The 67,810-nt window shown below is 37.3% G+C and overlaps 12 protein-coding genes across 26 annotated transcripts; 5 read left to right on the top strand and 7 right to left on the bottom strand.

Moving 5' to 3' along the window:
* The first annotated feature begins 47 nt into the window (after positions 1-47).
* LOC103445985 (uncharacterized) lies at positions 48-3,080 on the top strand. The gene is made up of 4 exons (XM_008385046.4): positions 48-367; positions 1,616-2,007; positions 2,268-2,474; positions 2,597-3,080. Exons 2-4 carry the CDS (start codon positions 1,750-1,752, stop codon positions 2,891-2,893), a joined length of 762 nt encoding a protein of 253 aa, XP_008383268.1. The 5' UTR covers positions 48-367; positions 1,616-1,749; the 3' UTR covers positions 2,894-3,080.
* A 1,245-nt stretch (positions 3,081-4,325) lies between these two features.
* Positions 4,326-6,617, top strand: LOC103445987 (uncharacterized). Its single transcript, XM_017335251.3, has one exon. The coding sequence runs from the start codon at positions 4,326-4,328 to the stop codon at positions 6,615-6,617; it is 2,292 nt and encodes a 763-aa protein (XP_017190740.2).
* Positions 6,618-10,656: 4,039 nt separating this feature from the next.
* On the bottom strand, positions 10,657-16,416 carry LOC103445984 (pentatricopeptide repeat-containing protein At4g20090-like). Of its 8 annotated transcripts, none has more exons than XM_017335261.3 (5): positions 14,128-16,416; positions 13,646-13,745; positions 13,436-13,537; positions 13,241-13,321; positions 10,657-12,530 (listed from the first exon to the last, which is right to left on the bottom strand). In XM_017335261.3, the coding sequence occupies exon 1, from the start codon at positions 16,133-16,135 to the stop codon at positions 14,135-14,137; it is 2,001 nt and encodes a 666-aa protein (XP_017190750.1). In that variant the 5' UTR covers positions 16,136-16,416; the 3' UTR covers positions 10,657-12,530; positions 13,241-13,321; positions 13,436-13,537; positions 13,646-13,745; positions 14,128-14,134. The 8 variants fall into 8 exon arrangements, with proteins under 8 accessions (XP_017190750.1, XP_028965937.1, XP_028965939.1 ...); XM_029110104.2 differs by having other exon boundaries at positions 14,180-16,412; XM_029110106.2 differs by having other exon boundaries at positions 13,241-13,312; positions 14,128-16,393.
* Positions 10,803-12,719, top strand: LOC103445983 (cationic amino acid transporter 5). Its single transcript, XM_008385044.4, has one exon. It carries the CDS (start codon positions 10,803-10,805, stop codon positions 12,573-12,575), a length of 1,773 nt encoding a protein of 590 aa, XP_008383266.1. The 3' UTR covers positions 12,576-12,719.
* A 1,186-nt stretch (positions 16,417-17,602) lies between the features above and the next one.
* On the bottom strand, positions 17,603-20,880 carry LOC103445982 (uncharacterized). 2 transcript variants are annotated; one of them, XM_008385043.4, is made up of 8 exons: positions 20,635-20,880; positions 19,676-19,825; positions 19,016-19,192; positions 18,716-18,804; positions 18,564-18,628; positions 18,276-18,378; positions 17,996-18,106; positions 17,603-17,909 (listed from the first exon to the last, which is right to left on the bottom strand). In XM_008385043.4, exons 1-8 carry the CDS (start codon positions 20,744-20,746, stop codon positions 17,784-17,786), a joined length of 933 nt encoding a protein of 310 aa, XP_008383265.1. In that variant the 5' UTR covers positions 20,747-20,880; the 3' UTR covers positions 17,603-17,783. The 2 variants fall into 2 exon arrangements, with proteins under 2 accessions (XP_008383265.1, XP_028965936.1); XM_029110103.2 differs by having other exon boundaries at positions 19,676-19,911; positions 20,635-20,856.
* Positions 20,881-26,776: 5,896 nt separating this feature from the next.
* Positions 26,777-29,701, top strand: LOC103445981 (pentatricopeptide repeat-containing protein At3g57430, chloroplastic). Its single transcript, XM_008385042.4, has one exon. The coding sequence runs from the start codon at positions 26,832-26,834 to the stop codon at positions 29,547-29,549; it is 2,718 nt and encodes a 905-aa protein (XP_008383264.1). The 5' UTR covers positions 26,777-26,831; the 3' UTR covers positions 29,550-29,701.
* Positions 29,702-29,854: 153 nt separating this feature from the next.
* On the bottom strand, positions 29,855-31,455 carry LOC103445980 (small ribosomal subunit protein mS33). Of its 2 annotated transcripts, none has more exons than XM_008385040.4 (3): positions 31,168-31,455; positions 30,434-30,663; positions 29,855-30,140 (listed from the first exon to the last, which is right to left on the bottom strand). In XM_008385040.4, exons 2-3 carry the CDS (start codon positions 30,649-30,651, stop codon positions 30,047-30,049), a joined length of 312 nt encoding a protein of 103 aa, XP_008383262.1. In that variant the 5' UTR covers positions 30,652-30,663; positions 31,168-31,455; the 3' UTR covers positions 29,855-30,046. The 2 variants fall into 2 exon arrangements, with proteins under 2 accessions (XP_008383262.1, XP_008383263.1); XM_008385041.4 differs by having other exon boundaries at positions 30,434-30,655; positions 31,168-31,308.
* Positions 31,456-32,322: 867 nt separating this feature from the next.
* On the bottom strand, positions 32,323-36,681 carry LOC103445979 (protein PLASTID TRANSCRIPTIONALLY ACTIVE 14). Of its 6 annotated transcripts, none has more exons than XM_008385039.4 (13): positions 36,479-36,681; positions 36,219-36,383; positions 35,749-35,886; positions 35,464-35,589; positions 35,184-35,312; positions 34,848-34,937; positions 34,561-34,711; positions 34,176-34,285; positions 33,771-33,842; positions 33,109-33,214; positions 32,808-33,008; positions 32,658-32,700; positions 32,323-32,554 (listed from the first exon to the last, which is right to left on the bottom strand). In XM_008385039.4, the coding sequence occupies exons 1-13, from the start codon at positions 36,533-36,535 to the stop codon at positions 32,476-32,478; spliced, it is 1,467 nt and encodes a 488-aa protein (XP_008383261.2). In that variant the 5' UTR covers positions 36,536-36,681; the 3' UTR covers positions 32,323-32,475. The 6 variants fall into 6 exon arrangements, with proteins under 6 accessions (XP_008383261.2, XP_070662121.1, XP_008383257.2 ...); XM_070806020.1 differs by having other exon boundaries at positions 32,808-33,005; XM_008385035.4 differs by having other exon boundaries at positions 36,219-36,389; positions 36,479-36,674.
* A 2,851-nt stretch (positions 36,682-39,532) lies between these two features.
* On the bottom strand, positions 39,533-44,262 carry LOC103445978 (vacuolar-sorting receptor 6-like). The gene is made up of 13 exons (XM_008385034.4): positions 43,603-44,262; positions 42,178-42,870; positions 42,000-42,088; positions 41,791-41,860; positions 41,521-41,604; positions 41,315-41,391; positions 41,127-41,208; positions 40,941-41,023; positions 40,725-40,788; positions 40,450-40,578; positions 40,219-40,322; positions 40,001-40,118; positions 39,533-39,921 (listed from the first exon to the last, which is right to left on the bottom strand). Exons 1-12 carry the CDS (start codon positions 43,898-43,900, stop codon positions 40,002-40,004), a joined length of 1,890 nt encoding a protein of 629 aa, XP_008383256.1. The 5' UTR covers positions 43,901-44,262; the 3' UTR covers positions 39,533-39,921; position 40,001.
* Positions 44,263-49,288: 5,026 nt separating this feature from the next.
* On the bottom strand, positions 49,289-51,732 carry LOC103445977 (uncharacterized). Its single transcript, XM_008385033.4, has 2 exons — positions 51,250-51,732; positions 49,289-49,665 (listed from the first exon to the last, which is right to left on the bottom strand). Exons 1-2 carry the CDS (start codon positions 51,464-51,466, stop codon positions 49,523-49,525), a joined length of 360 nt encoding a protein of 119 aa, XP_008383255.1. The 5' UTR covers positions 51,467-51,732; the 3' UTR covers positions 49,289-49,522.
* Positions 51,733-55,007: 3,275 nt separating this feature from the next.
* LOC103445976 (pentatricopeptide repeat-containing protein At5g66520-like) lies at positions 55,008-56,993 on the bottom strand. Its single transcript, XM_008385032.4, has 2 exons — positions 55,455-56,993; positions 55,008-55,308 (listed from the first exon to the last, which is right to left on the bottom strand). Exon 1 carries the CDS (start codon positions 56,851-56,853, stop codon positions 55,522-55,524), a length of 1,332 nt encoding a protein of 443 aa, XP_008383254.1. The 5' UTR covers positions 56,854-56,993; the 3' UTR covers positions 55,008-55,308; positions 55,455-55,521.
* Positions 56,994-64,306: 7,313 nt separating this feature from the next.
* On the top strand, positions 64,307-65,838 carry LOC103445975 (transcription factor MYB61-like). Its single transcript, XM_008385031.4, has 2 exons — positions 64,307-64,569; positions 64,744-65,838. The coding sequence occupies exons 1-2, from the start codon at positions 64,440-64,442 to the stop codon at positions 65,613-65,615; spliced, it is 1,002 nt and encodes a 333-aa protein (XP_008383253.1). The 5' UTR covers positions 64,307-64,439; the 3' UTR covers positions 65,616-65,838.
* The last annotated feature ends 1,972 nt before the right edge of the window (positions 65,839-67,810 follow it).

Here is a 67,810-nt window from a genome sequence, read left to right as displayed (position 1 = left end):
GATCAAGATTTTCGGATAAATCTCAAGACATCTGAAAATATAATTTTGAAAAAGACATTTATTTTTTGTCAATTTAAAAAGACAAAGTCACACGCCAAGTCAGCAGGAGGGGCCGAAAAGAAACAAATAGTAAAAGTGGGGCGTGAAATTTTTGAAACCAAGAAATAAAGCAATCAACCAAAATCCGCGGACGCAGATTACAATTAACTGCGCCTGCTGTATGTGATGTAATCCGCTTGAGAAGCTAGGAAGGTGACTGATTTATTTATTTCCTTGTCCTCCATGAACGTGCAGCTGAAGCTCTACAACCATAAGCGGCTCTGCGTTTTCTCCTAATTCAGATTCTCTCCCCCACTTCGGCATCTGGGTAAGCTTCAAAATCTCCTCTTGCGCAGTATTTTCGATTTTATTAATTTATTTTGGTGGAAATTTGAGTTTGATTTGGTTGGTATCTCAATTTTTTTTCAAGCTGCATTTTCTCTGATTTTGTTATATCCGCCAGTATCTGATGTGTTTATTATTTTATTGGGTTTTAATCTTTGCGTGGAATCTTTTGTTGGAGTGCTTTATATTGGATGTTTCTTGAAAAATTAGAACATTAAATGGATTGGAATATCTGCATTTTACGGCAAGTTCGTAATTTTTTAGTTTTGGTGATTGGGGATGAACAGAAAGGCTAAAACTTTTGATGATACAGATAAAATTTGTGTGATTTGGGCATCTGGGTAAGTTGGAAGTCTGATTTAGAAGTTGGATTTGTTACGGATTCATCCTTTAATGCTTGTGTTTGCACTAGTAAATCTAAAATTATATGTTGGGGGAAGGGCATTTGGTTATCAACTTATCATCAAGATACTATGAAAAAAAAAAAATAAACATAGATGTATTATCTGTTTGATTATTGGGAGTTTTAACGAAAAGCCCACGATACTGTTTATTTAACGAAAAACCATATTTTTATACTAAAAGGTCAAACCTGGTACTATTTTCAAGTCCCTTTTCATTAGTTTTCCTTTTAATTTATCGGGAACGAGTGTGCCTTTGACGAAGTATCTAAAGCTATTAACTATACAACTCTGAAATCATTTGATCTTGATGTATAGCATTTGTTACATCTGTCATTTGTTGAAGGGTGTCGAGCGAAGGGCTTACTCACTTGATCGATTCTGATCTGCATCTGCATCTGATTCCGATTTATGTATGTTATTAGAAACTGAGAAGCAGTGCCTTTTACTTTTTTTTTTTGTTTTTGTATACTAAGAAGCAATGTATAAGTAGGAAATGTAGATATAGCTGATGCAGGTCATCTTTTTCCATTCCAGTTTTGTAGACTAAGAAGCAATGCATAAGTGGGAAATTCATCTTAGTTTTATTTGTACTAGGAAGAAAGTTGGGAGAAAAGAATGATATTTAGACGGGGTGGTATTCATGGAGTGTTTGTAATTTGTTTGAGTTGTTTTCATCTCTGTATAGAATTCCGAGTCTGATGACAGTAATGCTATAAGATAAACGCCGCAGGATTACAAATCTGAATCTGATGCTATTTTGACAGTACTAATTATCTGTAATTGGAACGTTCACATCGCAACCTAATAAATCTACTATGAATATGCAGTGATAACTGGAACTCCTTGAAGAGGTTGCTTGACTGCAGCAATATTTGGTGCTTTGATCCCAACGTATACTGAAAGTTCCTGTATAGGCATTTAGCGGTTCATTTTTTGGGATTCACTACAAAACAGTTTTACAATGTCGTTGTTGTCAAAGTTGCGGTGCATTACAGTGGATGTTACTGGCACATTGCTAGCTTACAAGGGGGAGCTTGGTGACTACTATTGCATGGCAGCCAAAGCTGTAGGGCTGGAATGCCCTGACTACAAAAGGGTGCATGAGGGCTTCAAATATGCATATAAAGACATGGCCACCAAGTATCCATGTTTCGGGCATGCTGCGAAAATGCCCAACATCGTATGGTGGAAAACTTGTGTCAGAGACTCCTTTATAAGGGTAAGATATTTGACATGGGTTCTCGATCTTGATCCAGTTCTCTGTGATAACTAGCTTCTCGATAACCGTTGTATGTGATGCCAATGTTTTGTGGTGCTTCTAAATAACTAACAGAACTTGTTAATCTAGAAAACTGAGAATATCATCCCCCTAATAGAATTTAGACAATAAATAGTATCAGCTAGGACTTTCCAACAAATTTTCTCGAATAATTTCCTTAATAATGAATTGTGAAATGGACATCTTTTTTTTTATAATAGGCTGGATATCATTACGATGAGGAGACATTTGAGAAAGTGTTCCGACGTATATATGCATCCTTTGGTTCCTCTGCTCCTTATTCCATCTTTCCTGACTCCCAACCCTTTCTAAGATGGGTCCATGAACAAGGTCTTAAAGTTGGAATTATTAGCAATGCAGAATACCGTTATCGAGATGTAATTCTTCCAGCCTTGGGTGTGCACCAGGTAAATTAGTTAAATCTCTGTTTCAGCGGCATTACTTGAGACATGGGTATGCAGATCCCTTAGTTTTGGTTTGCTTTCATGTCTTTCTCATCCTGATTGTATCATATCAATTGTTTTTTCAGGGAACTGATTGGGATTTTGGAGTGTTCTCTGGTATAGAAGGTGTGGAGAAACCAAATCCGAAGATTTATGAGCTTGCGCTCAAAAGGGCTGGAAATCTGTCACCGGACGAGGTTCTGCACATAGGGGACAGCATGCGCAAAGATTATGTCCCAGCAACAAGTATTGGGATGCATGCATTGTTATTGGATAGGTTCAAGACATCTGATGCCGATGAGTGGAGGAAATCTGGCGCAGTTGTCCTTCCCGACTTGGAAGCTGCAAAAGAATGGCTTACTTCACAGAAGTCAGCAAGCTGAGCTGCTGAGGGGCATTTTCGCCGGTGATGCTGCTGTTAACTTGTAATCTCTTACCCGTAATTGATGCAATTCCGTTAACTTGTACTTGGCCGGCGGTGCGTTTGTGCAATTTGTTTCTGTACCATCTGAATCAAGGCTGTAGCATTTGCAGCAAAATTACAATGGAAAAGAGATGCTTTTGGTTCAATCATTTTTGCTTCCTTTGCAAACAAGTAGCAATAATTTAAGATCTTTCTGAGGTTCAGATAGTGATGGTTAATCCGGAAATCAGTCACGTTAATAAAGCAAGCCTACAACTTTGCACTCCAACTGTCTGTGATGATTACAGGAAAAAAGGAGAGCTGGGAGCCTGAAAGTTTTGGCCACCCAAAGTGAGAACTTTACTTAATTTTCTGACACAAAATACATCACCAGATGGAGAGTTGACTCTAATTGACCCTCTTTAGCCCCCTTCAAACTTTATATTATCCCTTTTTCTTTTAATATTTCCTCATCTTTATAACCCTTAAGTTCGAATTTCTAACAGATTAGTTGGTCAAGACGGTATATCTGCCCTTACAACAAAATTTGAATTCATCCTCCATAATTTGGAATAGTTTTTAATATCGTTTTGTCAAAAAAATTAGAATGTTTTTAAGTGAAAACTATATTGAATTTTTTGGGTCGGAAGTTGTTTCAGTTTCTGACTACATTAAGAGTGGTCGTTGTCACTGGGTCGAATGGGACCAGAGGGGCCATCTACCAAGACTGCTCCATTGTTGTGGGGATAGACAAAGCTCACTTGGGTTCCTCTCAGCCTCCAACCCCTTCGCTTCTTGTCGCTCATTGCCACTTCTTCTCCCTCCCTCCCTCCTCACTCCTCCCCTTTTTATTATTCTATTGCTATCCCAGCTTTACAGGCCCCCTCCGTTCCTCCCTCTCTCTCTCTCTCTCTCTCTCCTCACCTACTGACTCCTGAGAGTTGGTGAGAGTTCTTTGGGCCCTCCTCCCAAAGCCAATGCACCAGCACGCCTACAACTAGAGACAAGCAAAGCAACCGTTTTTTGGGGTTAAAAACCTGCCATTTTTGTTCTCTGGTAAAACAAGCAACCATTTTTGAAGGTGGAGGAGAAGAACCCATCTGCATTTTTCAAATGCTTTTCACATTTCCATCCACTTTTTCAGTCATCAATGCTTCAGAGATCTGAAAGGGACTTTCCAAGCTCTTGGGTTTTCGGTAAAGTTTCAATCTTTTTCCCACCTTTTTTCATTTTTTCTGCACATTTTTTTTTAATTCAATGAGGGTTCAAATCTCCATGTTGTGACATTGCAAACCATGTTTTTGTTTATTGGGTTGTGAGAAATGCAAGTTTCAGACTCCCCAAAGAACTCTGAATCATCAGCTCATTGTTGTTGTTGTATTCCTGCTTCTGGGTTTTGTTGAATGTTAGCAATGAAATTAGGTAATCAACAAAACGATTTCGATTCGTCTTTTGAGCAAAGTTTGAGTGGAAGTTTTAGAAAGTTCACATCTGGTTTGCTACAAAATGATATGGGATTGCTGTCTCCGGGCCATAGCTCGAATGGTAGTTTTCGGAGGTCTAACTCCGTTATGTCCACACATTCCGGCGCTTCAGCTTCAAGCAAGTTTGCCTCTTCTTCCAGAAGAGTGTCCAAGGGGCTAAAGGACTATTCAAGGAAACTTGTTGACCTCGAATTGTTCACAGATTGTATTCGGGATTGGGTTTCGGAGAATTCGTGCGAAGATTCAGCAACTGGTTTTGGTCCTCCCTTTATAATCGATGAATTGCGCAAGCTTGATGTGGCATTGGAGGGTGTTTTGTTTCAGCAACTTGTCCGGATGCCATGCTCACCTTATGTTTCCGGTGATCCAAATGAAGACGAATATCTTGCGTTGGAAGACTTCCTTCATGCTGTAGTGAGTGGTTTGTGGCATGCATTTTGGCATAAAAGAGGTGAGCTTCCGCTATTTGTATCTTGTCCGCGTTCTCTTGGATCCAAGTTTTATAGTGTAGAGAAGGCGATTTCAAGGGGAGGGCTTAGAAAGCTCTGTGGTTTAGCATTGATATCGAAAATTGGGAGTGATCAGCAAGTCCAATGGGATCAAATCATGGAGTTTGCCCTGTTTAAACCTGATATATTGTCCGGAAATGAGTTGAAATTATCAGCTTCCGTTGTCTGTGAAGCCCTCTTTTATGGTTTTCATATACTTGTTTCTAGGTGTTTGAGCAAGGTTAAAGCTACAAAGAGCAGTTTTGTTTTCCTTTTGGTTCTGGATTCTAAATACGGAGGGGTGGTTAAACTTGGAGGTGATCTTAGTAAACTCGAATTAAACTCAACTAACCCGTACAAGTCTGCGGTTGAATGGATAAAGAACCATGCTGAAGTCTCCGTTTCTCCAGTGGATCGGCTATGGAACAAATTCGGGAATGCAAATTGGGGAGACCTAGGAACTCTGCAGGTACTTTTGGCAACTTACAACGCTATTGTACAATGGAATGGGCCGCCAAGGAAGTCAATAGCTTCATTAGTCTCGAATCACAGCCTTCGCCTTCAGAAGCGTAGGATGGAGTTCTGCCTCGGCGGGAATGAGAATGGTCTGGTTCCTTACCTACAACAATCTAGTCATCAACAAGGAGAGATTGTTGAAGTTGACCAAACTAATAGTCAAGTTTTCAAACACAGTGCTTCGCGTTTAAAGCTTAATCAAGGTGAGGTTTTACTGCTGGAAGATCAACAGCAGGGGCAGAAAACTTTCCAAGTACAAGAGTCTCTGGTGGCAGGGATCCATTACCTCTATAGTGCAGTTTGTCTAGATTATCCGACACAGTTGTTGACTTTATACATTGGCGCGCATCCGACCAAACTTGAACCTTGTTGGGAGGACATGAGTCTTTGGTACCAAGTGCAGAGGCAAACAAAAGTGCTAAATATCTTCAAGCATCAGGGAATTACAAGCAAATATTTGCCGGAAATGATTGCCTCTGGGAGGATTTTACATTCTGGCCCCTGCAAGAAGCAGACCCCCGGGGGTCGATGTGATCATCCGTTGTGTGGGACGCCAATACTAGTGACATCTCCAGTTGGTGAACCTGTTTCATATGTTGTTTCTCAAGATGGACCCCTTTCCCCCAAGGAGGCAATTCGCTGCTGCAGAGACTGCCTAGCTGCTCTAAGAAGTGCCACAATGGCAAATGTCCAACATGGTGATATTTGTCCGGAAAACATAATTCGTGTCGTTGACGAACAAGGTTCAAGAAACAGTGGTTTCTACGTTCCAATATCATGGGGCCGCGCAGTTTTGGAAGACCGGGACAGTCCAGCTATAAACCTACACTTCTCCTCATCTCATGCACTTCAGCATGGGAAACTTTGTCCATCATCAGACGCCGAAAGCCTTGTTTACCTTATGTTGTTCGTAAGCGGGGGAACAATGCAGCAGCAGGACTCAATCGAATCTGCCTTGCAATGGAGGGAGACAAGCTGGGCAAAGCGTTCGATCCAACAACAGCTGGGTGAGGTTTCACCACTCCTCAAGGCATTTGCTGACTACGTGGACAGTCTCTCTGGAACACCATATCCTGTGGACTATGGCATATGGTTGAAGAGATTCAGCAGGGCCGTGGACGGCGTGGGAGATAGGGGTAAAATGATCGAAGAAGTGGCGGTAACGTTGAGATTGAAGGACGTTGCTGAGTCCTCAGGAACATCTGGAGGATCCTAGTGTTTTTTGGAGGGAGTGTTTGGTTTTGTAATTACATTTGGTGAGAGGAGAATCAACTGCATTTTGTGTTAGGGGCTCTCCGGGACGTCTGAGATTTTTACTGATTGGTGTCGTGCATGGCACTGTGATTGGGATGGACTGAGTGCAATGTATCTGACTTGTTTTTGTGTTCATAAGTTCTTGTTTTGTCTTTGGATATGAGATTCTGGTCTGTTTCCGTTGGAAAAAGGGTAATAAAGTAATTGGGCACGTATAAGAAGTAAGAAATAAATAAGTGGCTTTTTAGCTAAAATGGTATTTGAGATTTGCGTAACTCCTCACTTTGGTCTTTGAGATTTGAAATTAATAGAAGTGGTCTTTGACTTTAATCACCATCAATCATTTCGGTCATTTCTTTAAAAATCTTCATTAAATAAGGATAAAATGACAAAAATACCCTCAATTTTTGTCAAATTATTTTGGCCTATTGTTTATTAAATTGAGGGTATTTTTGTTATTTGATCCTTATTTAACATTATTTTTCAAAGAAAGACCAAAACGATTTATGGTGGACAAACTCAATGACCACTTCCATTGATTTCAAATCTTAGGGACCAAAATGATGAGTTATGCAAATTTCATGAACCATGTTAGTTAAAAAGCCTAAATGAGTGATGTGCCATTTAACAAGGTTCATTTAGCAAAACAACACTTTTTAATATCTACCCAAAAAAAAGCAACAATTTTGTTAGTAAGAAATGGGAAATTTTTCGAATTTGCACCAGAAAATTTATCCAATTTTCAACTTGTCGCATGAATTTTCATTATTTGATTTATAAATGATATTCTTTACTAATTTATTTAAGGGGAGAACTTGAATTTGAGTAATGAAGTTAAAATTCTAACCACCAGTTCACTCCACTACTTGCATCACTTGAATTACTCAATTAGTTTCAAATTTTCGATAAGTCATACGTGTTGCATATGATTTATCTTTTTACGTGAAATTCAATCACGGTAACCATAGGTGGCAAATTACACGTAACTATCTATTCATGTGACACCTCTGCTGCAATATTTTGTCAAATAGAAATTTGAGAATTTCTGTCTTCATTATTTTCCCCTTTCACTAGTAAAACTAAACCATGAAATGACCATTTTAGCTTCATCATACTCCGAACCAGCATCATCTAGCATCCAGTACCCAATCGAACCACCAAAACCCAAAACCCCTGATCTATGTTGCACGGACGCTCCGCAATTTCGAAGTATCAAAGTGTCGGACCCTCGATAGACGAACACATTCTAGACACGGTTTGGACAGATCAACGATTTCGACACAATCAAAACACAGCTACACACGACAAGGCATTTTGAGGCAATTTTGTTTTTTTGAACATGTATTGAGGTTTTTGTTATTGTCGTATTCCGAGAAAGTTTGGGGAATATAATGACTTGTTTACTATGTTAGTTTTCAACATTTTGTTCAGGATATTCTTTTTGTTTTCGATTCGCTGCCGTCGAATCTAAGAATTTCTTACCAATCTAGTCGTGTTAGGTGACATGAAGTTCGCCAACTAGTTTGCTTTTGAAGCATCAAACTTGACTTTTCTGGTTTGCTGTTGTCACGCGACTGCCTTCAATTATTCATAGTGAGGCTGAGGTTGTGTGTGCTCCATGAAGGGACCCGGCTTCTTTGCCTTCCCATTTTCTATACACTTTCATTTCTTTTTATTTTGTACAGTCACGGTTAAGTCACGTTAATATTTTATATTAATTTTTTTTATAGAGATAATAAGACAAAAAACAATAGTAATATAAAAAGTTGACGTGGCTTAATTGTGACTGCACAAATAGGAAGAGATGAGAGTATATGGAAAGTGGGAGGGTAGAGAAGTCAGGTCCTCCATGCAGAGCTCTTGACTTTTACATTGTTGGGTACAATCGATTGTATGAACAACGAAAAATCGAATTTAAAGTCTTATGTATGATGATAAATTATCGTAACCACTTGAACTACGAAACCCAATGGCGAAGCCAGGATTTCTCGGGGGGAGGGGCGAGGTTAAAGAAAAATGGCAACAACTAAATCTTTTTATATAGTAATGTCTTTCATAATTAATCAATACAAACAAATTACAATTGTTGCCGGCGAGGTTTCATGTCATGAAAACGTCGCATAATAGGCTCATTATCAATAAAAGAAAATACATCTCTCTCAATGTAAATAATCATATGCTATCACTCAACCATTGATCTCTCATTTTGTTACACAATGGTGTTTTCACATCTCTTTCAATGTAAACAACCATGCTATCACTCTTAATCCTAGAGTAGACTATACTATAGTATGCATAATAACTAATTCAACCAACAATTCAATTAATCAATACCAATAAGCATACAAATTATTCGATAAATAAAAATTCAATTCAACTAATCATATGAATAATTGTATACATAATACATTATGTAATACTAATAATTCAATTAATTAATCAATAATGGAGAATTCAAATTTTAATTTTTACCCTAAAAAATAATTTCATAATTTCATATCAATAATCAATAACCAATAACCATATTAGTGCATTGAGTGCTTTACTATATAATTCTATTCTATACCAATTAAACAAAATTCATTTTAAATAATTAATTAGGGTTAGGGATTATAAATTTGGGAATTAAAAAATTTACCTAAATAGTGGGTTTGATAGTTGGAATCTGGGCCCTGGCACTGCTGCTGCTGAGTGCTGAATGCTGATTGGTTTGTTGCCAAACGGATAGGCAGCGCTGTTCCGTGTGCTGTTCCGTTTTCTGCCTTTGATGCAAAGCAAAGCAGCAAACGGGAAAGGGCAGGGAAAACGACAGCACGAGAGAGAGATGAAGTGATATAATGAATGGGGGACTCGCGGTCCCCCCATATAACTTTTTTTTTTCTTCCAACTTATCAAAACGGGCCGTTTCATTTTTTCTTTTTTTTTTTTTGTAATTTTTTTTTTACCCAAACGACGTCGTTTGGCGTGGTTGTGTTGAAAAAAAAAAGCAATCAATTTAGTCAGCTCTGCAAGTGCAGAGCAGAACACCGGAGAGGAGAGTCGGAGACAAAGAGCAGTGGCAGGGGAGGGGCAAAACCAGCGCTCTAGGCTTGTTTTTCCGGCTAGGGGAGTGGCGGACGCCACTCCTCGCCCTCACGTGAAACCCTTGCATAACTGTTTAGTTGAAGTGACTCAAAGGTTGCAGACAATATAGTAGTCCAGGGGCGTGGGCTGGTTTTGTCGGATTGTTTATTGTGAATGACTTGTCATATTTATGCGGTCTGTTCTGAAAACTGCAACTCGGCTTGAATAATGTTTGCGTTATTGTCATTTACCTTTAGTCTGCAGATTCCACTGCTTGAGCGGTCTTGTTTATCTTATCTACCATAAAATAATAGAGATACTGCCGTTTATAAGAGTATTTATTTTCACTTATAAGTTAAAATTTTAGGTTCGATTCTAATAAAAAGTTTATAGCTAGTTTGGAAGTTTTTTTAATATGATTAAAAGTGTTTTTTTGATGAAAATATTTTTGAAATCAATTTTTAATAATCAAAGTGAATTCGAAAGACGCATTTAAAGTGCTTTTTGTAAAAAGTATACATATGATGGTTTTTTCGAAAAACATTATAGGTGATTTTGAAACCCAAAATTAATTTTCACAAAAGCAGTTTTTGTCGTTTTAAATACACTTATTCGAATCAAATTATTATAATTTTTTCACTACGATAGTAAATAATAATAATGGGTCATGATTTTGACGCTTTGAGCTTCATGGACCTCTTTTAACTTATAAGGAAAGAATTGGCATGGGAAAGTTGGAGTGAGGAGAGGATCCGACGATCCTTTAATCACATATGTTCATCTTATATCGTGCGATTAATTTTTATCAAGTATTGTTTATATTTAATTTTAAATAAAGGAATTTACAATAATTTATAACCGCATGATGTACGATGAACGGATGTGATTAAGAATTTCCGAAATCCTCACAAAGAGGATCCGGATCCTCACTCGGAAAGTTGTTGACAAGATTCCAAATCTTGTGACTGGATCACATATATTCTATCATTTCACACTGACCTTCAATACGTTAAACAGAACTCAAAAGTATCTAGCATTCCACAGTGCCTTGAGTATTAAGCAAATTACAAGGGACGAGAGAGTGATGGGTTCCATGGAAGCAGTGGGTGAAGATGTCCAGCCGAGAAGTTACTGGAGATGCAGCAAACAAGATTTCCTGCCCGAAGAATCCTTTCAGAATTGGAGCACATACGGAGCGGCCCTGTCACAAACAGGCCACAGGTTCAAGAACCGTCTCCTCAGCAGATCGAATGACAACGATGAGATTCGGGAGCTTCGGAAGCAAAGCGAGAACGACATGAAGCGCTGCCTCACGTGGTGGGATCTCATCTGGTTCGGGTTTGGTTCGGTCATTGGTGCAGGCATCTTTGTGCTTACTGGCCAAGAAACTCATAAGCATGCTGGACCGGCTATTGTCTTGTCCTACGTTGCGTCTGGTATCTCGGCAATGCTCTCTGTCTTCTGCTACACAGAGTTTTCGGTAGAAGTCCCGGTGGCTGGCGGAGCCTTTGCTTACCTGCGGATAGAACTGGGGGACTTTGTTGCATTCATAACAGCAGGAAACATACTTCTAGAGAGCATTGTCGGAAGTGCAGCAGTTGCTAGAGCATGGACTTCTTACTTCACAACGCTCTTGAATCGTCCTTCCAACTCGCTACGCATCCACACAAATCTGGCGGAGGGGTTCAATCTGCTGGACCCGATAGCCGTCGCTGTACTAGCAATAGCTGCAACAATTGCAATGATCAGCACAAGGAAGACCTCTTACTTGAACTGGATAGCATCTGCAGTCAATAACGTTATAATTTTGTTTGTGATAGTTGCAGCGTTTGTCCACGCCAAGCCGTCGAATTTGAAGCCCTTTTTTCCCTTTGGGGCCAAAGGAGTCTTTCAGGCAGCTGCAATTGTTTACTTTGCTTATGGAGGATTTGACAATATCGCCACCATGGCTGAAGAAACAAAAAATCCATCCAGAGACATACCGCTGGGATTGCTTGGATCAATGACAATCATCACCGTCGTATACTGTTTAATGGCACTTTCACTGCCTATGATGCAGAAATACACAGATATAGACCCAAATGCAGCCTACTCTGTGGCATTTCAAAGCGTTGGCATGACATGGGCCAAGTACCTGGTAGCTTTTGGTGCGCTTAAGGGAATGACCACTGTTCTACTGGTTGGGACACTTGGACAGGCACGGTATATCACTCATATTGCACGAGCCCACATGATTCCACCATGGTTTGCTCTTGTTCATCCGAAGACAGGAACCCCCATAAACGCTACAGTTATGATTGCCATCGCAAGTGGCTGCATCGCTTTCTTTTCGAGCTTGGATGTCTTGGCAAGCCTGTTATCAGTGAGCACGCTCTTTATCTTCATGATGATGGCAGTCGCACTTCTAGTGAGGAGATACTATGTGAGAGAAATCACCCCACAACAACACCTCTTGAAGCTAGTAAGTTTCTTGGTGATCATTATTGCTTCCTCAATGGGGACTTCAGCTTACTGGGGGCTGAATCCCAACGGTTGGGTTGGCTACGTCGTGACGGTTCCTCTTTGGTTCTTTGGGACTTTAGCGATGGCGGTGTTTTTACCTCAACAAAGGTCACCAAAAGTTTGGGGAGTTCCGCTGGTTCCTTGGTTGCCATCCTTGTCAATCGCGACAAACATCTTCCTTATGGGATCCTTGGGTCCTGAAGCTTTTGAAAGATTTGGAATCTGTACTGTGGTAATGCTTATTTACTACGTCTTCTTTGGTCTGCATGCAACTTACGATATGGCGCATAAGCAAGACACGCCAGAATCCCTGAAAGTCGATGGCGGCAATATCAGAGAGAAGGCAGAGCCTTGAAATCATACTACTCTCTGAATGTTTGTATGAATGCTGCTTCAGTTTCTTTTTCATGTTATGATGCAACGTGTTCCGAGTAAAAATTGTGCTTAGTGTAACAGTAACTATACTACTTGCAGCAATGTGATGATTACTTGTAAAAGAGTATCAAATGTCAGAATAATGCTGGAAATAGAATGCAAGCTGAACATATGAAAAATATGAACAAATGCATTAATCTGCGTACAAAAGTTAAAATATATAAGGCTGGGTTCATGGCATCCTTGCCACGGTAGGAAGAAAGAAAGCGCACCGATACAAATAGCTATGTGGAGATTTTGTTTTGTAATATGCAATCTACAATCAATTGACAGTTGAAGTTTGTTGTTCACTTTTGCTCAGTCTTCTCAGCAATGAAAGCGGTACAAAATAGAAAGAGAGAGTTAATTCTCAGACACATTTCACCACTAACCCAACGGTGTCACTACAATGCAAATAGCTATGGGAAATTCGATATGCCAGTAAAAGTTGTTCCACTTTTTAGCATTAATACTTTAATAGCTATCTAGTCTTGGACACAAAATGGAAAGAAAAAAAAATGAAATAAGAGTAATTCCAGGTTCAAAAAAATCGATGACCATAACATGTCAGGCATAAGATGAAGAGATCAGTCTTCAAGTCTGTACCTGACTCCAAATTCACCTTTTTACCAACAGACATTTCAATATTCTCCAACAAGCTTATTGCCCCAGGTCGACCTGCACCAACTTAGAACCAAGGAAAATTCAAAATTTAGTTGTCTGTCTTTTCTGAAGAAAAAAAGAAGAAGTAAATGCCTAATAAGAGATTTGATTGCAGTTAGTATAGTTTCAGTCAAGTACCTTTGCCATCTGCAGATTTGACCTATGCTGCTTAGAGGAATGAACTATTTTGCACACTTCATAAAACAGCTGTCCAAACATCACAATTTGCAAGAGTGCCGACTGTAAGAGACCGTGAAGCAAATCCACTTTTTCAGAAGTTTCATATGAGAACAATTTGGTAGAAAGAAACGTAAAGCAGATAATGCCAATGGTAGTAATTCTAAGTACCTATGAAAGGCTGGATCACATATATCATTAATCCTTCAACCAAAAGTTAGCCTCATTATTTCCAATAGATGGTTTCCTTCTCCAAAACAATGGACAGAAACTGAAATATGCCAACCAAATATGAAAATTATTTTGTAGAACGATCATTGATATTAAAGTAACATTACTCTACGCAGCAGAAACCAATATTGATATTCCATTCCTTGGCATACTATGTGCCCTTATATCCAAAGACAAACTTATATTATCAACAATCTTCTAAGTTACAGCGTAGACCGCCAACTATATAAGGCAACGTACTGCATGCCAGTAAAGTTTAGATTATGTGAGAAAATATGGGAGATTGAAATGAAAAGACATCACCTCCTGTTTTTTACTCTGAAGAGTTTAATACCTAGCTATGACAACCAAAGTAAGAAAGAAATAGTTCCAGTCACCGTCTAACCAAGCTTTGATCAGAAAAAATAAAATAAAAGCCTTACTTTAAGACTAGCAATATAGGCTGCTCCAACATTTGTCAATGGCTGCTCTAACCTTCTTAGGCTTGCAAAGCTCTTGCACAACTTTTGTCCACACAGAGGCTTTGGGTGGCAAAAACTTTTTAAGCATTACTTCCACAATCTGGGAAGCACCTACTATCCTCTGCTGCTTAAATAGACGGACAACAAGCTCATTTAGGAACTCCCTTCCATCTTGAGGCGGGTTGAGCTTTTCTCTCAAAGTTCTCAGGAAGATGTCACACGTAACTGAATCGGGATCACAACCCCTATCCAGCATTCTATTTAAAATATCAATGGCAAGGGAGATATTACTCTGCTTGCAGATAGCATCGAAAAGTATGTTAAAAGTGATAACATCTGGTTGACATTCAGGCTCCTGACAAAGCATTTCATTGAAAAGTTTCAAACCCTGCTCAACCAAACCATCGTTGCAAAGGCCATGAATCATTGAACTATAAGCCACAACATCAGGTTTATGTCCACTTCCCAACATCTTCTGCCATGCCATCAGGGCCTCTTTGAGTTGCCCATCCTTGCATAAACCATGAATTAGGACACTGTAACACACCTCATTTTGCATAAAATTCTTGTTTGCCATATCATTCCACAAACGAATGGCTTTTTGACTCTGACCCGTCTGAAAGAACCCCCTCATTAAGGAGCTATAAGTGAAGGAATTGGGCATGTAACCATTACTCACCATCTCACAGAATACTTCCTTGGCTTCATCTGGTTTTCCTTCTCGACAAAGGCCATCTATCAGAGCACTATAGACAACAGTGTTGGGTTTACATCCCTTCTCCATCATCTCCTTCCACAATGTCATTGCATCATCAGATTTTCCCTCCTTGAACAGTCCACTAAGAAGGACCGAATAAATATACTCATTTGCATGACGCCCTCTTTCCTCCATAGAGATCAACACTCGAGCCCCATCAACTGCTCGTCCTTGCTTAACAAGTCCATTGATGATTGTTCCGTATGTCACATCATTAGGCACACATTTATTTGAAATCATTCGATCCAAAAGACTAACTGCCTTGTCCAACTTACCCTTGAGACACAAACCATGAATAAGGGTGTTATAAGTGACTTCATTTGGAACACAGCCTTTGAGAAACATATTATCAACAAGCTTCGCTGCACGTGCCAAGTCACCCTTCTTGCACAATGCGTTTATTAACACATTAAAAGTCATAGGACTCGGCAAGCACCCCTCAATTTGCATTTCATCCAACAAAAAAACCGCTTCGTCAATCCTATTATCCTTGCATAACCCATCCATCAATGTACAATACGTGAAAACATCAGGAGTGCAATTCCTACTCGGCATTTCTCTAAACAATTCGACCGCTCTATCAACCAATCCAAACTTACACATGGCCTTGATAATCAGATTATAACTGAGTACATTGGGCGAAATGTTCATGTTTGCAGTACCAACAACACGGGAATAAAACTCTATAGCATGAGAATAATGGCCCTCCTGTATAATGACATTAAGAACCGAATTAAACGACTTAACAGTTCGTCTACACTGAAATTCATCCACCATTCTGTAAAACAATTCTACAGCTTTATTGGGCAAATGCGCTTTTCCAAAAGCTCTAAACATCAGAATAAAACTCTTCTCAATGAAAACCCGCCTTTCCTTCTTCATTCGATCCAAAACCTGCTCCAAGGACCGAAAATCACCCGAATTCGCGTAATTCTCAATGAGTGAATAAAATGTCGAATCACCCGATCTGTAAGAACCCAATTTGGCACCTTTCCTGAACATTTCATCAGAAATTGGGGGCTGGATTTCGTCATTGTTTACAGGTTCGGCTTCGAGAGTTTGGTTGGATGGAATTGCAACAACTGAATAGTGAGAGAGAAGTGAAGAAGTTAACAACTCACATGGCGGGATTGCATAAAGACCCAGCTTCCAAACGCCCTGTGGGATTGAGCTGCCGAGGAGCTTCGAGTAGTAAGTTGAGCATTTTGGCATGGGATTAGAAGGGTTTCTTCTGGGTTTTGGATTGAAACCTGCATAAATCTCCAAATGGGTTGAGAGATACCGGAATCAAAATACTGGGTCTTGATGCGTTTTTTGGCGTTTCAGATAGACACGAACTCTCCGAGTGAACTCGCTGAGTGGTCTCAGAATACCACACAGTCCTTTAAACCAGAGCAGCAGAAAGAAGGAAGGTAAGGTGAAGAAATCCTGGCTGGTCGGAAGAAGAAGGAGACGCCGGTAAGGGATTACTTTGCCGAATAAAGCCTTTGGTTAAAGGTTAAACCCCATGTCCCTTCTTAACATGGGGATGACATGCGGAGCCGTTAGATCTCCTTATAATGAGATCGTGCGGTTAATAATTAAACATGCCTCAGCGCTCCCATTTGAATACCAAAGTTCCAAAACACGATTGGAAGAATCCGAGTGCGTCTTTTGTTCATAGAGAATGATTTACATGAAACGGATATACTGTTACTCTCATACTAAATAATATATTAATATGTGTAAGATTTCCTCCACCTAACAATAAATTATTGAATTAGAATATCACGTGACGGTAAATTCATTTTATGTAAGTTCTTCTCTTATTCGTGAGTTTGAAAGATGTTTTTGTGATTTGGGTAAGTTGGGTAGAACATTACGTTAGTCCTCTTACGCAATTGCACTTGAGTTCAAATTTCCTTATCTGTCTCGACCTTTTGGCTAAGATCAAGTGCAAGAGTCGCTCATACGTCGCATTACAGGACGTGAAAGCCGCCACCGGCGGCTGCGGTGTCCAGTACAACACTGCAGCCGGCACTCACTTCCACATAAAATCGTAGAACATGTGAATGATGAGGATGTCGGGCAAGCAGCCGAGCGTCAGTGGAAGGCAATGGTGGAGGACATGAGGATCAACTTAGAAAACCAACGGAAGGGCAAAGGCAAGAAAGAAGAATTTGAGCAACTGCTCGGCTGTTCGTGATGTCTTCCCCGAAAGGATGCTCGGGGCCGGCAGGGATGGATCGATAGGTTTGGGACTGTTGGTGTCCGAATTGACAAAGAGCCGGCATGGAAAGGAAAGGTGATCAACTTCAGCAGAAACCCCGTGTTGCATTCCATACGAGGCCATGGTCTCAAGTCCAAGTGCGAGTCTGTGAGCAAAATGGACTGCCCGGATTGGGAGGTTCAGTTCCAGGTCTACGTTAGTGCCTTGTACAAAGCCAGAGGTGGCCACATTCAGCGGTGAAGACGACAATTTAGTCAAGTTGTTCTTGGACAATGATTGGGAAATATGTCCGTACCATGCCATGGAAGCAGCCATCTCTGACCAACCCTTTCAAGCTCTGGTTGTGGTGGACCGACTGTTGTAACCTAATTGTTTTCCAACTCTTATAACCTAGCAGTTACAAGGACTCGCAAATATAACCTACAAGAGTGGTAATATCCCTCTTGCTCTTTAAATATGTAAAACAAGAGTTTAGAACGCTACAGCAAAATGCGATTGTATTATAATTTAAGGGAGAGTTTAGCTAGGACACACGCCAAGAAAGGCATCATCACATATCATTCATCATGATACAAGCAGCCCACTTGTTATTGTACACTAGAAAGCAGTTCTTATTGTCCGTGTAACAGAAAAGTATATATTCTTCGACATTCATGCTGCTGCTTCATCAGTAGAAGAGACTTTGTTTAGGACATAAACCAGATCTCCAACCGTTACGACATTTCCCTTCTGCCCAGTAAGAAAGCTTTTGCAGACTAGGTTCTGCCCAAAGTAGACCTGGAAATCCATTTACTACATGTGAATCACTGCATGGATACTGAAGGAATATGGTGCAAAGCCCTACAATTACTACTTATACTCACCTTTCCTTGCTGTTTTCGCGTTGGACGCAAAACTGTATCAGATCGGATTTTATTAAGAGTGTTATTTGGCTCAGGCCCTGCAATGCCAGTGTCTTGATTGATCGTAGGTACCTTAAAAACACGAAAATTCATTTCTAAACATCAGACGATTCATATTAGTCTTTCTGAAATGCTCAGCTCTTAGTATGATTTTGAGACAAGTGTTACATAAATGTTTTTATGTAATTTAGCTTGAGTGTCACCACATAGAAACAAATGCAGAAAGGGTAAGAATCTTAACCTTACAACGAGAGCATAGCTTGACACCGAGAAATGTGAGTTTGTCTATTTTGATTTCTGTCCACAAGTCCTCAGAAAATGGTTCGCAACCATCAACAAGAATACTGTGACATGCAAGTAAGAGTTTTCAAGATTCAAAACTGTGAGTATCTATATAAATATATGTTATAACACCGATAACAATTTTGGTAGAGTAGAAAATTACTTGGGTGCTGAAACATGTCATTGAAAGTTCAGAAATTTGGATGCTTATTAACGAATAAACAGATGGAACAAAATTTAAAATTACTTGGGTCTAAAACGGTTAATTGGTATGGGTTCCCTCAGAAGCTGATTAAGTGCATCCATTGATCCCTACGAAATACGTAATGACAAGTTCCAGATTAGAGCTTCCCTCTTAAAAGCAAAAGGACGTACTTATCACATTGCAACTTAACTAACCTGAGATATTAGCATGTAAGGATACTTGTCGGAGAACATGGTTTTGTATCCTGGAGCGTATTCGGGTTCCACAGGCCTAGTTTCTGAAACTGCATTGGAACACAGTGCAGGCAGATTAATTATCACTTAGTTTTGTCCTAATCATACCTACCTGAGTGCACCACACTGAATGCTATTGCATCTTCAAATTGATTTTCCTAACCGGAATTATGTTTTACAGATACTTGCAGGTTTTGATTGATCACCCCTAGTTGGTGCGCTCAGTGCCCAACTCTTTGAAAGCACCATTATAAAGTCTACCTGTATTAAAGCGAACAAGTCGACTGGGTTTCCCAATATAATCTGAAAACCATTTTGACGCAGCATCTCCTTCATCTAATGCAGAACCAGACCATTCCCACATGGAAACCCCATCTGCTTTTTCTCGTGGTGCACTCAATGAAACCTTAAGTACATCCATGCCAGGTGCTTTCAGTACTGCAAAAAGAATGACAGTTCGCTATTCAATTTAATAACTTCAACAGAACCCAATGAATGTTGAAAGGTACTGAGCACAATGACCATATGCTATGAACAACTACTTTGATTGCCAGTACATCATCGAAATGATTATTTTTTACTACAAAGGGTGAATGAACTTGAAACCAAATTCTATATGGGCGAAGAAACAATGATAATATAATATACAACAAAAGAATGTGACTACTTCCAAGTATAAGAAGGAGATTAAAATTCCGAAAAGAGTAAAGCTCCACTTCAACATCCAACTAAGCATCACTAATTACAGAAACAGGTACATATCACGTGAGAATTTGATCACTAGTTAGGAGAAAGACATCTGAGTAAATCACCACATCTCCTGCTTAAGGATAAAGTTTTTCGGCTACAGAGGGCATACACACAGTAAAAAATGAGGGAAAACAAACTTTGTAGCAAAACAGAAAATTACTTTCTTTTTACCTAGATAAGAGCTTTTGGTAGGTTCCCAACCCTCGACAAACGCCTCATTTGGCAGCTCTACCTCAACCAAAGCAAGCTTTGGTTCAACTCTTTGAGTATATGCCCTTCCCTTGGAGTTTACAACTAACCACTGCCGATCCCATCGAAATCCTGTACATCCAAAACATATTGGAAAAATCAAACATGCCCTGCACTTCGCAATCCAACCAACAATCTTCATTTCAATAATTTATTCCCTGTTACCAAATTAAGAAATATAAAGGACCATCAATCAATAGTGTAAGAAACAGTAAATTCAGCTAAAATTTGTGCTTTTGTGGATGCATTCATTTGCCAGCTCCTATGGATTAACTGAATAACTAAAGTGATCGAATTCGCGTAAGAAGGATAATCAAAATGTTACAAAACCATATTTTCCAAAACCCAATTAGAGCCTCCTGCATACTACTCTTCTCATATGTTTTTCCCCTCCTAGAAAATCAGTGGGTAAAAGAAAACTCCCAGCTTTAATCATGTACATAGAATAATCCAACAAACCGATAACAGCACTAGAAAAAGTATGGGCGACCCCAAGCCTACAAGGCTCCCTACTTTGTGAGGGTCGGAAGACGTCTATCGCACACAGCCTTACCTTTGCAAAGAGGCTGTTTCTGCGACTCGAAAAGGCATGGAAATAAAAATAACTAATTTCATGTATAATTTCAACAAATAGGGAGGAAACTCAATTGGGTCAATTTAATATGGATCCTTAATTTAACTTAATCATGCAAACAATTTGATTTAAAAGCTAAATGATCATTTCCTTCTGGTGCTCAAGAAAGACACAGACTTTCATGTACTTTTCAATCATATAGTAAAATAGATTCAACTGGTTCAACAGAAATATCACTAGTGAAATTGAAACTGGAAGAAATGAGAGTAATAGAGAGAAGGATTGACCGTTGTGAATTATTACATACCAGTTGGAGTGAGAGGAGCTTGGGACACTGAAATTCCGCGGCATGATTTTACTGGGTATATGAAGATTGATGAGACCTTGGCTATGGCTTCTGCTGCTCCTGCCTTCTCCATCCTCTCTCTCTCTCTCTCTCTCTCTCTCTCTCTCTAACATTCAAATTTCGGAAAAGGTCCTTTCGGAGTGACGAGCTATCACTTCGTTTTAGTAGTGGGGTAATCTAGACTTAGAAAATGAACCTACCCAATTTGTTTTTCAATACCGACAAAACTTGGCTGCTTAATAGTTAGCGGGAAGTCCTGCTGAATAGTCATTGTGGCTGCTCACCAGTTTGGACGTATGTGACATGTCCACTGTTTTTTTTCTTTCTTAAAAAAGTTTTGTAATATTAAAATATCATGTAAAGAACTAAAATACCTTTATACCCCCGTTCAATTTGTCCAGTCTTCTCTCTTTCCTTTATTTTGTTCACATACCCCAACTTTGTTTTGTTCCTCTTCTTGGCAAAAGCTCATGCACGCACCATTTTTCGTTTTCAAGTTTAAGCAAATTTAATTAATGGGTTCTTTATTTATTTTTTATTTTTTTACTTGTATAAAAGATTAGAATAACTATTTTAGAAAGCAGATATGTCAATTCAAAGACAATAGACAATTACAAGTTATTTTAACTTAAGATAGTACAATTCAAAAGGAAAATGGTGCAACCTCCACTTCAATTTTTTATAATGCGCAAAATTTGCCAAAAACAAAAAGAAATATCTTCCAATTTTTTCTTCATGTTGGAGGACGCCAAAATAATAGGTGGATACTCCACACCTCCAATTTTCCATTTTACAAAAAATCTACAAATGAAAATCCTGTTCAATTTCCATTTTGTTTGGCTCTTTCATCTTGTGAAAATGCATGGAAATTTGTTGTTGATTCCTACAAACAAAAAGTCAAGCGGCTAAATATATAATAGGATCAACATTTTCTACACATCTATATTTGTTTGTATGTATTATAGTTGTCGTATATGTAATATTCACATTAAGCAGTTGAGTGAAGGAGATATTTTGTTGCCAACATGTAATCTCGTCCAAACTTCCGGAAGTTAAAAATGAAAACTTGGTTTTCTTTGGTATATCCTATGAGAGGCAAAAGAAAAAAAAATGAGTGTTGAAATTAATATATTAGAAAATCAAAACAGGATAAAATAAGTTGACAAGCTAAAAATTCTTTCAAAGTAAGGCAATACATTGGTGCACTGAATTCCATGTGTAGCTTGAAATTGTTGTTCTGAACCAATTCCAACATTGACATATCCCTACATTTATGTTTAAAGAGTAAGTTTGTATTCTCAAGCTCAACTTTTATGTCTAGAAATTAAATTTTGATATAACTTCATTAAAATTAAAAGAGTTAAAAGTCCTTACTTGAGACAAGCTATCAAATAAATGAGCCTCATGTCCTACACCCTGGATTGTTTGTGAACTTTCACCTGTGCAAGTAAATTCCTACAAAAAATTTTGACCAAAAAAAAAATTACATTTGCAAGATAATACATTAATCACTTTGCACATGCACAAAATACAATTTAGGTACCTCCATAGCTATTTGTCGTCTTGCAGGAGTTTTTTTACTCTTGGATGTCGACTTAGACCTTTTTTGTTCAAGCGGATCCTTCAGTTGACCGTGTGGATGTCCGACTATAGCTTTTCTCTCAACTCCATAAACAATTGTTGTTTCACAATTATTAGGCTCAACCATTATCTCAACATGTTCTTTACCAGTTGAATCAACCTTGCCTTTCAAATTTTGAACACCACTTGTGCAATCTTTTTCACCAAGGCTTTTCTTTTTTTTCTTCCAAGCCTTTAAGCTTCTCAATTGAACGATGATGTGCATACTCAGTTAACTTGTCATGTTCTGCAGCTAAGGAAGCAATTTCACGAAAATTGCGACACAAATGACTATAACGCTTTCCCATAGATTCTTTAGGATTATCATGAGCACCCACTCCATGGTAATCTTTCATACTTCTAGCCTTTGCCGCTTTTGTCCATCGATTTCATATGTAATGGGATGGGGATTTTTTTCACATTCTTTTTATCAAGCGCTTTGAGTGCATGACCACATAAAATCCCAACAAAAGAGAATTTCATACAGCTACAATCAACTATCTGTGTTGAAGCTTCAAATTTAACCAAGTGTTATTGACGTTTACTAGCACAAAAATACTCTGCACTCCGTAATCATCTCAGACTTATCAATTTTGTGAATACTACAACCAAGAAGCATGTATACTCTATATACTACAACCAAGAAGCATGTATACTCTTTTTGGAAAAGTTTAAATACCTCTGGGGTATAAACCTTCACCGCTTGCTGCAACATTTCTACATTTGCTAATAATATAGGACAAGTCTCCATCATCATGAAATCAGCAAGTAATTCTTGATATCTTCGATATGGCAACACTCTCTCATAATGCTCAAAGAATCGTAGAAAATCATGTTTAGGCTTCAAATATTTTTTTAAGACGTTGTTCATAGATTCACTATGTTGTGTGCTCTTCATGTCCGCAGTGAAAGTATGCCGTCCATACACCGAATCCCATTTTTCTCGCAAGTTAAATATGTCATGAAACCAATTGTTGTTTTGAAGGCTATATTTCTCAAGCATATTATTCCATGCTAGTAGCCACTGATTTTCATCTTCATAATCATATACACATGTGCTGGAATCATGAGCAAATTCTGTTGATCTATGAAAAACATGGCTCAAATTCTTGGCTGCATTTTGATAAATGTGCCAAACACATAATCGATGACAAGTTTCAGGAAATACTTCAAATATTTCCCTTGACATTGCAACCGATTGATCTGTAAGAATTGTTCTTTGTTGTTTTCCGAACATTGCTGAGAGAAAAGTATTAAATAGCCACAAAAAAGAAGTTGTAGTTTCATTATACAACAAAGCTACACCAAATACTACAGCTTGCTTATGATGGTTAACTCCAACAAATGGTGCAAATGGTCGACCATATTCGTTAGTTTGATAAGTGGTATCAAAGCACACAACATCACCAAAGAGATTATAATCACTTACCGAATGTGCATTAGCCCAAAATATGTTTGTGATCATATCATCATCATCAACTTGCATTGCATAAAAATAGGAGGAGTTTTTCGAGTGCATTTTTTGAAAATAATGCAATATAGCACCAACATCTCATTTTTTTCATTTTATTCTTTCGCTTGCTCTGTATATAATTCCTATAATCTTTATCCAAAAATCCAAGATTGTCATGACTCCAACTTCTATTCTCATTAGGTCCACAGTTGCTTTAATAGGTAATCCTGCCTTTTCTGCATCATCAACGTGTGCTTTTTGAGCCTCATACATACTTCTATTGATTTTAAGCATATGCTTCATTGGTATTGCAATTAAATCATGATTATAACCTTCCTCAAATACACAACCCTAAATTTTCCACTTTTCTGAAGTAGACAAGTCATATGTACTCGGGAACCAACTCTTGAAATTGGTTGCGAATAAGTTACAACTTCAGGCAGTTTGTCTTTTTGTCAGTAACCTTCTTTTGAGCAACAATAACTTACTCCTGACACCAAATTCATCTTGTTTTTGTCTAGTGATTTTTCCGTACATTGAAACCACTTTTTCCACCATAATCTACATAAAACTTATATGCACTATCACACGAACTAAATTCCCTTCCAAGTACATCCACATAAACTTTCGGTCTATATAGATTATTCGCAGGTGGATTATTAGTTTGGGGCTCACCTTGTAAATCAACTCCGGAATCACCACATGGCCCATTGATTAAATCTGAAGTATCCATCTCTAGTAATCTGAAAAACAAAAATATTGTGAACAAATGAGTTTTTAAACTTAAACAACCACCACATGAGTATTTAAAAAAAAAAAAACATATTGCTTGCAAATTGATGAATCGAAAAAGACAACTTTGGATTAACTACACAACCCAATGAACCATATAAATGAAAAAGAATTAGCCACTTTTCAAAATGATAGATTATGGGTTTGTATATGCACATTGTACAGGGAACAAGCATCAAATGAAAAGAAAATTAGATGCTTGAAAAACAAGTGAAAGAACAGTAACCCTAAATAACAAGAATTAGAGTCATAATTCCTAAATATCAAAAACCGACTAATTAAATTTGCCAAAACTTGAAATTAAAATGGGTGCATATATACCTGATGTTGCTGATGAGATATGGAGATTAAAAAGAATACATGATTAAGAGGATTGGCTTTTGTCTAAGAAGAGGAACAAAAGAAAAGTTGGGGTCTGTGCGAAACAAAAGATAGGAAAGGGAGAAGACTAGACAAATCGAACCGGGGCATAAGGTTATTTTGGTCCTTTACATAATGTTTTATTATTACATAATTTTTGTAGAAAGGAGAAAAATAGTGGACAAGTGTCAAACTGGTAAGCAGCCATAGTAGCTATTCAACAGGACTTCCTACTAACTATTAAGCAGCCAAGTTTTGTCCTTTCAATATTACTTGATTACTCAAACGATGAGTAGTTATTTCTATTCAAAATGATTCGTTGTCAATTTATAGAATTATGTGTTTATGATCAGAACCGTTCATAATACTAATGTTGTTTTGTTATCAATTGTATAAAAACAGATGAATGGAATTGGAAAAAGTATTACAAACTGTTTATGTATTTGTTATAATAGATTGACTAAAAGATTTTAGTTTTAATTCATTTCTTGCATAATTTTTTTACAATGTGAATCATAATATAAACGATTTTGATCATAAACACAAAGTCTATGATTAAAACATAGAGTTTTTAAATAGCCAAGCATTGTTCGAAAAAGGCCAAACTTTGTTGATGCTTCCATACCATGAAAAGGGTGTGCAAAACATGTGACATAATAAGAAAGCATGTTGAAAATATGCAGACACATGTGAAAGAATGGTTCCGCATGTTTGTTGTATGTCACATTGAAAGAGCTCCCAAGTGTAGAGGTGTGGATGAGGACACATTTCTGGGTGCTCATACATGCTTTTCATAAGACACAATGAGTTATTCAGTTCAAGACATCAAACGAGCCCAAACTCACGTTTGTATGCATAAATAAACTTTCATATGAATGCAGTGAGTCTGCCAGTTCTAGACATCGAATGAGTTCAAAATACTAAAATGTGCATGTTCTCATACTTAAATATGTAGATACATGTGAGAATGGTCCTACAATGAAGAAATGCTCAACGAGTATATTTTCTTAAGGGATTTTGTGTAAGTACCATTTGAATTTGTAACATGTGCAATAATACTACATAAACTTTCAATTTTTAATTTTTACCACCTGGACTCTTTTAACTATTGGAATTTATCACCTACATTACTTTCCATCCATTTTTACCGTTAAAACATGCAGTATTTACCATAATTTGGGAGTTCCCCAGCAAATCTGAACTCATTATTCTCCATCTTTCTTCACTTAGTGCCAATGTAGATGCCAGCAATCAATTTTCACTTCAATTATTCAACAACCATTGCCAAAATTAAACTCGAAATCAACTTCTCATTTCTGTTCATGACTTGACTCCAACGCCGCTACACAAACAATGCCTTTTGCCTTTGTACAAATTAATTCCAGCGAGCCTTGAGAATTAAATCAAAAAAAAATATACCCCCATGTGAAGGGTGTGTGACATGTTTTAACAACAAATAGATGAAAAGTAACGTAGGTGGTAGATTCCAACAGTTAAGAGAGCTCAGGTGGTAAAAATTAAAAATTAAAAGTTTAGGTGGTATTAGCGCACATACTTACAAGTTCATATGGTACTTATGCAAATCATCTTTTCTTATTGAAAGAAGTTTCGAGTTCAGATAATTGTATTTGAGTTCAATTGAAGAATATAACAAATTGCATTTAAACACTAATGGAGTAACAAAATTAGGGAAAAGACAAGTGAGCAAGCATAAATTGAAGGTCTTTTTTTCTTTTGGATAGTTTGATTTATGAAAATCTCATTAAACCACAAAATAAAATTTTAAAATTGGTCAAATTATAATGAAGGGAAAATAAAAAAGATAAAATTCTATCAAGTGGGCCCAACCCTTATCCCTTCGGTACATGAACTATGCAACTCTTTTCCGTTTTAGAACCAATCCAGTAACTGCTCCAACTGTAATAACTACCAAATGTCCTCCTCCTACACTCAACTGCTCACACCTCTCTCTGGCCCCTTACCTTCCCAACCACTTTCTGCCCTCCAAATCCACCAACCCACAACTCTCAAAACACACACTCTAAAGCCCTCTCCTTTACTCAACCCACCCACCACCACCACGGGCGGCGGTTCTGCACCGAAACTCGCATCCCACTCCTCTCGCACTCCGGCCACATGGGTCGAGACCCTCCGCTCCCAAACCCGGTCCAATCATTTCCGAGAAGCCATTTCTACGTACATCGAAATGACTCTTTCAGGTGTGGCACCCGACAACTTTGCTTTCCCTGCAGTTCTGAAGGCCGTCACGGGGATTCAGGACTTGAATTTGGGGAAACAGATTCATGCCCATGTTGTGAAATTCGGGTATGGGTTATCCTCGGTGACCGTGGCTAATACCCTTGTAAATGTGTATGGGAAATGTGGAGATATTGGAGATGCATGCAAAGTGTTCGATGGAATAACTGACAGAGACCAAGTTTCTTGGAATTCCATGATTGCTGCGTTGTGTCGGATCGAGGAATGGGAACTCGCTCTCGATGCGTTTAGGTCGATGTTATTGGAGAATATGGAGCCTAGCTCCTTTACTTTGGTGAGTGTGGCACATGCTTGTTCGAATTTGCATAAGCGTGATGGGTTGCGGCTTGGGAAGCAAGTTCATGCGTATGGTCTGAGAGTGAGTGATTGGAAAACATTTACAATCAATGCTTTATTGGCAATGTATGCTAAATTAGGATTAGTTGAGTACTCGAGAGCTTTGTTTGAGATGTTTGAGGACTGTGACATGGTTTCGTGGAACACAATGATAAGTTCGTTCTCTCAGAACGACCAGTTTATGGAAGCATTAGAGTTCTTCCGCCTTATGGTTCTTGCAGGACTCAAACCAGATGGGGTTACAGTTGCAAGTGTTCTTCCGGCATGTTCTCATCTGGAGATGTTAGATACAGGGAAGGAAATTCATGCTTATGCCTTAAGAACCACTGAATTAAGTGAAAATTCTTATGTTGGTAGTGCTTTAGTTGACATGTATTGCAACTGCCGACAAGTTGGAAGTGGTCGTCAAGTTTTCGACGCTGTCTTGGAGCGGAAAATTCCACTTTGGAATGCAATGATTACTGGCTATGCACAAAATGAGTACGATGAAGAGGCATTGAAACTGTTCCTTGAAATGTATGCTGCCTCCGCGCTTTTCCCAAATTCCACCACAATGTCGAGTATTGTGCCAGCCTGTGTGCGGTCTGAATCATTCGCTGATAAAGAGAGTATCCACGGTTATGTAATAAAGAGGGGTCTGGAGAAGAACAGGTACGTGCAAAATGCACTTGTGGACATGTACTCCAGGTTAGGAAAGACAGTAATTTCAGAAATCATATTTAACAGCATGGAGGCAAAAGACATAGTGTCGTGGAATACCATGATCACTGGTTATGTTATTTCTGGACGCCATGGTGATGCGCTTAATCTGCTATGTGATATGCAAAGAGTAGAAGAAAAGAAGAACACAGATTATACTGGTTATGACAATGAAAAAAGTATTCCTCTTAAACCAAATTCAATAACATTCATGACAATTCTTCCTGGTTGTGCTGCACTGGGAGCACTCGCTAAGGGGAAAGAGATCCATGCTTATGCTATTAGAAACTTATTGGCATTTGATGTTGCAGTAGGAAGTGCGCTGGTTGACATGTATGCGAAATGTGGCTGCATAGGTTTAGCTAGAACTGTGTTTAATCAGATACCAATAAAGAATGTGATCACCTGGAATGTACTTATCATGGCTTATGGAATGCAAGGGAGAGGGGAGGAAGCATTAGAACTACTTAGGGATATGGTGGATGAAGGAAGACGAAACAAAGAGGTAAGGCCTAATGAAGTTACGTTCATTGCACTTTTTGCTGCGTGTAGTCATTCTGGGATGGTTGATGAAGGCCTGAATTTGTTCCGAAAAATGAAAGAGGACTATGGAATTGAACCTGCACCAGATCATTATGCTTGTGTTGTAGACTTGCTTGGTCGGGCTGGTAATGTGGAGGAAGCATATCAATTCATCAACTCTATGCCTTCTCAACTCGATAAAGCAGGTGCTTGGAGTAGCTTGCTTGGTGCCTGTCGAATTCACCAGAATGTAGAGATTGGAGAAGTTGCAGCTAATCATCTCCTGCAGTTGGAGCCTGATGTGGCTAGTCACTACGTTCTACTTTCTAATATCTACTCATCTTCCGGATTCTGGGAAAAGGCAATGGATGTTCGGAGAAAGATGAGGGAATTGGGAGTGAGAAAAGAACCTGGTTATAGTTGGATTGAGTTTGGCGATGAGGTTCATAAGTTTTTGGCTGGAGATTTGTCACACCAACAAAGCAGGCAGCTCCATGAATTTCTCGAAACCCTGTCAGAAAAGATGAAAAGGGAGGGTTATGTGCCTGATACTTCTTGTGTACTTCACAATGTTGACGAGGAGGAGAAAGAAACTCTACTCTGTGGGCATAGCGAGAAACTGGCAATAGCGTTTGGCATTCTCAATACCCGTCCCGGGACTACCATTAGAGTTTCCAAGAACCTTCGAGTTTGTAATGACTGCCACACTGCGTCAAAGTATATCTCAAAGATTACGGACAGGGAGATCATTCTAAGAGACGTAAGAAGGTTCCATCACTTTAAAAATGGAACTTGTTCATGCGGAGATTATTGGTGAGAAAAATGAACATTATTTTGTAAATTTGGTAGCATTCCATTGATTGTGTAAGTTCCCAGAAGCTCTTGTATACACGTCAAGCTTGATGCTCGAGAATCCTTTTCGAAGGTTTCGTGGTAACTTGATTTTCAACGAGAGTTTTGTTTGTGTCATTTTTCAGCCTGTATTATCGTTAATTCCTGATTTGGTTAACATCACAGATGAGTAAACAGGTTCAAAATTCATTGCTCAAGTATCGTCGACAAACGAAAACGGGTTGAATTCTTAAATCTTCTTGTATCATATCAGCTGAAGCCTGGAAAACGTTGGATGCCAAAATCTTTGACTGAGCAATATATTCCCACGCATATAATAGTTACCATCGGTACAAATGTGGGGCAAGAAAAATGGATTTTGAAACAGAATTTAAGGAACAAATTGTTACAAGATGTCCAAATACTAGTAGTCTCTTCTTATTCAAAACGCTACTCACGAACCAAATCCAACATGTCAAAATACTACTTTTTGTTACGCTTGGCAGCACGCCTTCCTTGACCCTTCTTCGGTGGTCCTTTTCCTCGACGTTTCAACATTTCGAGCTTGGATAAGCGCCTAGCAAGATACCAAGTAGAGAATCATCAGGACTATTAGTCACCAAAAGCTACTACCAGCAGTTATTATACAAAATCATGAAACCAGCACAAGTTACATTCTGCTAACTTGGATGTAGAACAAAGATGAAATACATCAATCAAACGATAAGTTGCAACACTTGAATGAGAGGCGGAAAAAGAATATCGTGATCTGTTACGGAAATCACAAGTTTTGCATTGAAGAATACAACACTAAAACATAAAAACAGACGTTTAGTAGACATTAGAGAGAGGGAGGGGCAGAGAGAGTACTCTTGTTCTTCCATAGCCATGATTCGGCGGTCATCTTTCTTGATGTCATATGGGTACCACTGGGCAACTTTCTCACCAATCAACTTCTTGCGCAAAATCTTATGGGCAGATCTCTGGCCGGTTGGGTTAAGTATGTGCCCGAATATCCTCGCCCTAGCCTCAGTCACCCCAGTACTGACTGCCGCAACCAACATGCTCTTTAGACCACCAGTAGCCATCTCGCTTCACCTCTCCAATTCAAAAAAGATACAAACTTTCAGTATTTGAGGAATATTTGTGGGATTCTACAAATTTCCTTACGAGGCCACCCACAAGGCGAATTCCAAATCTTTCACAGTTATAAAACTATCCATAACAATTTGACACTACCCTAGTGCTTATATACCACACTGCAATTGACACTGCCATTGTTACCTCATCAGTCACCAGACTGACATTTTATCAAACACCTAATGTGCAACTCAATCAGCTACTCTACTGATGCAATTAAAGGGCGATATATAGAAAACCCACAAATCAAACCGATCTTAACTAGTGGTTTATCAAACACCTAATGTGCAACTCATCGGTCCACCAAATTGACATTTTATCAAACATATGGTGTGCAGCACAATTACCTGGTGTAAAACACCCACAAATCAAACTGTTCCTAACTGTTTTCACGATTCAACAGTAATGAACAAACCATTCTTGTTATCTACTAGAACCGGAGAGAGAGAGAGAGAGAGAGATACCTGAAAATGGGAACGGTATACGAAGGGTGCGGTGCTGGAGTCTGTCGCTTTTGCGACGAAAGCCTTTATGCTGCCCACAGTCGCTCGTTATGTTCTTAAATAAATGTTGAAATATATAAATTAAATTTTATTTGATTAATTTAATCTTAATGAATTCAAATTTTTCCTGAAAAAAATGTTGAAGTTTTGTGCATTCGCCAAAATATATTATGTTAACCGACTTAGATTTTTGCCAAAATAGCTCGAGCAGCGTGCTTCTATTCTTTCGTGTTTGCAATCTGAAGTTTTAATACATACAAAATATGCAATCTGAAATTTTAATACATACAAAATATTTTAACTGAGTGACAAATTGCATCAAAACACCTTTAGGTTTATTTGGAAGTGTATTTAAAATAATTAAAAACACTTTTGGTGAATAGCACAATCTCTTAAAAGCCTTTACAAGGTTTTTCCTTTCACCGATATAAGATACATGAACAACCTAAATTAGGTGACATTGAGGGGCAACCTACTCTGATATCATAAAGAAAGTTCAAATTCCACTATAAAATCAATTGGCAATACGAGAAATAGTCCAACCTCTTATAATCCCTTACAAGGTTTCTCTTTTTATCGATGCGGGACTCTTTTACATTCACATCGTCACACTTGTAATTGCCGATCCTTGTCTCGTGACCTTGTAACTAAGCAAAACATTAAAGCGATTTGTTATGTGGTGAATCCTACCAACCTGAGAATTTAAGCTCCGTTTAATTTTATTTTACAACGTTGGATTCTTGCCTTGCATATACAGAAACACAAGTGGAAGATGTTGAACTAGTTTTGTCATATAATCGTTAATCCGTAAAGTAGTTTTTCTACAATTACAGGTTCATTTGAATGTGACTTTAAAAGGGTTGAAAACACTTTTAGAGAAAATGTTTTTAAGTTCCAAAAGCACTTCAAGTGCTTTCTACAAGAAGCACCAGTTATGTACTTCTTCCAAGAAGCACTTTTAAGTGTTTTTCAGGATTTACTTAACCAGCCACGATTTGGGAAGAAAAGACATAAAAAAAGGTCGTACCCAGTGCACAAGGCTCCCGCTTTACGCAGGGTCTGGGAGAGGTGAATGTCAGCTAGCCTTACCCCCATTTATGGAGAGGCTGCTCCCAATTGGGAAGAAAAGACATACTAAAAATAAATATAAAAATCTTTGCACAAACTCATACATGTTAAACATGAATAAACTTCGCTGTAATCAGCATAGTTTTGGCACAATTGAATGCCACAAAATTTTCCTAGCTTTCTAAACTCGTAAGCTTTTTATCAGAATAGTATCCGTTCTTGGTATATATCCAGTGCCTGCATGACCTTCTCTACGAACAATTTCCGGTGCAATCTATACCTGCACAGGTCGAGATCAGCAGTTAAATCATCGACAGTGGTTGTAGTTTGCCGTAAATTTCAGTTCAAAAAGCTCCGGTATGAATCATGTCATGATTACATACTTGATTGCAGCCTCAAGCGTCCTACTAGCATTTGGCATTGAATCTGCATAGGGTATGATGGGAAGAAACATAAGTTTCCGGTGTCAAATTAAAGTTCATCTTGCACATAGGTTACAAGAAAAATCACATGGCAACTCGGTTTCACTTTACCTAGGATTTTTTGGTCCTGCTTAGAGTTAGTAGGAAACGCTGCAAGTATCTGTCGGCATTCTTCCTGTAATTCCTTCACGGATTTTCTTTCCATACTTGGGATCGGAGGCACATCCCCATCGGACCACGTGGGCAATGTTCTTGCTGCTGCTATGATCGCTCCGTCAACAAAAGTATCTCCATCATTAGATAGTCGACCTGCTACATTTTTATACAGATCTTTTAACTACAATGCTGTTAGGTTTGAAGGACTACAAATCTAAACAGAACAAGCCACAGAAAGAATTCAAATGCCTCATACTGTTATGGTAGTACTCTCCGTGAAGTCCGGATATATTGAATACTGACAAGAAGGAATCCAAATGAATACGTGCATTTCCAGAGAACGGAATCACATCCCAAGGATTCTGCAGTTCCAAGCCAGATAAAGAGCACTCAATTTTAGAAAAGTACAAATGACACCATGATGCTTCTAATTACTGAATCTATATATTCAAATATTCATCATACTTAACCTAAACAGGAAAATAATCTGAAGCACGAGTTTTCGGGTACATTATGCATTACAGTCAAGAATCTTATACGTAAAGTCAGCAGACACAGCTTTTAGTTGTGCCTTTCGGTGTCTAGATTTAATTTGTGCTTTCATATCCATTATATGTGCGGTCTTAAATCATGACTCCCGTCTTCATGTCTACAAAAACCGATACTCAAAAACTAATCACTCATGATTCAGTATTCCAGAGCACCGAGAGTGCCATTACAGTACATAAGTGTTGTACTAATCTAAACTATCAACCTTAAACACAAATTTCTTTCGTGGAAAAAAAAATTATTCCTCCGCTTGACCAATAACTCCATTTTCTATTATGTTACTCCAATTAACTACACTGACAATTCAAATCAGTAAATAAAGTATATATACATATACACACTTCTTTTTACTAGGCAAGAGAACATTACCACAGGAGAAGAGAATCCATATCTTTGCATCAACATGTCATTCTGTTGTCCGCTCATGTAATTGACGGTCATCTGTAATACACCTCCAAATTAGTAGCAGATCATCTTCATATATGTGCTACATTAATATTATGGATAACCAATCGTAGGCTTTTATCATGGCATTAAATTTGTTATTTGATTTTGTGGGTTAACGGTAACTTGAGGGAGGGTGAAATATTGAAAAAACAAAAACCGAAGGAGAAAGAATTTGAATTGGGAAGGATGGCTGAACACAGTGTACTCATGACAACTGTTAGTCAGGTTAACAAAAAATGAAACTCGTCCCTGCGTAAGTATCCTTGCAAACATTTAAATTTGAAAGGAATTTATCAAAGCCTATTGATCAAATAGAATAGACATTACCTCGTCACCTTTCTTAATCTGTTTTCCAGCATTTATCATCACTTCAAGCATGCGATCCTTAAAACGCCAATGAAAAAAGCAGTTTGGCTCAAACGAATGGTTTAGCATGTCTGCAAATTGTAGCAAATTGATTAGACAGCCACCTAATAACATAAAAGGGAAAATTGTAGCAAATTGTAGCAAACGAATGGTCCATTGAACACGGTTGTTTCTTCACCAAATTAACATGTTACTTGAGCAAAACAACAAAGAATATAATATATAATAACAAAGATGAGTTCTTGATTCTCCCCTCACAATTGCAATATTACATCTAGTTTAATATATATTCGCGAGAGCGAAATTATAATCAAACTTGGAAGATTAGAAGAGAATAGAAATTTACCTGCATAAGGAATTAGCATATTTGCATCTTGAACAAGTGCACCAATTCTCATTTGCATGCCTATGCATCGTGTTTGTGCCATACTCAGAGCCCAAATGAATCTCTCAGAATCACGAGCAAGGCGTTTAATTTTTAGTGGTACACCCGAGTGCTGATTGAGGTTTAGCAATTAGCACACATACAAGCATGTGCATAATGAGTTAAAACTGAGGGTAATCAATTTTTTCTGCAGAATATTGATGACTAGAACGATTGATGATGTAAAAGATATACAGACTGATAATTACCCAATTCTTTTCCCAAAATTCCAGGGCTCGGCGTTGCTGTTCTCTCATAGTTGAAGCAAGATTGGGATCCTGCAGTTCTGAAAGCTCCTCCTATAACATATATGGAGCAGAAGCAAAGAAAAACAAGATTATTTGGATCTAAATCTCAAGAGGCCAAAAACTGTGGATGCATTCTCGAAAACTGTATCACAGCTATGGATGTGCCTTCAACATCAGGCACACTCAAGGCCTTGGATCCAAATCTTATTTGGATCCAGTCAAAGAAAATAAACGAGAATAAATTACACAAATGTTTAGAAACAATGAAGAAGAATTATGTTCTGTAAAGTTATCCACCTCACTAGCTAGAAGCAAGTTGGGGCACTCATCAGCACTGGGTAGAAAATCACCGTACAACTGCCAAAAGTTATCTTCCTTGTCAAATGCGTACAAAAGAAGGCATGCTAACCTCAGATCCCAATCTGTCTGCCACAAAAATGAAGGCAATAGAATGAATGTCATTTCATAATTTGAAGAAAATGCTATTGCCCATTAAACAAATTGAAGAAGTACTAGAATACTTGATGAACTTCTCCAGTAAATCCTTGATATCTGAAATTAAGTGAAACACATTTACCTCTGGATCGGTTGAGTTAATGATATCAAATATTGGATGACCCACTGGTACTATATCTGGAAAAAACATCCATGGGTGCTTTTGGCTTACGGTTAACATCAGTTCTAGAGGAATTTCCATTATTACCTAAGGAAATTGAGAACAAAAACACATTAATACCAAAAACAAGCCATCGAAACTGAACACTTAATCAACAACTAAGGACAGTGAAACCATCATAGACACTGACACTAAATTCGGCATTGTGCATCTAGCTTGACAGACTGCAATGAATTAATAACTCACTCTAGCCCGGCGAAGTGGTTCCACATCCTTTGAAGCATAAACCCCAAACCCATCTGGCCCTTCCTTAAATTCGATTCCATATGCTCTCATACTTCTAACATACCCTATCTTGTAGAAATCGGGGTCCGCTGGCTCCAACTGCAGGTATTAGAAGATAAAGGCATGATCTTTCGTCTTAGTAACGAATCGAAAACAAGAAAATCAATCCTTATTTAAAGGGCATACGTAGAACAGAACAATATAGCTCCATTTGGATTGAATTACATACAAAATATGCTGTTCTGATTTCTTATGAACATAAAGCACTTGAACATACACATATTCTTACAATTTAAAACTTGGGAAGATTCAGTTATCAGTAGTTAACCAAATGAAACCTTAAACAATATGAAAATTGCTGAAGTTTCTAATTTCTATCTCTACACTTTCTTAGCAACCAACAGAAAGTAGTGGGAGAATGGGTAGATTACCTCAGAGGGAGAGTCCTCATCTTTGGGAGGCTGAAAGAGAGAAAATGGAGGAGCCTCCGTGGCTGCTTTTGCTTTGATGGGTTGAAAGCGAACGCCTTTTTCTGTGTCTTTTGTGGGGGAATAGCTTCTGGGTCTTGGGGAGCATCCATTGTTGGAACCTCTAAACTGCTTCTTCACATATACATCAAAATTAATAACACAGAAAAATATGAAAAATAAGAGAGAGAGAGAGAGAGAGAGAGAGAGAGAGAGAGAGAGACCAGTGGATTGGAGATGAGACAGTGGGAGGGGTGATGGAGAGGAAGAGAAGAGGCCATCGGAGAGAAGAGACGACAGAGATTTAGGATTGAAACTCCAACGACATAGTTGATAGCAGCAACAGGGAAGCGAAGGAGCAGCAGGAACAAGAGTGAAGTAGGAGTCTGGGCAGAACGTTATCCACTTTGACAGTCTCCGCCTCTGTTCAGTGTTTTTACTTTTAACCGCAGAGAGTACGAGAAAAGACATGTTTTGCGCTTTCTTTTTCTTTTACCGTACCATCTTTGTTTTTGTGGTAACTTAAACCAAAAGTTCCTTATTCTTCATTTTAACAAAAAATTCATATTTTTACAATAAAAAGTTAATTCTAATACTATTTATTTTATCTTTTATTTTATCTTTATTGTTAAAATTCAAAGTTTTCAAGTTTGTATATTAGTTTTCCTTTGTTTTTTTTTTTGGTCTGGAATTATTGGAAATTTTTTCCAATTTGGTTCTGCCAATTTGCCTTCGGTTGTGAATTTTAACTAATTTTCAGTTGGTTTTTAAAACTTGAGTAGGCAAAAATAACATTAATTTGACGGAGAAATTGATAGATTATTGGTAAGCGCAAATTGAAATATATTTATATAAAAGAATGAGATTGATTGAAATAATTAGATAACTGGATTTAAAACTGGGGGGCGTGGAATGATCATCTCAAATTGGGGGGAGTTGGAATCATAATTAGGAATGATCGGGGTGGTTTTGTGGCAGCGGCAACGAGAAGGTACGATCATATTTTTCTCCTCTTCAAGCGGAAGTGATGGCAGCCAGAGACGATTTAATTTTGGCGATGCAAAAGGGACTTCACAACTTTACTATTGAAAGCGATTCTCTTCATATTGTTGTCACTTTTGTGACACTTCTTTTAATCTGTTTGTGATTGGGAATATCATTGAAGACACGAAGGCGTTAATAGAAACGGTTGCTGGAGTTTCTTATACCCATGTCCATCGTCAAGCCAATGGCATTGCTCATCGTCTAGTGCGTACCGCTCTTCTCTCGAGAAATAATTGTAAGTGGGATGAGGTCCCTCTAGATCTCATTACAGATTTATTAGTTGAGGAAACTGGAATGCAATTGTTATCTCTTCGTATTCTCTCGGAACTTCTAATGAAATGTATCGTCTTTGATCAAAAAAAAAAAAAAAAAACCATTAAAATGCTTAATCTTGTATAATGGCAAGAAGCGCATGTCGACGTAATTTCAAAGATTTCATTTGTATAAACATAAATTTGAAAAAAAAATCAAAATCAAAAAATTGAAAAGTCAAAATCTTGTCACGAAATTGAGTCACCCAAAAATTTGATTTATTTGTTTAATGTTATAAAAATGTAAAAGTTATAGAGAGATAACCTTTATTCGGGATAGGAACGAAGCAGTTGCAGAGTATTATACCAACACAAGCTGTTGCAGAGGAAGTAATGTATATTATTGCTCTTAGATATTTTCTTTTCCTTTTTTCTCTCTGCTTTGTTGAACATTCGTAAAGCTCTATTTATAGAGCATCACCATGGAAACAAACAAAAACACTGTTAAACATATGACATGTTTACTGTATGCATGTGGGCATACATATTATACTATTTACAACATTTAATATTTTGTTACACAAACCATTTTCATTGGGCAAATTTTTTTTTCATGTATTACATGATTTAATGTGAAAACATAGTCAAATGTCTCATTTTACCCACCTTTGTTGTCTATTACATTCTCTGAGCCAAAGTTTTCATTTTTCACAAACGCTGTCGTTTTCTATTCCGCCTCTAAAGTCAGAGTTTATTTGCAACTTGCTCATATAAGTTTCCATAATTTGTCAATTCTCTCATTTTCCCTACATTTCTTGACACAACTGTCCCTTGTGTACATAGTTAATTCCTTCCAATATCTCACCTTTAATCCAAGTCCCCATTGGCCAACCCCACCAATCCAAAGCATAGATTCTCGTAACAAATTAAGTAAAGTCATAAGCTTGATTAGAAAAATCATCTAAAATTCAAACGTTTTGAGTAGACGGAAGAACCTAAACAATTACCAACAAAAGTACCAAGCAATTAAAAGTTAAAAGGTGCACGACACGAGTTGGTCCGACACACTCAATCTTCTCGCTGGTAATTGTTCAAGTTCGTCTGCCCACTTAAAAGTGCTTGAATTTTTGCGGATTTTTTGTAATCAAGCTTATGACTTTACATAGTAGCAATCAAAAGTTTTGATTTTGATTTTGGTTAATTTATTTGATTTCTTAATGTTTGTGATGAGAATCTGTGCTTTGGATTGGTGGGCGTGGCAATTGGGCGACTGGGATTTTAATAAGAAACAACTTTCCCACCCATAATCCCCGCCTCTCCGAAAGCACCAAACCCTTTTCAGTTTTTTTTTTTTTGGTAAACTTAACGCTAAACCAAGAGATATGAACCAAAATTGGAGTTCTAAACATCAATTACTCTGAAACATTGTCGGAAAATCAAAATCTCAACGAAATTTCCGGGCTTTTCGGCAACGAAATCGCATCTTGATTTGAGATGTTCAGGTTTCAGACCTTAAGAGCAACAACTGAGAGTGCATTTCAACTATCAGGCGTGTTTTTTGTTTTTGGGTGAGGATGTGGGGTGGCTTCAGAAGAATGAGGGAAAAAGATGGAATTTTCGAGAAAGTTTTTGAATGTGAGGTGTTTTCATAAAATTGTGGGGTGTGTGTATAAAATAACCCTAATTTAACTAAAAAGCTTACTAGAGTTGAAAGGTGGTACACATGGCCGCCAATAAGATGCATGGTGAAGTTAATATGAGTGAGCAAAAATGCACTCAAAAATGAAACAAGCCTATATAACCACTAGCTACCAAATGATACTTTTGTTATATATATATATATGTAATTCTTAATTTCATGCTTTATTTGTCGATTAATTTTCATGGATTTGGTATTTACTTTGCACGATAATTGTCAAGCATATGATGGTTATTCATGAATACAAAACAATCCAAAACCTTCACTCACAAGTCACAAGAATATGATGAGCTATTGATTTTGTAAATTATATTTAGAAGAAGAAATACATATTACACACACAACTTTCTCCTTTTCTGTCTTATTTTATTTTTCTCTTATATATGTATGTCGTTATAATTTCATATATATATATATATATATTGATCCTTCTTTTTCCTCAAACCAAAATTTACATCTGAGCACTTTTATCTACACACAGAAAAGAGTGGTATGGGAAGAAAATCTCCTGCATACGTACATACAGAAATCTCCCAAATTCATCCTATACTATCGTGTACTGTATCCGAACGTCTTTTCCTGATTTACCTATGAGCTAGTAAATGGAGTCAAGTATCCGCAGGGAGCGTCTCGCGGATGCCCTTGACCGGAATAGGTTGTTTAGCTTGTGTTTCTGCAGATAGCAGTAACATTTTTAAGGACAAACTGTTAACAAGAAAGAAGACTGCTTATAAAGGCAAAGAATTTGTTACCTTATACTGAGCCTTGTCGTAGGGGTTCTGAGTCGGCGGTATGTACTTGACTGGCCTGCTGGCTGTCCAGAGGCATGTATTGCGACATGATAGCCATGATCTCGGAGTCCATGTAAGACTGCAAGTGAAAGCAAAATTTTGTAACAAGGGTCGAGTTCCTAATTTAATAAACAAATTAACCAGTACAGATATATAGAGCTCGCCAAGGGAGAACATACTCGAAGCCTGTATTTGTAGAAGATGTAACCAGCTAGGCCAACAGCCGACACAGCCGCGAGGACCATGAAAGTTAAAAACCAGGCAAATCTCGATCCATGTCTCTCTGCATTTAAATGGATGAACAATTATTAGACATACGTCTTGCAGGATTGCAAATATACCCACTATCAACGTTGTCGAGTGACAATCAACAATTAATTAGTGATTACGACCCAGATGTGATGTCTTACCAATACAAGTATCCTGCTCCTTCATGTACAGCTGACCTCCCTTACATTTGCAGTTGTACCCGCCCCAAGTGTTCTTACAGCTGCAGCCATCACACTGACAAGCAGTACGCGCCTTGCATTCATCAACATCTGATGCACAGTAAAAAGGAATGGAAGAAGGAATGAAAACATGATTTACGAATATAAATCACACAGGAAGAAATTAATGACCATCCCCTGAAACAGTAAGAAAATTATTCTTTGATAGTTATTGGTCACACTGGAACTCAAATCACCTTCGCATTTATGACCGTCCCCATGAAAGCCTTGTGGACATTTGCAGCCGGATAACTCAGAGTTCTGTTTGTATACCGAAAGGGAAAAAAATCAATTTTGATAAGAACAAATGTGGAGTTTTGTGGTCTAAGCACTTGAAACAGAAAGAGAACTCTATTAAAAAAAATGGAGAGAACGACTAATAAAGTGAAAGATTATGATAAAGATCACTGAACTGAGCATGCCGAGAAATGCAATCCATTTCTAGATTCTGACCAGCAACCTCCATTGTTTATCGCACATCTTGCAGGTCCGAAAGCTGCCAAGAAAAATGTAAATGTTTTAGGAGTAACTCTCTTCCAAAACCACATGTTTTAATAAAGGGGAGAATTTTGCTGCATTTTAATAAATCGAGGATCTACCATCACAAGATGTATAACCATCGCCTCTATACTGAACACCGTTCACTAGAGGGCACTCGCAAACTCTTCCCCTAAATGTGTCCTGAGAAAAGGAACCAATTAGCATGGAGTTAAAATTTGTGATGCACATAGGAACTTTTCATAGGTGGCATCAACCATAAACGTCAAATGTAAAATTTTCTGCATACCTTGCAAGCAGTTATATTAGATTGGCTGTCCTGCCAACAGCCACCATTCCTCTCAAGGCACTCATTTGTCTCAAGTTCTGTTGAAATAACACGGTGGATTGGGAGGGAGAAGGGAGAGGAACACGAAAAGACATCAGTACGCTATTCAATCATCAAGAAACAGATATGAAACGGAATAGACTGGAAAGTGAAATAAGAACACCAACCTCCACTCAAACAAATGGGAGGATCAGTCGTCTCCTTAAATCCAGCACATACGGCCTTTAGCACAGCAGTTCTCTCTAATTTTCCTTCAGATCAGTTAAATAACAAACTTCAGGATTCTGATTTAGTATAAAAAATTTCAACGAATGAAATGAATGGTTTCTGGCAATAGCTTAAACGAAATCAATCAAGATTAATAGTTATGTCCATGAGTAACAGGACGAACTGTAACAAAGAAGTGAATACAGAATGGCGCGAAAGTTGTGACAAACCTCGAAACTGAGCATTGTTAATAACCAATGTCGGCAAGATGGTAATGTCACCACGAGATCCTTTTCCTACCTAAATATAACAAAAAGAAAAGGAAAAATGAGATAACCCTGTTGCTAAATTAAAAAAGCCAATTGTACAAATCCATTTTGCCTATGCATCTTTGTAAACATTGTGGTTTTGAAATATATGTACAGTAAGCATGTATGACCTGGATTTCTTGTTCGGCTTTGAGCACTGCATTCTCGACATCATCTTCAGGATTACCCATACAATTTGTTATCTTGTCAACAGGCAAATCTGCAACAATCAGATTAAAGCTATTAAAGCCCGAAAACATGCATTTTTTCTGTACACATTACGCAGAAATGGCAAAACATGCGATTTACCAAGTGATTTCATGACATCCTCGGCGCATTCTTTGCTATACTTCTTTTCTTTCATGGAACATCTGATATGGAAGTCTGTCACATAATCCCACCAAACCCATGACCGGCCGCTCTCATTGGCAACTCTATGCACACAAAGCTGCCTCAAGTTCTCATACACCACATCCTTCCCTTGGTACCCCTCTCCTAAATCTCTCTCAGGATCTGGTGCACAATATCTCCCATGGTTTATGCATTGAGACTTGCACTGAGTTGTGAGGACAAATGCGTGAGGACAATACCAAGTTATATAATGTGGAGTGAAGAGCGTGTAACCCCCTCTCTCCAGAATTTGAGCATGACCCTTGAAATTTTTCACAAAAGCCATTTGCTCATCACAACGAGCCCCACACTCGTCGTTGCTGTTTGTCCAGAACTCGTATTCAACTCTTTGATCGGGGTGTGGCACTGACTCTCTCCAGTCTAGTTTCACCACAACATCTTCCTTGTTCTTTACTGCTTCCTTCAAGCTATCACCAAAAGCTTTATCTATCAAAGCTGACGGAATTCCAATCTTCTCTATGTAACCATCTGCATCATTGCTCTCTTCCGGGGAATCCATTGTTATTAGAGGCTCTTCAATGTTATCTGCCACTAAAACGGCTGAGGCTCCAGCCTGTTGAGCATTCCACACCTTCAAAGCAAAGTAGCAACCTACAAGTGCAATAGCAAAAAGTTCAAACTACAATCCCAATAGAACTGTTTTTCTGGTCAACATAAGACTCGGTTAGAATTCAGTCTGTCACTTACACACAGTATACACAAGGTTAAGTTTGACGAGAAATTCTACCATACAACCGGGGTTATATACCCGCTTCTCTCAATCTCTCACATCATGTGATGAGAGAGATAGACCGGGATACTAGAATTTGCTCCTCTTGGCACAGAGGGACTACTAAATACAAAGAAGCCAATATCTACTTTACATCTATTGAACAGTTAAGCTAAAGCCAAAAAGAAATTTAGAGGAAGACTGGTAAGAGACTTTTGATAAGTCGATTCAAATAGAAGGAAAAGTGGAAGGACAGGGGACAAAGCAGAGCAAACACATGAAGGTACGCTCAAATCCACGATCTCCTAAAAAGCATCCGAATTACGAAAAAGAAAAGAAAAAAAAAACGCATCTTCATATGCAAAAATGTCTACCAATTTCATTTCTAGGCACACTCTTTTGAACTTGCATCTTCATCAATCAAATTCTTAACAAAGATGGAAAATGATCTCAAGCCAACCCACTAAGACATTTTTTTGCTACAATCAAAATTGGGAGAGGGGATTTGAAAACACGACTCTGTAAAAGCTCTTAATCACTTGAGTTATAAACCGCCTTGCTCGGACTTTTAGATTTAATAAATGCGTAAAGAAATTATTGATTGATTGATTTACCTCCGCGATCAAGAACAACAATGGAGGAGCGAGAATTTTTCGACTTGAAAGGCTTGTCACCCTCAAAAGCTTCACACCCGGAAGACCCTTTTTCAGGATAGACAACAGCACCCACCAAGGAGCCGCCATAGTCCGGCAGCCCAAAGTTGCCGATAGCTCCGTCGTGCTTCGAGCGCAAGCTCATTGGATACAGAACCCTAACGCTTCCCGTCTCCACCACAAACCTTGCATGCACATGGTTCTCAAAAAATGATAATAACACCACGAAAAAAGCTGCGAGCTTTGGGAGAAAAGCCATGCAAGCAAAGATTTTTCGCTTTCCTCTGCGTTTTTTTGGGGAATTGAGAAGCGGGTTTTCTGTGTTTTGGGGGTTTGAGAGCAAGAGAAGGTGGAGGTGGAAGAAAATGGGGGCGTGTCTTTGAATGGACCTCGCAACGGTATACGGGTGGAGGGAGAGTGGAAGAAGACTAGATAATAAGGAAGGTTTTGGTTGGTTTGGTTCACAGAGGGAGAGAGATTGTTTGTCGTGTAAGAAGAGGGTTCAACTTTCTCTTTCAATCTCTAACGTAAAGGAAACGACTGGTGAGAGAGAAGGAGGGTGGTTGACTGTGTCGTTGGAACCACTTCTACTGCTAGGAATCTTGGCATGGTAGAGAAGAGACCGGGAAAGAGAAGGCATACAAATTTTAACATGAATTTTAAGTCGTTAATTACTTAATTCTTTGATTGGAGAAAAATGTGTCTTGGTTGATAAATGTTTATTTAAACTTTATTTACTTCATTTTGAAGGTACTTATTAATGTTAAACATAAAAAACTAACACATTCTCTGATAGTAAAGATTAGAACATTTTTTTTTTTAATGAAACAATGATAATGAATTAGACAAGTCGAACTACCCATAAGGCTAGTTATCAGACTACATTATGGATGAACGATAATTTATTTAATTGGTGTGGGTGGAATTCATATAGGAACCGTAAATCTATGACCCTTCTCTTTTATATAAATATGAACAAATCTATGATATTATAGACTTATTGTTGAAATTGAAATTCGCATGATATATGACGTTAATATAGATGAATGATAAATTTATATTTTAAAATGTATTTTAAATAAAATATATATAATAATCGAATTAGTAACATGCGCAGCAGTTAATGCCACCCCATATGAAAGGAAGTGAGATTGAAAGATGTGATCAATACTTTATATAATTAGCAAGTTTCATTTATGTAGCTAAAAAAATGCATGACACTTGCATGCACGAGTTCAACCTCTTTTATATAAATATATAATTATCAATGTTATCATTATATATTTAACTATAAATCTTTTGTCCTTTCAAAACTAATCTCCATTCGGAACTTACATTTACGTGCTTTGAAAACTTCAAGATTCAACAATGAAAGCACACCAAGCTAAGCAATGTATACGGTATATGAGAGAGACTTCCCATTAATTAATTAATTAAACTAGTTTTATATGAGGTAATCAATGTTAGACTTTTTTAGCAATATGAATATTCATATTTAAAGCACAGTGAAGCAAGCATATTAAAATTTTTATGTGTTAGGTGCAACTATATTGGATGATGTTTTGAATATGTAATCACACTAATATGTTTGTAAAATTACTTTAAACTTTTGGTATCAGCTTAACCAAGTCATATTTAATGCGGGGCAAGTAAAGGCTGAGTAGAAAATTAAATTGACATTTTAAATTTGAGAATGATTTACGTATCCATTTTGTACTTTTCGCACACTATCGGCTTATGATTTGCATAAACTAATGGTTGTACAAAATAAAAATAAAATGTGCAGAAATTATATCTCTAATTTACTTTAAGCCCTCAATCCAATATAATTTGTTACTCTTCTGTTCTCATTTTGATTATCTTTATTTTTCACAAATTTCTGGATGTGATTTCTCATCCATATAGAATCATAAAAACCTAATTTTCTAATCATTATTTCTCTCAATTGAAGCAAAAATAATGTGACAACAATTACTTGTTCTAAATTTTCCATTTTCCTAAGTCAAGTTTGTAACCATATTTTCTGCAGAACGGGTCAATTGGACAAGGAGAAGAAAGAAAATATAGGATAAGAGGAAGACTTGACTTAAAAATTGTACATCTCAAGTCTTCTGTAGAATGGTCAAGAAAAATGGCTGACCTAAAAAGGCAAGTTAGAGTGCTTAAGGGGGCAAAGAAGGTAAAACACACATAATAAGCAAAAGATCATAAAATTCTATGAGCCTATTGGGGGGAGGCCAGTTCCAACGACTGTGATGTACTCTTATCATAATTGTATGTTTAATCCTTTTCTTCTTTTCTACTTCACGAAGTCTAAGGTTGCATAATTAAATTAAGCCACAGCGGAGCCATTTCAAATCTCCTTCCACGTAGTTAAGATTATTTATTTCCAGCGGCTGAACTTTTTGGGTTTCTTCGGCCTTTGCTTTGCCTTTTTTTCGTTTATTTGAGCAATATTCTAATCTAACACAAGAGGACTATAGCTCGAGTCGAGTAGTTACGAGCATTCACAACACTACAAGAAGAAAAAAAAAACCCACAGGAGAATGATAATTTCAACGATCGTCCATAACAACGCTACTCGAACTCAAAAGTTAAAAAATGGGGAACTTTAACGAAAAGCCGTCGGTACTATTTACTTTAACGAAAAACCACATTTTTACACTAAAAAATCAATCATGGTACTTTTCACTTTACCCTTTATTTTATTTTTATCGTTAAAACTCAAAGTTTTAAAGTCATTTTCATTAGTTTTCCTTAAAAAATATGACAAGGGCTCTAGATTAAATTTTCAGAAGGTAACTCTCATATATATTCTATAAAATAAACCCGAATTACAAGACAACCTTAAAGATACTGTTATCCCAATAAGCTACAATCAGGCATTGATCTTCTCATAGAGTTAAATGTGACGCTTTTTGGCCTTCTTCTCCCACCAGCAGGTTCAGTGCAGCTATTCTTTGATTGATCGCATCCATGTCCATTTCTATTAGAACAAGACAACATCCAGATGGTTAAACTTGAAAACCAAGGACAGATAAAATAATTGATCGATGCTGAGTAGCAAGAAAATAATATGCCAATGAAATTACTATGCATAATATGATCGTAAAATGTGCAGGCATATCCAGTCCCCATCTATTTGTTTGATTGTCTAAGTTCCTATGGTATTACGAGCCTCAGTTCCGAACCATATATTCTGCTGAAAAGGTCAAATGTTCAGGGAGAATAGTACTAAACAAAAAGCCAGGATATGGAATCAGAGCTAGACTTGACTTAAAAATGTCTACATCTCAATTAATTCTCCTCAAGAATAGTCAATGGGGAATGAAATTACAAGGCAACTTTGAGTGCTTAAAGCGACAAAGAACTTAAAATAAAATCTTTAAATTTAACCGACTTACCCACTGCATGCATCTCATTGGACAAAGAGATCGTTGGTCAACTTCATTGATCGATCGTGATGTTCTTTTATCACAATTGCTTATATGCTTAATCCTTTTCTTCTTTTCAATTACACCGTCGTGTTTGTTACTTGCATTGGTATAGCTTTCATTTCTTCCGGATGCAACTAAACCCAACAGTCCAACAAGCCTAAGGTTGTCTGTAATCAAGTTGACTAAGTTAAAGAGCAACTCCACCCCTGTCAAATTGCCCAAGCAATTACTATGTATTGGGCTAAGGTAATTATTGCCTTAGTGAACAGTAACGGCCTCAATCTCTAAAATGATTTGTTAAGACAATTTGTATTACAATACTATTTTTTATAAAATAATAAAAGATAATTTTATGTTTAATTTCGGATGTAATTTTTAATCAATTTCGTCCCGTCACATGTTATTATCTGGATAGATTTTCAAGTAGACTTTTAACCAATCTCTTAGCATCATGTTTCATGATCCTGTATTTTTATAATTTTTAATTTAATTTTCTGATTTTTTTATAATTTTTAACTAATTTTTATCAAACTTTGTTAATTGGATCATTGGGTTACATTTGTTTTGCAATCCAACAGCACATATTGTGCCATGTCACCAACAGTAAATTTGAATTTTATTTTCTGATTTTTCTTTATTTATTAGCAATTTTCTTGGGATGGAGTTGCTCTAAAGCGGCATGTTTCCTCCTTTGCACTTCATCTTTGAATTTCTTTTAAGCACTGTCCTCAAATGAGTTCAGGGCCGAAGGGGTAGAGGAAGACCTAGGAAAACTTTGGAAGAGACTCTAAGAAAAGACTTAGAGTACTTGGATCTAACGGAGGACATGACACAAAACCGAGCGCAATGGCGTTCTAGGATTCATATAGCCGACCCCACTTAGTGGGAAAAGGCTTTGTTGTTGTTGTTGTTGTACTGTCCTCAAATGAGTTCCCCCCCCCCCCAAAAAAAACCTCGTATTACCCTATAAATAAGGAACAAGGCCCTCTCCAATACACTAAAAATTAAGTCCCTAAAGTATAAAGACTCGTCAAATACATGAGGCAAGACCTCGGACATAGTAACTGTATGGGGACGGAACTAGTGGAGCCCAATGGGAGTTTTGAGTGGGAGGTTCACCCACATGAAAGTTGTGGTGCAGCTACTTCTCTATTTCCTTCACACGCGCAGGTGTCCAAATACTCGCTAGATGGTTGCTAAGCCATCTGCATGCATGGGTCCCGCAGCGCACAAGTCAAATTAACTAAAAAAAATTAGAGAAATTGATGAAAATGATTTGAAAATTTTGAATTTTAAAGATAAGGACAAAATAAAAGGTAAATGAATAGTACCAGGATTGACTTTTTAGTGTAAAAATATGATTTTTCGTTAAAGTAAACAGTACCGAAAACTTTTCGTTAAAATTCTCAAAAAAATTAGCTTCCAATGAAATTATCAAATATAATTATATAAACCTCAAATTCAAGGTCTATACAATAGAAATTCTATTGGAGACAATATACCTCTACTGAGACAAAAATTATCTTTAAATTCCTAGATGAGTCCTCAAGGGTGCGTTTTGTACGTGGGACGGGACGGGACGGAACGAGGCGTTCCGTCCCGCGTTTGGTGCGCCAAAAATGGGTGGAATGGGTTGTTCCACGGGACAGATTTTGGGTGTTTTTGCGTCCCACCTCCCCCCCTGGAACGGGTTTGTTCCACGTCTGTGGAACACAATGTTTTACCATTTTAAGACAAATATACCCCATGTCTTTTTCAAAAATTACACCTTCGTTCCGTCCCGTCCCGTCCCGTTTCGTCCAGTCCCGTCTGCGTACCAAACGCACCCCAAAAGTCTTTTTATTTTTCTGCTGTTTTTTTAATCTTCGGGAAATTGGTTGTGGGGTTTCCGCCTTTTTGGGGGTTTGAGAGCTACAAGAGGTAAAAGAAAACGGCGGCATACCAAATTGATTGATTCCAGTTTTTTTTAGATATTTTAACGAAACATTTCTGGTACTGTTCACTTTTAACGAAAATTTATGTTTTTATATTTTTTTCTGGTACAACTACACATTTATTTGTCATTTTTCATTAAAATTAAAGTTTTTATAAACTTTTTGTTAGTTTTCCTTTAAATTAGATTAGAATACCACATGAAAAAACCCAAAAGTTAAACTTATAGAACCAAATTTAAAAGAGAGTTGTATCTCAAGTGTTTGCGCACAGAGGCGTCAGAACAAAATGGCATTAACAATTTGGATCCCTAGAGAATAAGGGTAATTTCAACACAAGATCATCCAAAAGTGCCGCTTAAATCCAAAGTTAACATATGACATGTGCTCGATTACAATTTTCAGATGACAACTCTCAAATATCTATAAAATAAGACCCGAATACAAGACGGCCTTAAAGACAACGTTATCACATTGGGCTACAACCGGGCATTCTGATCTTCTCTCAAAGAGTTAAATATGACGCCTCTTTACCTTTCCTCCCTTGCCGTGGCGCCTTCTTTTGCCCACCTTGAACACCCTTTTGGATTTCTTACATACCCCACCAGCAGGCTTCAATGCAGCTATTCTTTCATTGACAGCATCCATGTCCACATCTATTCGAAGAATACATCCAGACGGTTAAACTTGAAAATAGCCGACAGATAAAAAATTGATGCTGAGTAGCTAGAAAGTACTATATGTCAATAACATTGCAAATTGCTATGCATCTCAACAAGAACACTCAAACTTGATAAATCAAGTCTTGCCTGCATACTATAAACATAAAAGATGCAGGCATCATACAATTACATTTATGAATAAGAACATTAGAATACAACCTAAACAATAACAAAAAGTACTCGCTTAAAAATTCTTCGGAAAATGAGCTAGCCAAATGTGTGATCGACAGAATGTATATTATTAATTAATTATGCTACACACCCATGTTGCCAGTAATTCCCGCCAAATGACCTACTCTTTTATCTCGCTTAAGAAACTTTCTGAAGACACGAGTTGGTTAAAGTTAGAGCAGATATCCAACACCAAGGGATGCAGAAACAAAAATTCTACGTAGCTTGAAATAAACTGCTGAAACAAGGCACCCCGGCCCAATCTAATTCTAGTTGTTTGTTTGCCTATTTGTTCATTCTACGTTACAAGTGAATTCAGACTACCTGTATTAACCAAGCATCGGAATCATGCTGTAAACTGAAATTTAATTCCAAGAAAGTTTCATACTAAAAGTAAAAGCTTCTGCCTATTGTTTAAGCCAGCTAACTCACTTCTCAAATAGTATCTTTCGGAAATATAAACCTAGTCTAGTTATTTTTACAACCAAAAGATCACTCTTCACAAGAAGTCCAATTTATATACTTTGTAAAGAAATTGTGGGACTGAAAAGAATTTTTGTTTTTTCCTTTTGTTGCTGATTAAATTTCAGTTTTTTCCCCTAAATTATAATTCCATCAGAAAACATGTACTATCTGTCAATCTTTGGATGCATATATGGTAAGAGCTAGCAATAAAAGACCTTTTTTTTAAGTAAATTATAGCAATGATCCTTCACCTTTAACTCAATTGGAACATAGATCCCTCAACTAAAAATTCATTATCATTGGTCTCTCAACTTTAATCCAATTGGAGAAATGGGCCCCTCAACTTTTAACCCAATTGGAGGAATGATCCCTCAACTTTAACCTAATTGTAGCAATGGTCATTCCAACATAACTCAGTTTAACAAAATTATGACGAATTTGACAAAAAAGACCATAGCTCCACGTTTTGATGAGTTGAGGAACCCTAATTGTAGTAACGATCCTTCCAAAATAACTTATTTTGACAAAATTCTGACGAAGTTGACGAAAATGACCATAGCTACCCATTTTGATGAGTTGAGAGACCAATGGTAATGGATTTTTAGTTGAGGGACTGCAATTTGATTAAAGTTGAAGTGATATTGCTACAATTAACTTCTTTTTTTTCAATCAATATATATCGAAATATCACATTGCAAGAGCAGGGCGTCACAAAAAGCAAGCGGATTGATAAAATTCAAGCAAAACTAGCAAATGGGTATTAAAAACATGAAGAAAAACGGGTGGAACCACATAATTTCCAACAAATTAAGCACAAATTAGAACATGGGTAAGTGAATTTAGCACAAAGTTGAAATGGGTATCGAGCAAAAGAAAGCATACCCATGTTGCTTGTGGATGCGGAGGCGCCGTCAGTGGTGTTGACCTCCATAGCAGAGGTGGATTTAGGCGGGGGCCGTACGGGCAGCTTAGGGGCAGCGAGGGCAGCTTCCTGGGCAGCGAGCTTAGCTTCGTCTTTCTTGTCGTAGTAGGGCTCCACCATCTCTCTCCGAATGGCTCTCAGCCTCTTCTCTCTCTTGCATCTCATCGACTTCGCCATTCTGTCTGCACCGCCTTTGCCTCTCTTGCTCTTGGGTTTAGGGTTTTGCGAAATGCGAAAAGGGCGAAATTCGGATTTTACGTTTGATTTTATAGCTTCGGGAGAGCCCTATCGAGTTGGTTCCTTGGTTAGGGGTGGATTGGTCGTTTTAAGCTGTTCTTTTGAATTTCCCGTTTTAACCCTGAGTTTATTTATCAAAATGAAGTGATTTTCGCACTCATTTTCCCGTCTGCGCTCTTCGCTTTTTCTTAGCTTTAGGATTGAATAAGAGAAATTATTTTCACACACCCATTTATCCTATATGCCCAAGTTTATTTATGTCTCTTGAGTGTGAAAATCACTACTCACTAAAGATATCGATTTCAATGTCACTACGCCATTTCCTAAAATACCCTTACAATTTACCAGTAAAAGTTTGCCCAAAATTTGGGGATGGATGTGATTTGGTCATGTCTCGCATGATATCATACGAGTTGGTTGAGGGCAATGCACTAACAATTTAAGGAATAGTTTTTCCGTGTGACCATTACACCGTTACATAATATTATAATTCATCCATATTATAACTTGTGTGTATTATATCCTGAAATATAAACTTGTCGCTCACTAATATTATAACACGTAGGCTAATGACAATGTTACGCTCACAAACAAAATTTTCTCCAATTTAAAATGGGAGCCAAAAACGAATAAAACATAGATGATCGGTTAAGTGGGGACCAGAAAGAAAGAGAAAGGGAATTGAGAAGTTTATGGTGATCAATGGCCATAAATGTCGTAGTCTTCTTCCTTATCTACAGAACAAAAAATACACACACTAGAAAAACAATTCACATAGTATTAGACTTCCATTTTACCACTGAGGATTAAAATTATTTATTAAATTATATAAAAAATAAATAAGATGTTATATTAAGTCGGATTATATAAGCTTTGATCAATATTCGAATCTATGGATTATCAAACTGGGAATCTCAATTTATATCCAGTTAATTATATTGAATTCGGATCGGATCTTGATTAAAATCTGAATCCATATCTACATGTCACATGAAGATATTCCAAACTCCCCCCCCCCCCGGTACACCTAGCTTCCTTGATCTCCCGACCTCCCTCTCCCCAAAATCTCTCTGCTTGACCTCCCACTCCCAGGGATACTAAGATTTCAGTCCGGTAGCATGCGAGCTCGTTCATGGTGTGTGCAGTCCATTATATTTTTTTCGTTTATTTTTTTTTCTGGAATTCATGTGTTTCTTAGTCATTACCCCATATCAGGGCCGTCTCTAAGATTTTGAAGGCTCTGTGCGAAATTTGTAAAAGGGGCTCTCCTTAAGATAGTTTTAAGTTTTAAAAAAAGTATGACAATGAATTGATACTAGAAAACATTCACTTAAATCAAAACAAAGTCACTTAGTATTATGGTCTATTAGTATTCCTCTTCACTTGGAAGTGAGAGGTCTTAGGTTCAATTATCGTCAAAGGCGAATTTGAACCACATTATTGGTAGCCCATTGTGAGACTTAGCCCACTCTCCCACCCTCTTAGTGTAGTTAATATCGTTTGTTCAAAAAAATTAATAATAAAAACAAACTTTAGCACTCACTGATTGCATGTTTACAAGTGCCCTTAATGATAAGTAAAAATATCTACAAACATAACCTTCACTAAATAATCAATAACAATTTTATTTTTATGATAGGGCCCCTTCAAATTTGGGATCCTATGCGAATGCACATTTCGCTCCCCCTCAACGCCCCTTTGCCCCATATATATCTTTTTATGCTTTTTCATCAGTGAATAAATTAAATCCCAAGAAACTGAGCCACCTGCACAGTTCATAACTAATTTTAACGGAATTCTTTAAGCAATCTTTATTTTTCTTTCAGGTGATACTTTGCAAATCAGTAAAAGTTTATGTGGCATTGGTATAAAATTATAAATTTCCCCAACTTTCTTTGCAGTTTATGTTTCTCTGATCTTACGAAAGTCGAAAACCCTAACCCTATCAACGTTCTTTGGATACTGGTACCAAAAGTAAATATTGACGCAGCAGAATGGTACCAAAAAGATATCATCACCAAGTTGATCGTTCATGAAGAATTGTATTGATGATCTTCCTGACCCGTTGTTGGTTGAAACCCTTTGTCGACTTCCTTGCAGTAAAGTTGTTCTTCAGTGCACAAGTGTGTCGAAGCGTTGGTTCCATCTCATCTCTGATCCTTCTTTTGTTGGCCATTTTCTATGTCTCCAACGAAATCGACACAAGCCTATTCCAAGTACTCTAGCTGTATTTGCCTTTGGCGATAGGGAGGAGCGCAAAACTGAAGTCTTTACAACGTCCAACTCTCCAGTGTTCCAAACAAGCAATCTCTCTCTAAGTTTCCTCCCGGGTTTTGGTGATAAGAAGACGGAGAACCAATTGTGGTAGCTACATATAATGACTTGGTTTTGTGCTGCGCAACAGGTTGGGTTCAAGGGGATTACGACGTCTGCAATCCATACACCAAGCAATGGGTTGCTCTTCCTCCCACCCCTCCACTCCACAATGGTGAGATTGAATGTGTGATCCATACTATAACCACTCCTCTCAAGAAGACAGCAGCAGTACAAGTTTTGATATCATCCATCTTAATACTGCGTATAGGTGGACGATTGTGCGATTAATTCGGAATTGGTCAGAGGGCAGCTACCATGTGGAGATGATCTCTACTGAGACTAGTGGTGAATGGAAAGAGTTGGCTATGTCATTTAACCCACAGCAAATAAAACACATATGCGACAACGATGATTTGGATTTTACTCCATACGCAGCCAGTGCTCACAACGGAATGTTTTATTGGGTGCAGAATTTATCTGAATGTACATTGGAGTTGAATCCATTCCTTAGTAGTAGTGGTGATAATATTGCTAAATGCCGTTTCATTAAGGAGCCTGCGACTTTTTTTGGTGGACGAGTAAAGAATTGGTATCTAGGTGTCTACGGAGGGTGTCTGCGGATGTGCACGGTCGAATTGGGTGCTGATTATCCATTCAGTGTTTGGGAGCTGAAACTACAAGAGGCAAGTGAGGGAGATCAGAAATTTGAATGGTTTTTCGATAGAATTACCCTGCCTTTCGACGATATTCCTTTGTTTTCTGAACAGGTAAACAGAAGCTGCATGGTTGAGATTCTAAGATTCCACCCGAATAATCAAGATATCGTGTATTTCAAGTTCAATGAACACATTGTCATGAGCAACCTCCGTGGGGGAAGGTTAGAGTTAGAGATAGCTGCAAAGACTCAATATGATAGCTGTTCTTGGAGAGAGGCCTACGCATTTGCACTCCCATGGTGGCCGACGCCAATTCCTAGACTCTAGGAATTAATCTTTTTGGTTATGTTTGGTTGTTTGCTGGCTGTGCCTGCCTGTGTCCGTCTTGGTGGGTGTATGTGTTCTGGTTGTTTCTACTTTTTTTAGTAGTCAAATTAATAAAGGATGCAGATGAGTGTAATTCTTTTGATCCCATTGCGGTATTAGTGAAGAAACAAAGATATAGAATATGTACACTAAAACAACACCAAATCATTTCTGCAACCAAAAGTCAAAAAATGATAATTCCTGCTAATGCCTTTTTCTTTTTCCCTGATAACTGATACAATATGTACACTAAAACAACAATGATTGCCCTTAAGAAAGAAAAATTGTGGGAAAAAAAGGGGTGAAACGTCAACAAATTGGTTTGCAAGAAAGTACAAAATGTAACTCCTATGGTACGTTGAGGAGACAAATCCGATCAACCGTTTGCACGTGATACAGACAGCTTAAATTTGATCAATGTGCCGAAGGTCAGCGTTCATTTACCTGGAAAATTAGTATCGATATCAGTCATATCCTATCCACCATATCTCATCAGTATTTGAACTTGTAACAATCAAACCAGTTATTTTCCGAACAATGTATTATTGTCGCTCAAACAAGTAAACCATGTAATAATATTGAAAGCTCACCCCAAGTTAGGACAATCCAGGTAGATTTCATAACTTGCCCAAGGACCGATGGAATGTAAACTTTCTGCTATCCACTTCTAACCATACTAGATGCTCCGACCTTCCTCACACGTTGGTTGTTCATCAAATTCCTCACTTTTTCTGCATCATCCCACTTCCCACCCAAAGCATACAGATTCGAGAGAAGAGAATAAACCCCACCATCGTTCTCTGGTTTTACCATCTTCATGACCTGCTCAACCACTCGTTCTGCCATCTCAAACTGTTTATGCTCCTTACAAGCAGATAAAAAAGCAGTCCAAATAACGACATTGGGCTCAAGACTCATTTTCATAATAACCTCATAAGCTTCCTCTAACAGTCCTGCCTTGCCGTACAAATCAACCATGCATCCGTAATGATGTATTCTAGGCTCCAAGCCACTTTCTTCGATCATCTTGAAATATTTCCGGCCCTCCTCAACTAGTCCTGTATGCACACAAGCACTCAGAACTCCAGTAAAGGTCAGTTCATTAGCTCTTACACTGGCCTTTTGCATCATCTCAAACAAAGACAATGCTGCTTCGCTGTAGCCATGTTGTGCCGATCCACAAATCAAAGCGGTCCAAGTCATGACATTCCTTTCTTGCATCAATTCAAAAACCTGTGCAGCTCCCTTCAAAAACCCACACTTAGCATACATGTCAACCAATATCGTACCAATTTCCACATTCAATTCCCACCCGTTCTTAGCCATAAACCCATGAACTGATTTCCCCACCAACAAACCAAGAGAACCCAAGTGGGCACAACCCGATAAAATTGAGCCCGCACTCACTTGGTCAGGCTTCAAACCTTCATCCATCACCATATCCCGAAACAACGATAAACCACACTCATGCTTGCCATTGTTCACGTACGCAGCTATCATGGCGGACCACGACGCAACATCTCTCAACGGCATTTCCTCAAAAACCAAACGCGCTCTTTCCACATCCCCCGACCTCGAAAACCCCGCAATCATCGTGTTCCACGTGACCGTGTTCTTCTCAGGAATTTCATCGAACAGTAGGCATGCATCCACAAACGACACAACAACGTACGCATGGAGAAGTGAAGTGGCCACAAATACATGCGAGCAAAACCCAAGTTTGATTACATGGGCATGGAGGTGTTGAATGATTGCGTGGTTCTTCAACTGGGTACACGATTTTAGCGTAAAGAGGACGGAGAAGGTATCGAAAGGAATCGAATTTCGGTGCATTTGAGAGTAGATGTGCAGAGCATTGTGGGGGGAAGAAGCATTTCGGATAGCGGAAGCCCATGAATTGTAGGTTTTGAGAAAGCAACAGAAGGAGGCGTGGTATTTGCTTTTGGGTTTTATAAGATGGTTGGAGAGAGAGATGACGAGGGATTGCATGGCTTTGCTCGTAGATAGCGCGCGCTCCCTTGTGCATGCGGTATTGCCGTTTTAGTTGCTTGCAATTTTTTTATAAATTCAAACTAATCCCTAGCTAAAATGTACATTGCCTCGAAGACACCCGTCGATCAACCATAAGCATCGCAGTACGGCGGAAACTTGATTAGAGACAAAATGTCTAACATTTGCCTCACCAAAAATCCCTATGAAAGTCCTAAGGCCATCTCTAACCGAGGGCTGGCCAGATGGCTCGTTTTAGCCCTCTGGCCCTCCAATAAATTAATATTTTAATGAACAGTACATAGTCATATTTGTCTCCATCTCCAACTGATGGCCAAAGAGCCATAGGACTTGTTTTAGCGCTGTCACAAAAAACCGTCTCCAACCGAGGGTCAAACATAATTTATTATTTAATGTTGTTTCATGTTACTTAATTTAATTTAATGTTGTATAATGGCATAGGAAGTTATAGGAAAAAAATAGAATTTCAAAAAAATATGAAACAAATTTTGTAAAATAGATGTTATAGGAAATAAATTGGAATTTAAAAAAATATATATGAAACAAATTTTTTAAAATAGAAGTTATGGGAAAAAATGGAATTTAAAAAAAATATGAAAGTTATAGGAAAAATGGAATTTAAAAAAAATGAAAGTTATAGGAAAAAAATGGAATTTAAAAAAAATATGAAACAAATTTTGTAAAATATAAGTTATAGGAAAAAAAGGGAATTTAAACAAAACTATGAAACAAATTTTGTAAAATAGAAGTTATGGGAAAAAATGGAATTAAAAAAAAAATTGAAACAAAATTTGTAAAATAGAAGTTACAGGAAAAAATGGAATTTAAAAAAAAATATGAAACAAATTTTGTAAAATAGAAGTTATAGAAAAAAAGGTTTAAATTCATTAAAAAAAATTTGAATACAACGGCTAGTCAGCTAGCATTCATGTTGGTTATAACCGACAAGAATATATTTATATTAAATATAAATACATTCATGTTGGTTATATCTGACAGGAATACTTAGCCCCCTGGCCCAGCTAGGGCTAGCTAGATTGGGCCAACCCTTTGGCCCTTTCAGATTCTGTGGGGCCCACGAATCCTCTAGCCTAACCCTCGGTTGGAGACGATTTTCAGACTATTTTCGACCATCTGGCCTTCTAAACCCTTCGGTTAAAAATGGCCTAAGAATCCCTGTGAAAGTCACCTTATTATTAGGCTCCGTACCAGTTTGTTACATCTCCTCATACAAAGACAATGCTGCTCTACTGGAGCCACGTTCGGTTTTGCTGATCCGCATATCAATGCATTCCACGACCCGACGCCACATTTACACTTAGCATACGAGAGATTTTCTGTGCATTCAAAACACGAGGTAATATAATATGTATTAATATATAAGTGATGAGATACTTATATTAAAAATTTAACAATTTAAAAAATAAAATTTCTTTCTATTTATATAATGACATGTGGTGTAGGCACATTGAAAATTTTCTCCTTAACCTGCATGTCAACCAATGTAGTACCAAGTTTCACACTGAGCTCCCATTGGTTCTTGACCATTAACCCATGAACTGATTTCCCCAGCAACCACCCAAACAAGAGGATAAAACAGAGAATGCAATCCCTCAGACCTTCTCATTTACCATAGTCCGAAACAGCAATAAGATACGCTTTTGCGCGTACCCAATGATCATGGCAGACCATGAATGAAGTTAGAGGTGGCGGATTAAACTATAGAGTTGTTAATGGGTATTCATTAAAACTGATTTAGTTTGATTTCACCTAACATCACCGCTTAATGTGGTAATTTATCACCTCTACGTGAATTAATGTCTCTCACTTCACTTGCATCTCCTCATTTTGATTCCCCCCACATACACTATCGCTGCCTTTAAAAAGGTAGTCAGATAAAATGCAACACTTAATTTTAGGTTCTTCTTCCAATATATATCAACTGTGCAAACAATCATTCAAACTGAAAAATGATAGTTTGACAAGCGATAAGTATATATATTTATTTTATTCGTTCAACGTCTTAGCGGGTGTGTATATATATGTTTTAATTAAATTCACAAAATCAATCTACTCCAGCATTGCTATATAGGAAGTGACTAAGTGATAATTTCATTAATAAAAAAGAAAATACAATTTATGGCAAGGGGGACATGAAGCCTAATTAACCATGACAATGAAAGAAAGCCATGAAAAACAAGCAAACAAAATAACATCAATAAAAGAAAACCTATTGAAAATGATAGCTTGGAAGACACACATAATCTCAATAATAATTTGAAAAAATAAAAGTAGGAGGAGAATTTCACCAAAAAAGACCAGTTGAAGAGGTGCCATGATTTGCTAGAGCATCAACAACTTGATTACTTTCCCTACAAATGTGAGAAGACCGAAAATGAATTTGGGGAATTCGATGCAAACAGTTTCCCTACTCACCCTCAATTGCCAAGGCACCAACTGAGAAGAGCGCAAGAAATCAATAATCAAAGCAAAATGTACTTCCAACCAAATAATTAAGTATCTAGTCCCGAACTGAAGCCAAACCAATACTGCTAGTATTTTTTTACTTATTTTTTAATGTTTCGCTCTAGAAGTTAGATAAAAATTGCTTATGTGACTTAATGAATGGTAAAACTATTTCTAAATAAGTTGTAACGTTTTTCTTTATGAGCAAGCAAAAAATCTTGTGAAAACTCAACAATCTCATTTTTCACAAGAAAATATTACTCACACTTCCCCTTATCTGCAACATTATGTGCATGGTTGTGAGGAAACTAATCAAGTTACATCCAATAATCCAAATGAATCAATGTATCAGTTGGAGTACCATTCTTTTTTCCATGGCTAGCTGTAAGATAGCCATTACACGGTAGCTGTAAAGAACCAAAACAAAGCGTGGCCTCCTCAAAAATTCCAAAAAGTGGAACAGAACGTATACTATAGAGAGAGATTAATGTAACTAATAATTATTTTAATGGATATAATATATGTCAAGCAATCAATGGCTACTAGTCAAATTAGACAGCCAAGAGCATACATTCTCTTACACAATTAAGGTGTACTTTCGCATACAATATCTATTAATTAATTTGAAGTGTAAACTTTGATTATTCACTTGAACACTTCATATCCTTATCCTTTTTCCTTGTTTCTCCAAAGCTGAAACTATCATAACGTATTTCTGTCCTTTTAGTAGTTGTATCTGCCACTTCTGAGATCCCTCTCTCTCTATCTAAAACCCAATTAGTGTAGAATATTTATCCATATATAAGAAATCATCGTTTATGTCAATCAGTATTTCATGAAATTATTCTACTAGGCTTCTAGGTTTTGGGTCATGAGCTGTGATGTTTATCCTTCAGAGTTTTGTTAATCATGTTTACAAGACATTGGCAATTGCCAGCATAAGAAACCTACCTGCATGCATGCATGTCTAAAATATGGAGGTGGATTGTCTATCCTCCCATTTCCATACTCTTCTCATCTCCTCGTGTTTGTGTGGTCACGGTTAAGCCATGTCAACATTTTATATTGATTTTTTTTATAAAAATAATAAAACAAAAGGTAATAGGAATATAAAATGTTAACGTGACGTGATTTAATCGTGACCACACAAAATATGAGAGGATGAGAAGAGTATGGAAATGGGAGGGTAGACAATCCACCTCCGTTTACTCCCTAAAATTCAGAGCAACCCATATCATATAAATATAAAAGCATTAATCATAGGCATTCCGATCTTATATTCTCTTGCTGTTCTTGTGGTACACTTGTTTAGACCAGTAAGCCACCTCTACGTACCCAAATTCTTCACTGCATCCAATTGATAGGCACTGCAATATTGAGAATTCTTACCTAATCGTGAAGATTAATTCTAAATAAGAGGTAAGCTGCACATATTTTCCATTTTCCTTGTTGGCATGCGTTTTGACTTTCGAGTGCATAGATTATGTTTGTCAAGGTAATGTAATTGTATTTGTTCACAAGGTTTCTGTCCGTACAACCCCAAAAGGAAACAAGTGGGCAGAAGCACGCTACAAAGGGAGGCAAATTTTAGCCAATGACCCCTTGAAATACATATTGGGTAAAAAGAAGGTCAAAGAAGGTCACGAGAAGCCCTTAGAGTTAGCCCGAGTGGTGAATAAAGGTGGGACCGATAAGGATAACAATAAAATAGGTTTAGATTTGATTCTTATTAAAGACGAATTTGAATCACATATTGTAAATTCATTGTGAGTCTAAGCACACCCCTTCCCCTTTAAGGAAAGGGATCCCCATTTTTTTTTAATAAAAATGGGTATTAGTTGTGGAGTCAACACCACATCAAACTTTAACGATCCGAACCGTCTATTTTTCATGTTGCACCTCATAGATCATCCTTGCAAAGTATTAGCCAAATCAAAAATGTTTAAGATATCTAATTGAGTTCAAAGAAATTAACAAATACTTTGTTATATAAGAAACAATGAAATTTTGTCTTGATAATTAAATAGGCAAATGTTTTCAGATTGAATTGAATTTTTGTAAGGATGATCTATGAAACGAGATTTACAAAATAGACGGTTCAGATCGTTGAAGTTCGATGTAGAGTGAACCCCACACCTAATCCTCATTTTTTGAAAAAAATGAAAATCCCTTTGAATAAAAGGCCTGTATATATATGTGTGTGTGTAGAATGTAATAAAATAAAGTCATTAAAATAGTGATATTCAAAGGGATAATTAAGTAACAAGATAAAGAAAGATAGCAAACCACGCTTTATGACTGTAGCAGAAAATAATCATGTATGTATTATGTGCAGGTTCAATCACACCAATTCCTTTCCTTCTTAACAACTAATTACTATTTATTAAAAAATTAAATACAAAAAGGTTATGAAAAGGAGCGAGGGCAAGAAATTTATAAATTAATAATAGGAGTGATGAACACTAATATATTACATTGATAATTTTACTAGTGGGGATAATCAACTTGTTTTGCCTTTTGCATAACTTTCTTCAAAGTTATGATAATCAAAACACAAGGCCAAAAAAAGAAACAGATGATTATAGAAACTGTCGGTAAGAATCAGATTACTATATGCGCAGAAAGATTATAATGGACTGCTGGTCCATATCATTCTTGTTAGATATTAGTGATGATCATAGGATATTTCATTTGACTCTTAAACATGGGATCTAAAAAGCTTAATCTCCTGTCTTCCAAAAAAAAGCTTAATCTCCTTAATTACCCAGCTTGAGCATCATGCATATTTGTGCAACTCCAAATTAAAGTTAGACAAAGAACAGTGGGTGATGAGTCAACACATAACAACAAATGAAGAAAAGGGAAAAGTTGGGATTGGACTTGGGGAATTATGATGGAAGAGATTCTTAATTTTCGGATATATCCTTATGAATCTATAACACTCATTACGTGATGCTGACACATAATAACTTTATAGACTCATAGAGATATATACTTCCGGAGACATAAGAGCCATTAATAAGTTAAGAAATAAATTGTTTTAATCAATAGACAACGGCCTGAGAAAGATACAAGGCAAATGCATAAAACACTTCAGCGCCCCTCTCGATCGTTCTGATGAGGGATGATCTCTGATCTGTTCAGCCATGTGAAAACATGCAGGTTATACAACTATTTGGTTTTGATTAAATTATAATGTGAATTATATGTTCTTTTGATCTCTGAGTTGTTTAATCTAATCTTTACATATTTCTCTTTCTAGCTAGTAAACCTTTCTAATTTCTTGGCTACTCATGCAAACGAATTTCTTTCACCCTTATGAATCTTGTTGGATCAGTATTATATTACTCAAGCTTAATTTGGTTTATTAAGCAGACTAATTACTTCACTTTAGCTTGGTGTTCTGACATGTGCTATTTCATGTTCGACAAGACAAAGGGACTTTTCCAATTTCTGTACTAAACAAGAAAAAGTTATCGTTGCCCTCAGTGTAATGGTCTCTTAGGGGGCCAACGGAGACAATTTTGACAATAATAGAAGGTGGAAAGATGTATTGGCTGGTTTAATATAGTATGTTTGTTCTTTAATTTTTTGCTTTTCCACGTGATTTCCTCCTAAAGAAAATTAGTTTATGAGGGAAAACGATTAATTAATTAAGTTTTAAACAAAAGGATAATTAGGGAAAGTAAGGTAGCAAGGGACGGGTGAAAGACGCTGAAAGGAGACATATCCAATCATCATCTTCTTCGTTGATACCAAGAAATTATGATTGAAATCTTCAAGCAACGGTTGAGTGAAGCAAGGATGTATGTCAAATGCAGCCTATTCCGATTTACAAATTATAAGACGTAAATGGCATAAAAATGTATACATATATAGAAATGTTTGTGTGGAAGGAAATGATGTAGTTAGCTTTAAATCATTAGGCTTCCCACTAATGACCATTAATTATATATAAATCTATTCATTCCAAATAGTATGATTCAATTATATATGTTTCTATGTTTGATAAAGATGTGGTTTCATCATGACGTTTGGGAAAGAGAGTTTGTCAAAATTTCATTATAAAATTTAAAGAAAAACGCAAAGAAGATCAAAATCAAACGTTTAATTAACCTAGGGGTAAAGTAATTACTTTTTATATTGTTTTTTACAGTTTCTTAAACTTGCATCTTTTAACTATGTTTGCTGGGAATCACTTCAATCCTTCCTTCAATAATTTATTTATATACAGAAATGATGATATTATTGACACTTTAAAAAAATCGTTCTGCGCACTCTTCTAAGTGTTATTCCTCTCTTATAATTTTACATATTTCAAGTGCAGAATGAAATTTGGGAATACTAATAACAATTTTTCAATAGAAAAAAAATATTCTCATAATATGTAAGGCCCTTGAAGCTTAAGTGATCAAAGAGCCTTTAGCCATAAGGTCCTATATTCCATTTCCTTAGATACATAATATATATATCATACTTTGATCACATTATACCACAATTGATGTGTATTTGAAATATATTTACGGAAGTGATTTCCTCCGCATGCTTTTATTCTTCTTTCACACTTTTTTTTTTAATTTTTTTTAGAAGAATTACATAAATATGCATGTGCAGAAGAAGAAAAAGAGTGTGGGAGATCATTTTTCTGTATCAGTGTGATTAGAGATAAAATATGATCCTCACTAATTGCAATATTACTCCACAAATCAAACAGTTCATTTTAAGGAGGACCATGCTTTGAAATTTCTTAGTTCATTTTAAGAAGGACCATGCTCTGTAATTTCTTACTCATCAAGTAAGATTCAAACTATTATTAAAGAAAAGTAACATTCAAGTTAATTGAGACCCATTTAGTTGAATGAGATAGGTTAGGAAGCTACCAAAACACTCAAAGAGAGACTCAGACTCAGTGGTCCTCTCTCTCTTCTCTCTCTCTCTCTCTCTCTATTACAATAAGATGTTTACCTTTTTTCTAAAATTGGATGTTTAAGAAACATACTAAACATATTTAAGGTAAACGAGCCACATCCAAACTAGATGACAATCCATGGTGTGTGTGCTAATTAATATTGAAAGAGCCTGAGGATCGACAGAAAAGGATGGGCCATACCTGTTGCAGCAAACAGAAAGTTAAGAGAGGACTGTGGTCTCCTGAAGAAGATGAGAAGCTGTTGAATCACATCAACACCTATGGCCATGGTTCATGGAGCTCTGTCCCAGAACTAGCTGGTACGTATATTTCCGTAGCCATCAATTACTTTTATCAATATTCTCTCAGCAGAGATATGGGCACTTAGCCAAATTGACTAGAGTATGTTTCCTTCTCCACATACCAGTTTGAAAACTCTATCCTCATAATTTCAACAACGTCGTTTTGTGATCTTGTTCCATTGTTAATTGCAGGTTTGGAGAGGTGTGGAAAGAGTTGCAGATTGAGGTGGATAAACTATTTGCGACCAGATCTCAAGAGGGGTTCATTTTCTGAGATAGAAGAGAGAACCATCGTTGAAGTTCATAGGATTTTAGGCAACAAATGGGCTCAGATAGCCAAGCATTTGCCAGGTAGAACAGACAATGAGGTCAAGAATTTTTGGAACTCATGCATCAAGAAGAAGCTCATTGCACAAGGTTTTGATCCCAACACCCACAATCTTCTCCCTTCTTCCAAAGCTAACCCTAGTAACATCAACAACAACAACAATAATAATATTCATGCATGCAATATGTTTTCTCCATCTTCTTTTTTCTCTGTAAATTCTTCACATGTCTCAGCAGATGCTTCCATAGACATATTGGAAGCAGCTTATCTCACATTACCTTCTACTTCGTCTCCAAATGCAAATCACGAAAGCTCACCCATATCAACCTATGAATTCCAAAACCCTAATATGGTTTGGAGTGAATTCCAAAACCCTAATATGGTTTGGAGTACTACTCCAGTCCAAGAGCAAATTAATCCAAATTTTTTAACAGAGTCCATGGAGATAAATAGTGTTCCAACAATCTCCACTTCTCACTCGTATCCAATATCAGAGCTTGAAAATATTGTAAATGAGAGCTTTCAACCCATAACTAAATCCACAAACCCAGAAGACATACAATTGCAGTCACAACAGGAGGAGGCTTGTGAAGTGGTGGAAGATGAGGAGACAAACATGGACGTTTCATTTGGAAGCTCTAACTTTGATATGAATTTTATGGAGTCTACAGCATTGCCTTGTGGAATGTATAATTACCAACTGAGTCCAATGGATCAACTTGCATGGAATGGTTAGACATTCTGGGACTTCTCTTTTAGCAATTTGACTTTTCCATTTTTTGGGTTGGGGGTCTTTTACATTTTGTTTTATATTTGTAATTTTATTTTGAGACTCTATTGTGCAATAATTTTTTATATAACGTTATTTTTACACTAAGGGAGTGAATGAATTAGTTTCGAACTGACAACACTATATTTACATTAAAAAGTGAATGAATAAATTAATTTCAAACTCGCAATCTACAGTATTAATTGACTCTACTGTGCAAATAATAATTGTTGACTTAAGAGTACTTTTTTTATTTTTATAAATTCTTTGCTAAAATCATCGTGCAGTTAGCCAATGAAGACCATTATTATGTTGACAAAACGTGAAGGACGCACCACCACTATAGGGACTGCGTGCATTCCACTCGAGTTTGGACCATGCTGCATCTAGATACTATAATTAAATTGCCTTTAATTTTTTTTATTTTCTAATCAGCTCATGAGTGGAATATGAGAATTCGAGCTCAAAATTTATTTTCAAAGAGAAACATCATTAGATTATAAACTAGTTCATTAACTTAGAAATTTATTCAAGTGATGAGGGCCTAGCTCTAGTGTTTGGAGGAAATTAAAGACCTGATCAAGTTGATCCCATGGAGCTATTGCCCTAGAGCATGCAACATGGCTGCCCCATCGAGTGGCTCGCGCGTGCTGCAGTTTCTCTCTCAACCATACTTTGTATTTGGTTCAAATCTAACCGTACGTCTTGGCTTTCTTCTGTTCTTTATGTAAGTAATAGTTGACAGTTGAAAGGGTTGTGGTGCTTTCTTCTTTGCCTTGGGTTTGTCACATTAGGTTTTTCCAAAATAAGGTCCTCACTAAAGTTATTGTAGCTAGCTAACTGACCCAAATGTTAGTTTGGTTAGTCACCACTTCCGACAATACTTACAATCTTTTTTATTCTCTTGAAGCCCACAATCAATGTAATTTTATAATTTTTAATGATCAACCAAAATTTAACTCTCTCTCTTCTCCTAACTAAATCCAATTAGTTATTGTTCATCGTCAACTCATTTTTAGAAGAGTAATGCTACATTTACCATATATTTGTACTATTTTTCTAATAAAGGTAGAATCTACCATCATATGTAAGTCTCATATCTAACAGAGAGATAGTACAAATATGTGGTAAGAATAACATTTTTGTTTTTAAAAACAAAAAAAATAAAGATTGCCATCTATTGAGGCTTCGGGTGGTCATCATCCCGGATACTTCCTTGCTAACGTTTATCGCTCAAAACATATTTCGTGTTTGCAGTGGCGAATTAAGATTTGATCATTGGGAGTTCGTAGTGTTAAATGTGTAAGTTTTTTTTTTAATATAAATAGAGTGCGAAGTGCACAAAAAAATTTAGTTTATTCAATGAGGCATTTCGTCAAACACTGGGCTTGTTGTCGCCAGTCAAACTATGTTGCGCACATGTCAACAGATATCGACATATGCGAAACAATTTGATGAGTGTTATCGAGAGAATTTGTCGAGTGTTGTCGATGCCTGAGTAATGCCGAGATATATGCATAGCAGACATTACATCAAACACTTGGTGAACATAAAAAGAACCATACCAAACATTCGAAGGATTGTCAGAAGAACTTTCACATGTATATTTCTCAGGATCTGGGTGGTCCTAGTACCACCTTGATTCCAATGGACATCCGCCACTACGTGTATAACCTAGTATGTTACAAAGTATCTTATACACATAGAATAACTTATACATCAAAGCATAATAAAATTTTCGAATTCCCCAAAAAAGTTGGGTTATGATCGTTTAATCTATCGGATCATTTCTTGTTCTAATCTTTACTCACCTCATCTTTAGAAATTTTCTTGGAGGTTGATGATTGACCACCCTGTGGAGCCAAAAATATTCACTAGGCGACACGTGGATTTTTGGACAAAATAGGACAAAAATACCCTGGAGGCATACCGGGTCTCCTACACGCGAGCAGTGGAGAATCATCCATCAACTAAGTCAGGAGTACCCAAAATGGGTAACAATTCAAAACCTATTTCATATATGTTTTTACCTCATTTTTTCCTTATTCAATTAGCCATTTATTTCAAACATTCCATAACATCCTCATCTTTCCCATTTTCCTTATTAAAATAATCATTCATTTTTATAACCACCCATTTATTATTTTCATATTTAATTAGCC

Source organism: Malus domestica, chromosome 10 (genome assembly GCF_042453785.1).
Source record: "Malus domestica chromosome 10, GDT2T_hap1".
Lineage (NCBI taxonomy): Eukaryota > Viridiplantae > Streptophyta > Magnoliopsida > Rosales > Rosaceae > Malus > Malus domestica.
This window is presented reverse-complemented; position numbering and strand designations above follow the sequence as displayed.

What these genes read in the sequence shown, in the direction of transcription:
- LOC103445985 (XM_008385046.4), top strand. Translation starts at nt 1,750, where the DNA reads ATGTCGTTGTTGTCAAAGTTGCGGTGCATTACAGTGGATGTTACTGGC. An exon ending in TCAGAGACTCCTTTATAAGG is followed by an intron (nt 2,008 to 2,267) that starts GTAAGATATTTG and finishes TTTTTATAATAG; the next exon opens with GCTGGATATCATTACGATGA. An exon ending in CAGCCTTGGGTGTGCACCAG is followed by an intron (nt 2,475 to 2,596) that starts GTAAATTAGTTA and finishes TTGTTTTTTCAG; the next exon opens with GGAACTGATTGGGATTTTGG.
- LOC103445987 (XM_017335251.3), top strand. Translation starts at nt 4,326, where the DNA reads ATGAAATTAGGTAATCAACAAAACGATTTCGATTCGTCTTTTGAGCAA.
- LOC103445983 (XM_008385044.4), top strand. Translation starts at nt 10,803, where the DNA reads ATGGGTTCCATGGAAGCAGTGGGTGAAGATGTCCAGCCGAGAAGTTAC.
- LOC103445984 (XM_017335261.3), bottom strand. Translation starts at nt 16,135, where the DNA reads ATGCCAAAATGCTCAACTTACTACTCGAAGCTCCTCGGCAGCTCAATC.
- LOC103445982 (XM_008385043.4), bottom strand. Translation starts at nt 20,746, where the DNA reads ATGGAGAAGGCAGGAGCAGCAGAAGCCATAGCCAAGGTCTCATCAATC. An exon ending in AGCTCCTCTCACTCCAACTG is followed by an intron (nt 19,826 to 20,634) that starts GTATGTAATAAT and finishes TTGGATGTACAG; the next exon opens with GATTTCGATGGGATCGGCAG. An exon ending in CTTACATGCTAATATCTCAG is followed by an intron (nt 18,629 to 18,715) that starts GTTAGTTAAGTT and finishes CGTATTTCGTAG; the next exon opens with GGATCAATGGATGCACTTAA.
- LOC103445981 (XM_008385042.4), top strand. Translation starts at nt 26,832, where the DNA reads ATGTCCTCCTCCTACACTCAACTGCTCACACCTCTCTCTGGCCCCTTA.
- LOC103445980 (XM_008385040.4), bottom strand. Translation starts at nt 30,651, where the DNA reads ATGGCTACTGGTGGTCTAAAGAGCATGTTGGTTGCGGCAGTCAGTACT. An exon ending in ATGGCTATGGAAGAACAAGA is followed by an intron (nt 30,141 to 30,433) that starts GTACTCTCTCTG and finishes GTATCTTGCTAG; the next exon opens with GCGCTTATCCAAGCTCGAAA.
- LOC103445979 (XM_008385035.4), bottom strand. Translation starts at nt 36,535, where the DNA reads ATGGCCTCTTCTCTTCCTCTCCATCACCCCTCCCACTGTCTCATCTCC. An exon ending in TTAACTCAACCGATCCAGAG is followed by an intron (nt 35,313 to 35,463) that starts GTAAATGTGTTT and finishes TTTTTGTGGCAG; the next exon opens with ACAGATTGGGATCTGAGGTT. An exon ending in CGGAGAGTACTACCATAACA is followed by an intron (nt 33,009 to 33,108) that starts GTATGAGGCATT and finishes ATAAAAATGTAG; the next exon opens with CAGGTCGACTATCTAATGAT.
- LOC103445978 (XM_008385034.4), bottom strand. Translation starts at nt 43,900, where the DNA reads ATGGCTTTTCTCCCAAAGCTCGCAGCTTTTTTCGTGGTGTTATTATCA. An exon ending in TAACAATGCTCAGTTTCGAG is followed by an intron (nt 41,605 to 41,790) that starts GTTTGTCACAAC and finishes ACTGATCTGAAG; the next exon opens with GAAAATTAGAGAGAACTGCT. An exon ending in TGCATTTCTCGGCATGCTCA is followed by an intron (nt 40,789 to 40,940) that starts GTTCAGTGATCT and finishes GTATACAAACAG; the next exon opens with AACTCTGAGTTATCCGGCTG.
- LOC103445977 (XM_008385033.4), bottom strand. Translation starts at nt 51,466, where the DNA reads ATGGCGAAGTCGATGAGATGCAAGAGAGAGAAGAGGCTGAGAGCCATT. An exon ending in CGCATCCACAAGCAACATGG is followed by an intron (nt 49,666 to 51,249) that starts GTATGCTTTCTT and finishes TTCTTCGAATAG; the next exon opens with ATGTGGACATGGATGCTGTC.
- LOC103445976 (XM_008385032.4), bottom strand. Translation starts at nt 56,853, where the DNA reads ATGCAATCCCTCGTCATCTCTCTCTCCAACCATCTTATAAAACCCAAA.
- LOC103445975 (XM_008385031.4), top strand. Translation starts at nt 64,440, where the DNA reads ATGGGCCATACCTGTTGCAGCAAACAGAAAGTTAAGAGAGGACTGTGG. An exon ending in CTCTGTCCCAGAACTAGCTG is followed by an intron (nt 64,570 to 64,743) that starts GTACGTATATTT and finishes TGTTAATTGCAG; the next exon opens with GTTTGGAGAGGTGTGGAAAG.